Source organism: Chenopodium album, chromosome 5, assembly GCF_948465745.1.
Source record: "Chenopodium album chromosome 5, dcCheAlbu1.1, whole genome shotgun sequence".
NCBI classification, from domain to species: Eukaryota; Viridiplantae; Streptophyta; class Magnoliopsida; order Caryophyllales; family Amaranthaceae; genus Chenopodium; species Chenopodium album.
This window is the reverse complement of record NC_137838.1, coordinates 38,934,434-39,006,522: the sequence shown is the minus strand read 5'-3', so window position 1 is coordinate 39,006,522 and position 72,089 is coordinate 38,934,434. Positions and strand designations below refer to the sequence as shown.

The following is a 72,089-nucleotide window of genomic DNA, read 5'->3' as shown; positions in this document are numbered from 1 at the left end:
AAGGTCGTGCGTCATAAAGATGGGTTAAAATAATTTGACTCATGAGAGATTTGATCAAGTTATGATCTTTCTCTCAATCTAAGTAGACACAATAAAAAACAATAAAAAAAAAAAAGTAATTATGATTGATTCAATTTTCACGAAAATTAAGGAATTTTTTGTCAATTACAAGTAAAAAGATGAATAAAAGTCGTAGTTTTGTATTTTGTTTAATCCCCTAAATCGATGATGACGAGCTTAGATAAAGAAATTCAATCCATTCAACTTTGTAAAATAAAATTAGTAACCTAACATCTTTGTTAAGATGAGATGATTAAATGGAGCGTATTACAAAAATATTACTATATATATAAAAAGGTATTAAAACTTATTAGGGTATTTAAGAATCCAATTAGGGTATTCAAGAGAAAAATAATGTCGCTCTCACATAGTCACATACATGTATAAGTATCCCGATTGAATAGGAGGCTAGATTAAAGAATACTAAAAAAAAACATTAACTTATAAAAATTTGCTTTAGAAAAAAAAAAAAAAAATTTAAAAAAAAGGGGGTAAATTGCTCATATTCTATGGGTGTATAGATGAGTCTATCATGCCATGGTTATAGCAATCCAAAGAAATAGACATATAATTAAAGGACGGAGACAATACATCATTTAAGATGATTTTTTTAATTGAATTAATAGAAGGGTAAATTATATGGAGTACTTTGTATGATCTGACTAATAATTTATAGGGATAAAGTACTTTGTAATACAGTAGATAAAATGATAATCCGACTACAAACCATTCCATTATGATTGTACTCATACATCGAATAAATTGATCATACTCTTTTAAGGCTTGCATGAATGAGTTAATTAATAAATTAAATTTGTATGCAGCAAATTTATTACTCCGTATTTGTTATGAAATGTATTTGCACACATTCAATTAACTTATCAATTAGAAATGACTAGTGTTTTATAAGAAACAATGGTATTAAATTACCGTGAACGTTAATTATGTGAATCCAGCATGATCCTCCTTATTTCAAAGAACTAATGACTTGTTGAATATATATATTAAGGTTTTTTTTCCAATTATAAAGGGTACATAATGTTATAGACCTAATATATACTTTTACTTGATTTGAAAAAGAGCTATCTTGCTTGCCACCAAATTAAAGTAATATAACCTTTTAATGGGACTCTAATTCAAATTTCATTTATTACGTTATGATGCAATATCCAAAAAATGAACTTGACATGTTCTTTTGTACCATTTCAGGCTATGAGCTCAACAGATGTCTTTGCCAACGTTGTGGTTGAGCACGACTGAGTACTTAAACTAGTAGATAAAGGGGATGCCCTACTTTCTCATAATGATTTGTTAGTGGCTCAGGTCGATTCTCATCTATAACAATTGATTATCAATCGAGTACTTGTATGTACATAATATTAATATACAAATATAAAGAAAAAGAATTGCTTTTAAAATGTAGGAAATCATAAAATTTAATTATTAATTACAAAAGTTAATATTAAATCACAATTCATACTCAATCAAGATGCAAAATAGATCCAATTATAATTTGCTAATAATAATTTTAATATTTATATTCAACAATTTGATTTGGTTGACAAACCAACTGAGATTTACAACTTATTTCATCTAGCCTTTTCCTATTCCCTAGCCCTTTTCTTATGCTTCTTCAAAACCTCATCCAATTTATTCTTTTTCTTTTCTTTATCCTCTTTTAGTTGTTCAAGCTGAATAGCACCTTCAGCAGCCGTTTTCTCTACTCGATCTAAAAACCTCACAAATTCAGGAACCACATAAGGTGCTTGAGCAACAGCTTCTTCCACTCCTTCAGACGCATTTCTCATAATTGCATAAACTTCGTCCGTTTTTTCGTCAACCACCATCTTTAGTGACCGCACTCCGGCTTGAATGACCTCCATGATACGGCTATGCACAGCGCAGAAATCCTCATACTTAGCAATAGCAGCATCAAGATCCTTCGACTCTCACATCCTTATACGAATTTTTGGACAAAAAAATAATATAAAAATGCTTAGAAATAATTTGTACGTAAAGATCTCTTTGCAAACAATAATCACCTTCAAATACTAGAATGTACAAAGTATCACTTCTATAAGTAACTTTCACAATATAGATGTCCACAATTCCAAGGTGTTTTAATTACACATATTCCCAAGGTTGAGTTAATTATAAATATTTTTTCAAGAAAAAGGCTTGATTCCAAAAGAAAGTAAAATAAATTCTACACATGCTTAATTAAAGTCTTTTATCAACTCTATTGATATTTGATAATATAAAATAACAGCTTACCGTATTACTTCGTATAATTTTAATATCGATTAAACGAACAAGTGTACCTAAAACTAAGTGGATAAACAGATTAATTTTTCGATTTTTTGAGCGGTTTTAGAGAAATAATTATTACACAATACTAAATACAATACTAAATTAAAAATTAGAAACCTTTATTTTTATACAACCCGTATTTAACCTGAAACGATAATGATTGAACCCAATTTACGAAAAGTTAATTTCTAATTTTAATTTTTTTTCATGTACATACATTAATATAAGATAGACGGATTGTGTTTCACCCGCCTTTTTCAATTTCATTAAGGGAATTTTGGTAATTTTGCCGGTTGAATGACCTTTCTCATGTTTTTTTCACAATTCTTTTGTTTCTCTCTCCTCTCTTGATCTTTCTCTCTCTACTCTCAAATCTCACTGTATTTTCGTTTCTCTTGTATAGAAATCGGGATTTTGTTCTTCGCTGATCAATTTTTTGCTGTGGTTCTTTGATTTTCGTCATTGTTTGAGGTAATTATTTTTTATTTATTATACTTTTTGTGATTTTGTGAAATTTGTTTATCTATTTGCGTTTGTTTGATTTGAGTGTGAAGTTAGGTTTTCGTCATTTTTATTCAATTATTTTTTGTCTACGTTTTTTATAATCATATATTTGATTTGTTATTGTTATAATTTCACATTATGTCTATTGGAAATAATAATTAGTTTGAATTTGTATAATTTGATTTATTTTTCTTATTTGTTCGATTGAGGTTTTCTTCAAATTTGACTGATTTTAGGGGTTTTGTATTTGATGTTCTAAAATTATGGCTTTTATCGATACTTTTGTCCTAGGCTTCTATACTGGAAATTTCATCTGGTCTTAGCTACTATTTTTGAAGTTTTTAATGTTGTCTTTGCTCATTTGGTTATTGTCCATTGCCCAGGTGCAACTTTGTCCATATGATTTCACTAAATACCTGCAGATATTGTCTTACTGCTGATATTAGTTTTATATTTCTTTTGTGACTGCAATACAGGTTATGGCTTAGCAAGGTACTTATCTAGCTAGCTATTTTAATCTTATGGAACAGAGTGAAACACAGGTTGTTTTGCGACTTCAACACACAGGTTGTTGCTCAGCAAGGCCCTATTAAAATCAGATGAGAAGGTCAACATTGGTTCAAATATTTCAGTTATGAAATTCCTGCACATCTTCTGAGTTTTATTATTTAGTTTTGTGAAATTCATAGAGGAATTTTATTATTTAGTTTTATTTACTTTTGAGTTAGTCTTATTTACTTTTGAATTAATGGTGATTACTTTTGAGTTAATGGTAGTTACTTTGAGTTGATGTTAGTGACTGAGTTTGGTATATAATTGTGTGCATGGTTTATTTAGTAGCAAACTACACTTTTCAATATGAAGCAGGTGAATTCAAACCTACAAAGGCAACAGACCTTTGCCTACTATATGTTGTCTCTTACACTAATAGCGACACATACACACACACACACACACAATCCAAAATTCAATGTGTTGCTTGCATTGCTATTTTTTTTTTTATCATGAAACAGATGTGAGTAGATAAACTTGTTCTTCTTGGCTAACACCATCTATATGCAGACCCAGAGCTTACACTATTGTCATGTCACAACGGATTGCACTTGTTAGATATGTGGGGCTTCAAGTGAATCTTTCATTCATGCCTTGTTCCAATGTCGGGATGCAAAATTGATTTGGGACATGGGAGCATAGTAATTATGTGGAGCCGTTGAATGATGCGCCTACAAGCTCCTTTGCTGAGCGTCTATAGTGGCTTGCACATAAGGTGGAGAAAAAAGAACTAAGTTTGATATGTGTTCTGACTTGGGTTGCTTGATTTTGCAGGGATGAGAGTATCTACCAGGACCTTGTGACTAGTCATGTAAGTCTAGCATTTAATTATACCAAGCTACTGCATGATTATAGAGAGTACTCTTTGCAAGTATTCAAGCCTGCTGTGACAAATAAGGCTGCTCTGAATGCAAGTTGGTGTGCACCAGCAGCCGGGGGTTGTGAAAGTTAACACTGATGCGAATCTCTCTGCTGCTAATCGGGTTGGAATTGGTGTGCACCAGCAAGGCTTGGCATCATGTACTGTATAAATTTTTAAATTTACTTTTAAAAGATTTTTATTTACTTTTGAATTATTTTTTTTACTTTGAATGTTTAATGTATATACTAGCCTACAAGCTTAACAGGTAGAGCATTGTGCACATGCACAAAAGATGTGGGTTCGAATCCCACGTAGGTTTATTTATTGATAACATGGAATATTTGGAATGGTAGTTGCTCACTTTGACTGAAATTTGAGCGTATAATCTATATATTTTTGTTGTTTATTACTTTTGCTGTACTTCGGTTTACTTTTGAATAATATTTATTTACTTTTAATTAATTTTTCCTTATATCGAATGCTTTAATGTACACCAGCCAGCTCAATAGGTTGAGCATTGTGCAAGTGCACAAAAGCACATAGGTTCTACTTGCACTTCGAACAATTAGATTATATATATTATTTTTAATATTTAATTTTGAGTTTTTCTATTTTACTTTTGAAAAAATATTATTTACTTTAATGATGATATTATTCACTTGTATTTACTTTTTTGATATTTTGATTTACTTTTTAGCATTTTGTATTTACTTTTGATTAATTATGATTTACTTTTTACATATGTTTCTCTACTTTTGATTTCTTTTCATAGTTATTTTGATTTAGTTTAGAGATATATTAATGTACTTTTTCAGATTTTCTATTTACTTTTGAGATTTTTTTTTTTTAACTTTATCATATTGATCTATCAAAATGAGTGTTTGGAATGAGAGCAGGTGTGTCCAATATAGGATCGAGTTAACCTCAAGTTACAAAGATAATAAAAAAAACCACTTTTGTTTGTATACATTAGAGCTAATTTGATTTACTTTTGAGATGTTTGAATTACTTTAGAGTGTCTAATATTTACTTTTAGAGACAACCTATGTAGGAATCTAACCTACACCTCAATGCATCCGCATAGCGCTCTACCACTTGAGCTAATAGGTTTTAGGGCAAAAGATCCATAGCTTTTTAGAAAAACCTCCACATTTTTACAGTTCCTTTAGTCCACAGAGTGGTAAATATTTTTATTCGCTGCCTTGTTTTTGTATAAATGACAATAATAGCGATCAAAACCACAGCCCCTGATGAACCAAACACAACTATAGAAAAACTACAAGTTATATTTCTAGCAAGCAATAATATAAAATCTAAAAACCACAATAAGAAAAAGATCATTTTCTTTCAACCTAACATATAACATTTACATTAGAGCACACTAAACAAATAATGATATCTTTTACTCTTAAGGAAAATGGAAATCATGATAAGTATTACATTGTATAAGCTGCTGTATCAACTATAAAGTAATTTGAAGAATATAGAAGCAACCTTAGTAAAGGTATTTTATTGTAAACGCAATCGGAAGAAAATAAATTACCTATGAGCCGAAGCCTCTTTTCTGCAAGAAAAATAACATATCATCAGTGATTCAGTGTTTGCAAGAAAAGAACAAAAAAAAGTTTGTGAGTGCAACAAAGGAGTTTTTTTACAAAGGTACTTCATGGCCACATTATTAACAGGTTACTACACATAGATTGAAGTATTTACTATGAACAAGCAGAGCACTTTGGGAAGATTGTATAGGCTGAACACATTGAAAAGGTTCGGTTTTATCAGGACATATATAGTTGAACTGATAATTAGGCTCATCATACCCTCACTGCCCACTAGATTCTAAGCAGGCAGTACAAATATAAGCTTTCCAGTGCAACAAAACTCCCCTTTGAAGCATATCCAAAACTTTGGCTTTAGTCAGACCCTCATCAATATAAGGCACTTCAATAACAACTCCATTACACTTTCCCTCCAAATCCTGCAATTTAAAGTCATTCTTATACACTGCCAAACTCCCATATTTCACTCTTTTATCTACGTACTCTTTCAAAACCTTCTTAGGACAATCAGGAAACACATATCCATAACCATGATTCATCGAGAACTTCAACAGATCGCTCTGTATCGACATATTATGAAGCGAATGGAAACAACCACGGCTACTCGAAGCATCTTCAACAAGAGCTGAATTTTTGACTTGAACCTTTTGATTGCTCATATGTGTATAGATAGTTTTACATTTTTAATTTACTTTAAAAAAGAATTAGTTTACTTGTATTTGGATTTTATCTACAATTGAAATAAATAGTAGGAAACATTAATTGTTTAATTTAAAATTTAAGCACAATATGTAAGCAAGAAACACTAGCTTAGGTTCAACTTCAATTCTAATAACTAAATTATACAGAGCAATTATGGCTAACAAGCAGCTAACTATTTAAAATAATCGCAATTTTTGCTGTAAACAATTAAACAACACATAATTCACAATCATATATCGCAATTATACCTATTTTGAACTCAATTTGCATCTCGAGCGAATAATTGTGGGTCATTGCAGAAGTTATACGAACAAAATTCATCACATTCAACGAGCATACTTCAAATTTTAGCAAGATCTTGATGAATTTACAACAAATTGTTCTAATTATGCTATATAATTTTCAGAATTTGAAGAACCCTAAATTGACTATACTGGATGTAAAAGTAATGAAATTGAAATCGGTGTTCTACAAAATAAATATCTTACCTTAGAGAGAAACTACTTCAATTGAATATAGAAAGCTAAGAAGCGCTTCAATGGAGTAGTGAAAGCACGAAACTCCCTTCAATGAAGTAGAGAAAGCTCGAAGGCCGTTGTAATGGAGGAGAGAGAAAATGCTAGAGGAGAAAGAAAGGATAGAAAGTGCACTTATTTTGGGGAATTGAATTAAATGAGTTTGAACATTTCTGGGTCGTTAGATCACGCGCCTTGTGTGTTGGATCTGACGGTCCAGATTAGTTTCTAGTTCCTATTATAGGATTGATTCTCATTAGGAATCCGGTGAGAATAGGTTCATATGTGAGAATTCATGCTTATATGAGAACTGATTTAAAATTTAGAACATATGAGTAAAAATTTAGAACATGTGAGTAAAAATTTAGAACATGCGAGTTAAAATTTAGAACATGTGACTCAAACTAAAATTCTGAACATATGAGTAATAATTTAGAACATTTGTGTGAGTAATATGTTTAGAACATCTGATTTAAGAATTAGAACAAGTGATTAAAAATTTATAAAATTTGTTTTATGAAATTTTAAACATATGAGTAAATTTAGAACATCTGATTTAAGATTATGAACATGTGAATAAAAATTTAGAACAAACTGATATAGAATATAGAAAGTGTGAGTAAAGATTTTAGAACATACGTGTAAAAAAATAGAACATACGCTTTAAAATCTGGAACATATAATTAAAAATCTTAGAACACACGTTTTAAAATTTAGAACATATAAATTAAAATTTTGGAACAAGTTATTTAAAATTTATGACATCAAACTTAACTAATTTATGGTTTAGAACATGTGAATACTAAATTAGAACATTTGATTTAATTTAGAACACCTAAGGAAAAGTTTAGAACATCATATTTAAAATTTAGAACATACAAGTAAAAATTTAGAACATAAAGAGTGTTCTCACATAAGAAAAATTCTCATATAAGAAAAATTCTCACGAGAGCCTTCCCCTATATATATATATATATATATATATATATATATATAGGTTTAGAAAAAATAAAAAGATGTACTTTGGAAGTCATAAAATCTATAATCATTCAATATTTCGTCATTATTGCTCAATTTACTTCTTAATTGGTAAATTGTGGTACATCTCTTGCGTGGTACATTTTTATAAATATACCCTCATCTTCTGTCTCTCATCTTCTTTTTCTTCTTTGTTTTTTTTTTTAATAAAAAAATTTCATTTCTGTATAATAATGGTTTAGGCATATTTTTATCAACTCTATTCATGTTTTATAATATAAAATAACAACTTACCATATTACTACGTATAATATCGATTAAACGAACAAGTGTACCTAAAACTAAGTGGATAAACAGATTATTTTTAGATTTTTTGAGCGGTTTTAGAGAAATAATTATTACACAATACTAAATACAATATTAAATTAAAATTTAGAAACCTTTATTTTTATACAACCCGTAGTATTTTGAGTAGTTAGTTAATTAGTTATTCGTTAATACTCCGTCGTATTTACATTTAATTATATACGTATTAATACGGTAATTGACTAATCTGTGTATATTTCTGTAGTTACTCTGTACCGAATATTCAACTAGAAAGTGGTACGATACAGTTTAAGTATGCATGAACAATACTTCCTTTCCCCCCGAAAGTGTCTAGCTTGTTAACTTGAGTTGGAAGGAACTGTAAGAGATTTCGGTTTAATATGACTCTTTTCCTTACCAAAAAAAAAAAAGATGTAGTAAATTGAGATGGCTAGTCTTAACTTTAACCTTATAACACCTCGCCCTAAATTTATTTATTTTTGGATAATTTTAAGATTAATTAGATCGAGTCAATATTCAGTTTTTTTTCCTTCTGTCCTTGAAAGAAATACACCTGATTATTAAGCTTAGCCTAAAATTTATAAAGTACTGATTTTTATTACTTTGCTCAAATTTAAAACGTAAAGCTAGAATACTCGGAATATATTAAAGAAAAATACTCGAAAAAAGGATATGTAGACATGTAGCTTCTATGATCATGCAATCTACTCGATCAGCATATAACTATTGAAACAACATCAAGATAGAATATGCAAAACTCTACCGTTGTTAATTCGACTTGTAGAAATCAGATGCTTCTATGATACATGTTCATGCATAATGCATCGAGGTAAATGAAAAGAAACTTACTGGCTTACGTAAGCAAAGCCCTTTTATAAGAGCTAACCTCAAACTGCCCTAAGATTTTAAGCTTAATATATTGTTTGACTCCTTTCTTTTTCCCTTAGCTACTTAGCTTGATCATCAGCTTCCTTTTCCCACTTTTTTTAAGAGAAAATTTTAAAGGGTATTTTAATTTACCGTATTACTACGTATAATTTTAATATCGATTAAACGAACAAGTGTACCTAAAACTAAGTGGATAAACAGATTAATTTTTCGGTTTTTTGAGCGGTTTTAGAGAAATTAAAATTACACAATACTAAATACAATACTAAATTAAAATTTAGACACCTTTTTTTTTATACAACACGTATATAACCTGAAACGATAATGATTGAAACCAAATTACGAAAAGTTATTTCTAATTTAATTTTTTTTTTAATGTATATACATTTAAAAAATATAAGATATATATATATATATATATATAAAAAAAATAAAAAGTTGTACTTTGGAAGTCATAAAGTCTATAATCATTCAACATTTCGTCATTATTGCTCAATGTGCTTCTTAATTACATCTCTTATAAATTGTACCCTCATCTTCTACTCTGTCTTTCATCTTCTATTTCTTCTTTGGTTTTTTTTTTAATCAAAAATTTTCATTTCTGTATAATAATGGGTAGCATTGATAGCACCGCCACTTCTAAAAGCGTATTTGCACCACCGATTTGGAGATTTGATGAGTCGAAATCACAAGAACATAATTCTGCAAGTTTCCGAGTTTATGCCACCACTATGACGAAAAAGATGAACAATCACTTAGAATTTTTGCAAGAAGGAATTTCAAGGGTTGTAAAAAATAAAAAAGAAAAAGGAGAATCTACCAAGAAAAATAAACGACAGGTTGTGAGGGATGGCTGTGGTGAATGGCTAGTTATTATTGTTGAATCTGACAGTGATGAAGTTCAAAGCAAACTCAATGAAGGAAGTAAAGCAGAAAAGAAAAATGAGGATACTAAACAAGAAAATGAGGATCATGAAAATGTTGCAAAGGAAAAAAATTGGCCAAGAGGAAAAAGGGAGAATATTAAAGAATCTGTTACACGTGCTTTAGAATAGTAGAGTGTAATGATCTAAATAATGAAAATATGTCTTATTTTGAAATGTTAATGTTATTTTCTATTACATTGAAAAATATCTAACTAGCGTAGGTTTCAAAAAAAATGTTAATGTTATTTTCTATTACCTAATAGAAACAGATTAGCCATTAAAATTTTAATATCTAATTAGCACATATTTTTGTACTTTGGAATCTTCAATTTTGGTCATGCTAAACAATCATTACTGTTACAAATCTATTAAGAAGAATTAATCTTTTTCTAATCAATTTGAAAATAGTTATAATAAGTGGAGAGCATGTTGTTTTTTTTTTTTTTTTTTTTTGGTAAAGTGGGAGAGCATGGTATTAAGTTAATGAATTTTGGTAAAGGTTAATGAATTTTGACTTTGATTATATATGCTGAATTTTGTTAGAGAAGCTGCAAAAGTTATATACGGAGTATCACTTAGCTTGATCCTGTTAAATTAATCAATTGACGTGCACATACAAGTATATCCACTAGGGTAAGGTCGTGCATTGTAAAGATGGGTTAAACTAAGTTGACTCGTGAGAGATTTTATCAAGTTATGATCTTTCTCTTAATCTAAGTAGACACAATAAAAAAAAAGTACTAGGATTGATTCAATTCTCACGAAAATTAAGGAACTTTTTGTCAATTACAAGTCACAAGATGAATATAAGTCGTAGTTTTGTATTTGGTTTAATCCCCTATATCGATGATGACGAGCTTAGATAAAGAAAATCAATCCATTCAAATTTGTAAATGAAAATTAGTAACCTAACATACAACGGTGAATTGAATTATCTACAGCCATTAAAATTGGAGCCTCATATCTCATACTCGGACCAATTGATGAATTACTATACCTATGGTTCACTAATCATAAGAGAAAAAATTGCATCTAAATGATTAATTTAACATGTTCGAAAATATATAGAAACATTAGCATTGATTATATATGAGAAATACCACAAGTCAATTTTATTTATTTATTTTTTAGCTCATCACAACATAATATGCCTTAACAGTTTACCAGGCCTTTATTTTTCAAAAAACGATTTTTTGGTTGTGCTTTAATAATTGTTTTTGTTCAACCACACACAAAGGAAGACAAGCTAAAATACTGCTCCATAATAGTAAAGCTCTATTATTTTGACAACATTTTATTTGACAAAAACTACTAGACGTTCTCACCTTTTGCACCTATCCACAATTCTTCTTTCCAAATTTAGCATGGCATTGCTCAAGTATTTCTATTATGTACTACTACTATATTTGGTGATTATTTATCTAAATTTGATATTTTAATTTAAGATTTATACGAATAATATCTGATAGATTTATGGTATACATACATAGACTCCGTAGCAATTAAATTTGAGTAAAATAAATTAAATAAAGAATGTAAAAATTAGCAAATGAAGAAAATTTTGAAACAAAATGAAGTACACATACATACTTCATACTAATATTACACTATACATGTGAGTTGTGCCTCGTGAGAGATTTGATCAAGTACTAGCTATGCTCATGATAACTAAAAATAATCAATAAAAATAAATTACTCCGTATTGAACAGAAAAAATGGAGGTGCTCATATACTATCTAAGAAAAAAGGGGGGGGGGGGGGGAGGGGGGGGGGCTAAATCGCTCATATACTAAACTCTTCATATCTTATATGAAAGATAATATTTTCTTTTTTTTGGGTGCAAGCCCCAACAAGAAGAAATAAAAACCTAAGACAAGAACACCTTTTTTTTTTTTTTTTTTTTTTTTTTACAATAACTGATTTATTCGATTAAATGGTCCCCTTAGTTTGATTTATTAGAACCCTTTACACTCTTTAATTGGAGGACCACTCAATTCACGTTTACTTGGAGTGATGAAATGGCTCCTTAATTTGATAAAATGGTGGTTTCGTTCCTTTGCTAACTTTAAATTTGTAAATAGTTGTAAATGAGAATCTTAGGGTTTCATATGTATCCTAAGATATCCTAAGATAAGATATCTACATGGTAATAATGGTACCCTACATTACTCCAGTGGTACCCTAATTTATTCCAATGGTACTGATGGTACCCTACATTATTCTAGTGGTACCCTACTTAGTTCCAGTGGTACCCTACGTGGTTCCAATGGTCTAAGGCTTGTGAGTGGTACCATTCATGCTATTAGTTATGCCCTTTGCGTTAACAAGGGTACCCTTCACTGCTTTAGTGTAACTATATCTATCAGTCTTTTTATTAGCACCTTTATACTTTTTAATGGTACCATAAACTACTTAGTGGTACCCTTGAATTTAAAAGTGGTTTACTAGAACCCTTTACACTCTCTAACTGGAGGACCATACTCTTCATATTTACATAGAATGTGTTGATTACATGGTTCCTTACTTTTGATTAAATAGTCCCCTCGCTCCTAAAATGAAATTGGTTTGTAAGTTAACTAGTGAAAATCGGTACATACATATTTAATGTCAAATAGATGGTCGTTACATAATTTATTATTCGATTAAATGGTTCCCTTAGTTTGATTTATTAGAACGATTTACACTCTCTAATTTGAGGACCACTCTATTCACGTTTACTTGGAGTGATGTAATGGTTCCTTAATTTGATTAAATGGTGTTTTCCTTCCTTTGCTAGCTTTAAATTTGTAAATAGTTGTAAATGTGAATCTTAGGGTTTCATATGTATCCTAAGATAAGATATACATGGTACTGATGGTACCCTACATTATTCTAGTGGTACCCTACTTAGTTCCAGTGGTACCCTACATGGTTCCAATGGTCTAAGGCTTGTGAGTGGTACCATTCATGCTATTAGTTGTGCCCTTTGCGTTATCAAGGGTACCCTTCACTGCTTTAGTGTAACTATATCTATCAGTCTTTTTATTGGCACCTTTATACTTTTTAATGGTACCATAAACTACTTAGTGGTACCCTTGAATTTGAAAGTGGTTTATTAGAACCCTTTACACTCTCTAATTGGAGGACCATGCTCTTCACATTTACAGGAGTGTTTGATTACATGGTTCCTTACTTTTGATTAAATAGTCCCCTCGCTAAAATGAAATTGGTTAATAAGGTAACTAGTGAAAATGGGTACATACATATTTAATGTCAAATAGATGGTCGTTACATAATTTATTATTCGATTAAATGGTTCCCTTAGTTTAATTTATTAGAACCGTTTACACTCTCTAATTGGAGGACCACTGTATTCACGTTTACTTGAAGTGATAAATGGTTCCTTAATTAGATTAAATGGTGGTTTTCTTCCTTTACTAGCATTAAATTTGTAAATAGTTGTAAATGTGAATCTTAGGGTTTCATATGTATCCTAAGATAAGATATACATGGTACTGATGGTACCCTACATTATTCTAGTGGTACCCTACTTAGTTCCAGTGGTACCCTACGTGGTTCCTACGGTCTAAGGCTTGTGAGTAGTACCATTCATGCTATTATTTGTGCCCTTTGCGTTATTAAGGGTACCCTTCAAAGCTTTAGTGTAACTATATCTTTCAGTCTTTTTAGTGGCACCTTTATACTTTTTATTGGTACATATAACTATTTAGTGGTACCCTTGAATTTAAAAGTGGTTTATTAGAACCCTTTACACTCTCTAATTGGAGGACCATTCTCTTCACAATTACATGGAGTGTGTTGATTACATGCTTCCTTACTTTTGATTAAATAGTCCCCTCGCTAAAATGAAATTAGAAGGTAACTAGTGAAAATTGGTACATACATATTTAATGTCAAGTAGATGGTTGTTACATGATTTATTATTATATTAAATGGTTCCCTTAGTTTAATTTATTAGAACCCTTTACACTCTCTTATTGGAGGACCACTCTATTCACGTTTACTTGGAGTGATGAAATGGTTCCTTAATTAGATTAAATGATGGTTTCCTTCCTTCACTAACTTTAAATTTGTAAATAGTTGTAAATGTGAATCTTAGGGTTTCATATGTATCCTAAGATAAGATATACATGGTACTGATGGTACCCTACATTATTCTAGTGGTACCCTACTTAGTTCCAGTGGTACCCTACGTGGTTCCAATGGTCTAAGGCTTGTGAGTAGTACCATTCATGCTATTAGTTGTGCCCTTTGCGTTATCAAGGGTACCCTTCACTCCTTTAGTGTAACTACATCTATCAGTCTTTTTAGTGGCACCTTTATACTTTTCAAAGTGGTTTATTAGAACCCTTTACACTCTCTAATTGGAGGACCATGCTCTTTACATTTACCTGGAGTGTGTTGATTACAGGGTTCTTTACTTTTGATTAAATAGTCCCCTCGCTCCTAAAATGAAATTGGTTAATAAGGTAACTAGTGAAAATTGGTAGATACATATTTAATGTCAAATAGATGGCCGTTACATAGTTTATTATTTGATTAAATGGTTCCCTTAGTTTGATTTATTAGAACCCTTTACACTCTCTAATTGAAGGACCACTCTAGTCACGTTTATTTGGAGTGCTGAAATGGATCCTTGATTTGATTAAATGGTGGTTTCCTTCCTTTACTCACTTTAAAGGTAAATAGTTTTTAATGTGAATCTTAGGGTTTGATATGTTTCCTAAGATAAGATGTACATGGTACTGATGGTACCCTAGATTATTCTAGTGGTACCCTACTTAGTTCCAGTTGTACCCTACGTGGTTCCATGGTCTAACCTTCTCAGTAGTACCATTCATATTATTAGCCGTGCCCTTTAACTAACCAATGGTACACTTCACTGCTTAAGTGTAAATATATCGACCAGTCGTTTTCGTGGTACCCTAGTTTACAACCCTTTTGATTGTAAGTGGTAACCTTGAATTTTAATTGCGTTAGTCCCCTTTATTTTCTTAGTGGTGGTACCCTTTAATTTTACTTGTTAGTGGTAACCTTGAATTTTATTTTGAAATATGTTAACCAGTTGTTTCATTAATTTTGTTAGTACCCTTTATATTCTTAGTGGTGGTACCCTTTAATTTTAAAGTGGTTCCCCTAAATTGATTTATGGGAACTTTGTTAGTGGCACTCTTCAATTGGAGGATTGATTAAATGGTTCCCTTTGCTAAAATTAAATTGTTAGTTGTAAATGTTAACACTTGTAATGTCAAAAGACGGGCCTTACCCTCACATATGTAATGTCAAAAGATTGCCCTTACAATTTGGACTTACAAAAAATGGGCCCTTTTTCTAACAATTTGTATGACAGAAAATGGGGTTGTTAGAAATTCGGCCTTACAAAACATGGCCACGCAAAATTAGTCACCTTAGCATATTAGTCTATCTCTGTGATGCATGAGAGGGTGAAGTCACCGGCGGCCAAGGTCGAGGTAGTATAGGAACATAGCCACCTTGTTTGGATGATGTGGCTGATAATGGAGATACAGGGCTCTGCCATCCATAAGGTCCTGAAGGGTACTGAGCCAGGGGAAATTGAGGATACGGAACATAGTATCCCTGACTAGGAGAGATTTGGGATCCTTGAAAGTTTTGACCACCACCAACAACAGCCGTAAAGTACCCTATAGAGTCGTCCCCGTTCCGCAATTGAATGCCACCAACACATTGAGGACTGTAAGGAACCCTCTTATTCATCATCTGCATATATGGTACCTGCATGTGTAACAACATATATTATAACCGAAACCAGAACATCTTTTAAGTACTTGATGGCCTAAAACAAAATTTCCAGAATAGAGTCTTTAAAAGGCACATGGCAGCAACTTAAAAGATATCATTGAGGGCCTTTGGAGTTTGGACATATATCTTCACATATACACATATAACTGCACATATACAGCCTACCAAAATACCAACATAGACACACCAATATGATGCAAGTATAATATAACAATTAAGGCTTCTCAAATTCAGAATATGCCTCATTAGTAATAAGGATTGAAGAATTGAAGGAATATTTACCCCATTTGAGGAAATTTCAGTTGTTTGGGCTTCTGAAACAGTCATGTTCTTGCCTTGTGTGTTCTTGTGTTGTGTGTTCTTGCCTTGTGTGTTCTTCGTTGTCTTTGCCTTCTTTGGTTTCTCGAGACATGACTTGTACCTCGAATCAGTGGTGCGATGAGCTGGCCTCTTTGGTAAGGGTGGGTCTTTCACATGAACATCTTGTTCTTCAACAGCTACCCTATTGTCATAATTGCCATCACCATGACCCTCACAACTACCCTGTCTTTGAGTCGATGGGGTTGAGTCCTTTTCTTTCTCCAAACAAACTGATGATGGTGTTCCTACACCTTGACCACTCTTTTTCGCAAGCATTGCTAACTTCTCCTCCACTTGCAATTCAACTAGCTGCAGTTCTTGCATCACCACTGCAGTAGTTTGAATGGAACCCGAAGCTTTTGAACTCAACGTACCAAACCTGACCATCATTTTGTCATACCTACAAACTTCCTCGGTTTTGCTTGGGTCATGATAGCACACTTTCACCCTTGTGTGCTTCCGTATCACATCTTTCCTCCACCTCCGGAGAATATAATAGTCTGGTATCTCATAGTAATTATTAATCTCATAAACCCTAATGATGTGACGATAAATAATCCCATGAAACTCTAAGTGGCGACAGTCACAAGTTACGTGCTTGGTTAAACTGTCAAATGAAAGCTTGTACTCTCTCTTTCTCTTGGACGGCTTTTCTTTACGCGATCCTTTGGGCTTGTACCATACTCTATCCTCCACAATGAACTCAGTTATTGTGTCAGAAACCCGATTTCGATGGATCTCACTTACATAAATTACACGGTTGCACTCTCGTTGCACCTCCTTAAATTTTGCATCCGTATAAATCTTCTGAAATACCAACTCAGCCGGGAAATCAGTGTAAGCTTGCCTCACATACCTATCATTATTGTCATCTACCCTTTTCTCACTTGTGCACCTAACTTCCAAGGCATCACAATACCTCTCCACAAACTCATGCAACAAAGTATGCATGCTCAAACACCCATAAAAAAACCTGTGAATACTCTCAACCCGTTGAGTTGTTTTCATCCCGACCCAAAATAAATGTTTCACAAAAGCAGGCACCCACATATTGCGTTCTTCATACAACCCTAAAAAAATTTAAATAAAGAGCCACTGAATAGGGTTTACAGTTCACAAAGCTTATGAAATTTTTACAACGCTTAATTTTCACAGAGCTTATGCACCAATAGTTACATGATCCAGAAAGAGTTCAAAAAAAAGAAAAAAAAATTATATCATGATTCCTAGACTCTAAAAAGTCACTGAGAATAACAATATCCACAGAGCATCAAAGTCACAGACCAAGTTCAGATAGCACTAAATAGGATTTACCCTTGTTCACAGTCCTTATGAAATTTTCACAGAGCTTATAACATTTTCACAGAGCTTATGCACCAACATTTTCACAGATCTAGATTTGCCAACACATTCACAGCAGCAGCATAACATTATAACAGCAACATAACAATATCCACCAGCATAACATTATAACAACAACACACAGTATAACACACACAACACAAACACAGTATAACAGCAACACAGAACAATTGTGATTCTATTTTTATAAGGAGTAAAGAAGATACCTTGAAGCCATTCATCATCTTCTAGTTCATGCTTCTTGATTGCCTCAAGCCAATTAGCCTCAAACTCTTCACAATCAAGACTATCATAAATTGCACTCTCAAGATCAGTTTCAATTTCTGTTTAATTTTTAAGCTTCCCAAGCTTCTTGGCAAATTTTTGGGTAATGCGCCAAATATACCATCGATGAACAGTTCCTTGCATAGTCACTTTCAACGCTTTCCTCATCGCCGGATCTTGATCCGTTAGGATCCCAATAGGTTGTTTTTCACCCATACACCTCAACCAATTGGAGAAGACCTATTCAAACGTTTCCGCGGTCTCTCGAGACACTAGTGCACATCCGAACAAGACGGTTTAACCGTGATGGTTAACCCCCACAAAATTACAAAATGGGAGCTTATACTCATTTGTCAAGTAAGTTGAATAAAAACATACAACATCTCCAAACTCCTCGTACGCAACCCGGCTTCTAGCATAGACCCACAATACATCTTGGATCCTACCCAAATCATCCACTCGATGGGTATGGAAAAAAAGTGGGTTATCATCCACCATCCTTTTGAAGTAAGCAAACATTGCCTTTGCATCACCTTCCTCAAATATGATTTTCCTTTGTTTTGCAACCTCATCATGCAAATCCTTTTGAGTAAATTGCATCTCCTCTCGGCCATTCCTTTGAAGGGCCATACAATTGAATATCTTTGCAACTGGAACACCCGCCTTGCGGTCATTGAATACTTGTTTAAGAATGTGCGGGTTGTCCGTCAAGAACTTCTTCCTAAACTTAGTGATGTTCTTGGACTTCCCCGGTGTTGGTGAGTGACCTTTATGTTTTAGAATTGCTTTATCAATTACCCAATCACCACCTTCATTCAACTTTGCATATAATTTCACGGGGCATTGCACTTTTTTGCTCTTTCGTTTAACACAAACTTCGTCATATATTTTTGAATCCGAAACAAATGTGGGGGCATCAGTTTTCTTGCCCCTCCTACCAGGCATAGCTCAACATTCACATGTCCATGTCACACTCCGCTTTTACTTAGCATTAGAACCTTTCCCTATTGTTGCTCCACTTGAACGGACTACACCGAAACCTTCTTGTTTTCCATATTCCCTAAAATATGAGTCTATTTTTTTCCAACTATCAAAGATCATTCATGGTTCAGGTGGAGGAAGGGAAACCTCTACATTTGCAAAATCTTTGATCTCGAAGCTTATAGCCACACGAATCTTTCCTTTGGTTGGAGTCTTGTATGACTCTTCACCAATAGTCTCCTTTCCAACATTATTCAAAGCATATCGAAATTCAAACAAACAGTAACTAATCTCAAGGCACATTTGATCTCATATTCTCATTATTTACAAATAACAACAACAACAACAATAGAGCCACTGAATCTAAACTAAACAATAAACCAAAACAAGCACCATTTGATCTCATATTCTCATTATTTCAACTAAAACACATTTAAACTAAACAAGCATAATTCATCAATTTAAACAATTTAATATCAAATGTTATTATTTTGAGATTAATTAATCAAAACCCTAATTAAAACAAACAACGATTTGTACTGAAATCAAAAGGTTAGTTGCGACATTACCTCCTTCAACAAAGCTTCAAGAGCTAACAAACATCCGTCTTCGTCATCTTTTGCTTCTTCAATGGCGGTAGCGTTCAATGAGTCTTTAATGGCGGTTTCGTTCAATGTTTCTTCAATGGTGGTTGCGTTCAATGGGTCTTCAATGGCGGCGGTGTCACCATCCAACACAACCCCGATAGCTCGATCGCCCCCTTCAGATAAGCCGAAACCGTCTGTAAAGAGCGAGTCCTCCATCACCAACATCTTCCTCGCCATTTCTGCCTCGAGTTTTCACTCTCACCAGATGATTTTTACATGAAAATGGCGAGGGTGAGGTTGAAGAGAAACAGGAGTAAAAAGTTAAAGGAGTAAAAAGTGAAAGGAGTAAAAAGTTAAAGGAGTAAAAAGTGAAAGGAGTAAAAAGTAAAAGAGATAAAAAGTACAAAAGGCAAAGTTGTCTTGTACACTTGTATTATACGCTTGTACAGTACCTTATATTTCCTTTTTTCTTTGATAAAATGGTTTAGTAATACCTGACTTGTGGGACCCAACCGTTTCATTTTACACCCAGTTCCGTTTGTTATGCATGGTTATATGCATACCGAAACTTCATTACTACTTCCTCGTGTTATAGGTTACTTAGCACAAAAGCTGTGTTACTCGTTACACCTCATCAATAGGTATGTCGGTGTGGCTAATTATTCCAAGAGATACATAATATATGACGAATCATAAAACAACATTTGTTAGCCTCACCCTGATCTACTATACATATTTTATAATATAATACATAGATAAATAGATTATTTATTAGAAACGTATAACGATTTAACACCATGTTCATAGACATATTGATCTATTACTTTGTATGTAAACCCAATTTTCTAGTAGAATAGTAAGGCGTCAAATGAAGCGTGCCTACCTAAGCATGGTTTGAATATGCTTTACAATCATGGGAATTGGAATATGACATTATATATTAGTCCGAGACCAAAAAAAAAAAAAAACTAGCATAAACCCCCAACTGCCTCTCCCCCACCTTTGGAACCCTAGCGAAGGTGCGGGAGGGTGATTAGGGTTGTATGCTGCGGGGGAGGGATTTTAGGGATTTTTCAGAGGGAGGGAGGGGCTTTCTTGTGGGTGTAGTTAGCGATCGACACAAGGGGGGAGGGACACTCTAACGCATAAGAAGGGGGTCTAGGCACAGAGTTTGGAGGTGGGAGGGTAGCTGATGCTGGTGGATTTTCTTTTATTTATTTAATTATTTTAAAAATATTTAATTTAGTAATTTATATAAATAGTTAATTATAATCAATCTTAAGTGTTAATTAGTATTTTTTACCAATCACGTGGTGATACATGTAAATTAAATTTGATAAAAGTTACCTACTCAACCGATTATATGTCACTTGAGACCATTGAGAGAAAATTCATATTAATGTTTGGATTATTAAATAAATAATCCAAATTAAAGTTGGGATTATTTGGGTGGACAAGGATACGTTCGGATTACTTTGACTCTTTGAGAAGTATTACTTCTAAAATAAACAGAAAAACTAGTTTATAACGGTATATGCCATTTGCTATACAACAAGAAATTGTTCCTACTAATGCACTGATCCTACATTATTGTTATATTTTGTAATTTTTATTCTAATAATAAAATATTGATATGATGTGATAATTATATATTTGAAATTATTTTTCATGTCTTTGTGGAATAATATTATCATTTATCACTATGAGAAATTATGGTTGTTATTACTATAAAACTATTAGAGGTTTTAACTATTAGAGTAAATATTTTAATAATAATAATAATAATAAGATTTATTATCATTAGTTTTTGATACTTAAACAATGATGTAATGTTGGATTAATGGTTAAGGTTTCATTTTACATTTCAACAGTCATGTGCGTGATACCATAGAAAGTTAGAATGCATTTTTTTTTTCTTTCTTTTATTTGGTAATTGAAGGAGATGACATGGAAATGACCCGTTTTTGTTTAATTTTAATTAATTTTTGTAATAAATTAATACTTTCCTCTACTTGTAAATTTCTAATTTTTATATTTGAAATGCATATCTTCAATCATTTATACTATTAATAAGCTAGTGCTAAAAGATAAAAAAAAAAATTATTATAAATATGGATTTAGACAAATCTAACCAAATCTTATATAACTACATTTTGTTCACCATAAAATCAACAAAGGTTTGCAACTAAAAAAGAACTAATGAATTATATATTATTTCATTATATCAATATAGATTTTTATTTTTTTTGGTATTAAAAGTTAAAGAGCTATGTATGGAAGCTCCAAAAAATTAGCATTTATCTCATTTTATATGTAAGTATTTAAAAATATATTTTCCCAGTACGATATTTTTTCTTAAATTTGATATTTTTCCATATTATCTTAGTGGAAATTATTTTATTAATTACTGTAGTATTATTTGATGTGAAACTATGTAATAATAAAATAAAAAGAGGTGTGATATAATTAAGAAAGTAATTAATTGTGTTGACATTAAAACTATGATTGCTAACATATTTAGTGGAATTAACCTATTAAAGAATAAAATCACTTATATTAGTAAATTCTCCATGATTTCCTCCGTGACATTCGTTAATTATCTTATCCTTCTTTCCTACAATCTCTTCATACCGCTCTGTTTTCTGTCTTATCTTTTTTTTTAATCCATCTATAATCCATTCATTCACAAGCGATGAATGATAAACTTAATAACCCTAGATATGCTACTAATGACGACAACGCCTCAATCAAAAGACAACAATAAAAAATGGTCATGGCCAAACGTGCACTTAAATCTCTCATAGTTGCGCTTATTACAAATATCGCATTACCTGTAACCACCATTTTCTTATTTGGTTCAGGTAGAAAATATCATATTTTGCAAAAACCTATTTGGTTTCCACCCCTTTGGCTTATTCATTTATGCACATTATGCTCATCTTTCTTAATGGGTCTGGCTGCTTGGCTTGTGTAGGCCGATGGCGATTTTCATATCAATTCGGATGCTTTACCGATTTATTTGGGTCAAATATCCATAAATGTCACCTGGTATCCTCTTATTTTGGTCATGGGCATGGCTCAACTTGGTCTAGCATTTTGGTTTATCAAATTTTTAGCTCTTATAGCATGTTATGTTAAATTTAAACAGGTTAATCAGATAGCAGCAACCATTGTAACGCCTTGTGTTGTATGGGCTGGTTATCTTTTGATTGTAACATTGAAGGTTTGTCTTCTTTAAATTTGCTTTATTAGTTGAGGTAAAATTCAGGTTTTCCCATTGGATGTGTTAGATGATTTGAATATAGGAACTCATTATCAACTATATAATTTAATTATACATTGTAGAAAAATGCACCTAAAAATCACTTTTTTGTACCTTGTTTTCTAAAAGATCTTTATATTGTAGCTACACTATTGTGCTTATCCACATCTTTGATAATTTTTAATTACCTATTACTAATATTTGTAAAAGTTAAAAAAAAAAAAAAAAAAAAAAAGATTTTCGTATATAATTTATTTAGTCAACTCTAATAAGATCTTATTGACTATGTATTATTTCCATTATGTAATTAAAGAGGGGAGGCAGGAGTGAAATGTTGGCATTCAAATAATGTACTATAAAAAACTTTCCTATTTTACTTTATTTTATTTTTGAAAACTAATTTAAATGGTTTAGGTAATAAAATAAATCAATGATTTATAAGCATGGAGAACAATAGAGAAATTTAATCTTATTGATAAAAGATTGATTAGCTTCAAAAAATATTTTTTATTTATTAATAGAAATATTTTCCTTGTTCTTTATTAGTTGACACACTTGACTTTTGCACACATATTAAGGTAATGTTATAATAGAATTAAAATGACAATACTATCTCTACTTACTCAAAATTGGGCAGGGTAAATTTGGTAAAAAGAGTAAAGGAGAGGTTGTACATTACAACGTTTTTTTTGTAAAAGAAAATGTCTCAACTTTTTTCAAAAGGAATTAATGTCAACAAAATAAAAGGATGAAGTACAATAAAGGCAAAATCATAATAATTAGAAATTACAATACCGTAGTTTCTTTGGTATATTTATCATTATAATCATATTCTAGGTAGATCACATATAAACTTATAAATGAATATTAATTTGTACATAAAATTTGGTGGGTATTATTTTTTTTATTTTATTTTTATATGTACTTTACAAAGGGATTTCTTTTGAGTCGAGGATGATTCTAGTGTAGTAGTCAACTACGAAAAACTACGAACGACTATGGTAAGAGATTTATTATATTATTTTTTAATTTTAGCCTTTAAATATTACATTTTTTTTAAAATTTAAAAATCTAATTTATACATCATTTAAGTTATGACCAGTCAGTGACCAGCGAGGCAGCGACTAGTCAGCTAAGAGTTGTTTGTTTTCCTACTTGGGTAATTTTATATATATATTTTTTTTATCAAATTACAATACTATAAACTACCATCTAAATAGCAAGGGTCCCTGGTCTAGGGTTTTCGTCTCTGGTCTAGGGTTTGGCGTTCTATGGTTTTTTTTTATTGTTTTGGTAGTAAAAAAATTTAGTTTTTTCATTAATTTATCACTCCTTGTTTTGATTCAATTACAATGGCTGTTGAACTTGTTCAAGATTAGGAGAGATTTAGGCTCACGGAAGAACAAAGTTCAATTATTGGGGAACCTTTGCACGATGAGGAGGTGGGGGCTTCAAATAATCGAATTGAGTTGGCTCTGGTAGGAAGACTATGCACAGTGAAACAGTTTAACATTGCAGCTATGAAGCGAACCTTATCGAATGTATGGGGATTGGATGACAATGTTGCAATAAAAATGATCGAAACAAATTTATTTGTGTTCCAATTCGTCAATGAGGAAGATAAAAATAGGATACTTGGGGGTATGCCTTGGTTTTTTGATGGGAAGTTGCTGCTTCTTAAAAAGATAATCGGCGATGAACAACCTTCTGAGATAGTATTCGATCGCGCTCCAATGTGGGTTCGAATTATGGATGTTCCATTCAACAAAAGAAGTTTGTCTGTTATGCGGGAGGTGGGTGACTCTCTGGGAGGTTTTGTGGAGATCGATGATGCTGATCCGCTTGGGTGGGGGGAGTTCATAAGAATTAAGGTGTTGGTTGAGGTGCATAAACCCCTACACAGAGGTGTATTTCTCGCTGGTAGGAATGGAAAGGCCAAGTGGGTGGATATCATATACGAGAGATTATCGAATTTTTGCTTTTATTGTGGTATTCTTGACCATACTGACAAGGAGTGCACCAAGAAGGAGGAGGAGGATGATAGTAGTACAGAAGTGGTGTACCAATATGGGCCATGGCTTAGAGCATCTCCGTTAAAAATCTCACGGTCTATGCAATCTGATAGAGAGAAGGAAAGGAGGTTGATTGAGAAACTTGGCTCTAAGAAAGGTGGGTGTTCTATCTCGTATAATAACCCAAGCACTATTAAACTTGAACCGGTGAATGCTGCACGTAAACTTAATTTTCTATCTTCACCCTTGAGTGAAAGAGACGTGTCACCGAAGCCTAGGGAGATTCGGCTTGCTTTAGTTGCTGATGATCAAACTAACAAAATGATTCTTAGACCAAGAAGGGTAGAGGAGGGTGTAAGGAGTGGAGAATCTGGGAAGGTGGGGGTTGCCCAGGCTTCTAAATTGATGGAGGGAGAGAATGTGAGCTTACCAAAAAATATAAATGTAGGGAAGTCAGTGGGGACGAATGAAACAATTAGTAGTGAAAGGAGTGGGGAGGGGGTGGACTTTTCAAAAAATAAAAAAAATGAGTGTGGCAGGGGGGTCGAAAGGGATGTGCAATAGTGAGGTGGGTGTGAAGACTGTAATTGAAAATGGGAAGAAATGGAAGAGGGCGATGAGGATGGATCAGGGTGATCAATCTTTAATTTATGGGGAGGGCTCAATGGGTAGAGAGGGGAGGGAGACATCAAAAAGATCAGTGATGGAAAGGAACAGTGATGAGAAGCTGGAAGGTGAGGAAAATTCGGGGAAAAGAGTGAAGCTTAGTGATAGAATTCTTTCCGGAGACGGGTTATATCAAGTAGAGGGTCTTGGGGATGCCCAAGCCCTCGAAAAGCAATGAAAATTATAAGTTGGAACTGTCATGGGATTGGCAACCCCTTGACAGTCAAGGCTCTCCAGGATTGGTGCTGGAGAGAAAGGCCAAATATCGTCTTTTTAATGGAGACGATGATTGATGCGGCTAGTTTGGAGAGAGTTCGTAATATTTTCGGTTTTGTGAATGGCATATGTCTTAGCAGTAATGGGAACTCGGGTGGAATGGGGCAATGGTGGAAGGATATTAATGTGACGGTTCAATCGTACTCGGTTCATCATATAGAAGCGCACGTTTGTGATCATAATAATGAGCCGGTGTGGAGAGCTATTGGGGTTTATGGATGACCGGAACATGAAAAATAAACACCTCACTTGGTCTCTAATGTCACGTCTCAAAGGGGGTAGTTCCTTGCCATGCCTTATGTTTGGCGATTTTAATGAGATCACTTGTGTGGGGGAAAAGGAAGGTGGTGCTACACGAAGTGAAAGTGACATGGATGCATTTCTGTAGACACCCAAATGTGTCTCCCCAAAACCAAACCCAGTGATGAGTACCTTTCACGTCGAATCATAATCGAATGAAGTGAAAGTGTGAAAAGTTTAGTTTTGCGGATAGTTTTAATTTCTTTTCTCTTCTCTCTGTTTTTGAAAACTTAATTTAAGAAAACAGCCAATCCAGTTTGTATGGTCCATGATATGGGTCCAATAGTAGTGTAGTTGGATGGGGCTTGACAAGGGCTTTCCAACGATATATTATAAGCCCAATTCCGATGAATATTGAGGAAGTTATGGCCAATTAACTAAACTGGGCCCGGTTTGAGCCTTATATGCGGCCCAATGATCTAGGGGAGGGCCTAATAGGATTTATCATTCCTAATGCAATTAGGAATGGTTTTAGTCTTCTAGATTCTTCTAGAAGGTTCTTTTCATTCCTAATTCAATTAGCATTGGTAAATTGACTTTTGTTGACTTTTCAGAGTTTTAATTAAAATCAAAGAGAATTTTTTGAGGAAAGATACGATTTTATCCTCCTGTACGGCAATATTTATCTGATTTTAGAAAACGCGTCAAAAATAGGATTAGCGCCTAACGCCAGACATTAGCGCCTGGCGCTAAGCCTAGCGCCAGGCGCCAGCATTGGTGCCTGACGCTAACGTTGGCGCCTGGCGCCAATGGCCAGCGTTGGCGCCAATCTCGTTTTGCGTGCGCCAGACTCTGTTTTGATATTTTATCTTTTTAGCTGATTTTCTCTATAAATAACGTATTAAGAACTCCGTTTTCAATAACCAGAATTCACCTACAACCAGCTTTTAATTCCCTCTCATTCTCTTCAATAATCATTCACCAGTAATCATCAAGATTCTCTTTATTATTCTCTCTCTCTCTTTTTCTAAACTAGCCCTTTTTACATACAAAATTCCGCATTCATTAGATCTAGATACACCTAGCCATATTCGAAGTTGCCTTCGCCCTAGACGTGAAAGGTTTAATTTCCGAGGGTTTGGTCCCAAATCTCTCTTTCAATTATTTAATTTAATTGTTTGTTTATTATTTTACTTGAAGTTACGAACGCATGTATTTTGTTATTAGACAGAGGTATGAGGCATCAAAGTAAGTACTTTAATGGTTTTTATTGATGTTATGATATAGAGTTCATGCTTAGATTGTTATTTTGATTCCTAGTATCATGTCTAGGGTAACTTTAATATCAAGTATGATTAAAAGTATGATGCTTCCTATGTTCTTCCTAATATTTATGATTGTTAGTATCATTTTAGGGTTAAAGATTTGATTTTTATTGCCTAGTGACATGCTAAGGTTTGTTATTAACCTTGTTAGTATCATGCCTAGGATCTTGCTACTATTATTATGCTTTAACATGATTATTATGATTATAATTGTTATAATTATTATGATTATATTTATTATAATTGTTATTATGATGATTATTATTATTATGATTTTGATTATGATTATTATGTTGCTTGATATTTATTGTTATTGCTTGATCACGCCTTTATGCATGTTTAAAGGGAATTGGTACTTGTAATCACGCTTAATAAGATAATTAATAATCTTGTTAGGGTTAATTTGGTTATAATTCAAGTGATCGCCAATAATAGTTTATTTGTTCATTAAATTTAACCAACATAGGTAAACAGGTTTAGGGTTAATCTTATTGATTGCATGTTAGTCAGAAAGCGCACATGAATACGATCAGATAAAGTAGAGGCCTATTATTAGGGAAGGTTCAATCTCTTTTAGATTGGATTTGTACCTTCATCCCCGAAGCCTTATTTGGTTCAAGACCTTATGGAGTTAACGATCTCTTGGATCGTTAAGGGGTGTAACCTTCACCCTGCGAACGGTTTACAAGTTCCTAAAACTTGTTGGTGACTATTTTGCTCTATCTTCTTCCCTTTTGGACGCCACCGTACTTTAGTGTATGATCACAGTGGGGTTCAAGCTAGGGGATTAACGCTTGAAATTATTCTCTACAATTTCGATGTGAAATTGATGACTGTGGCTTAAGGGATTTAGGATACAAAGGGAGTATATTTACTTGGAAGAAAGGCAATAACCCTGCAACTTTTATCCGTGAACGCTTGGATAGGTTCCTTGGTGATGTTCAATGGCACTCTTGCTTCCGGTATTCTGAAGTTCGACATTTCCCTACTTACCGCTCTGACCATGCCCCAATTATGCTTTCTGCTAGCAACTATTATGAGCGTGGGAGGAGTGCAAAGTTGTTTAAATTTGAAGCTCTTTGGCTATCAAACCAGGAGTGTGAAAAGGTTGTGAAATAGGCTTGGGTGGAGGTGTCGAGTAATAATGTGGCTGCTAAACCTACTGGTTGTGCTGGAAAAATTACTAAGTGGTGTAGACACCTAAAAATGTCTCCCCAAAACCAAACCCGTTGATGAACACCTTTCACCTCCATTATTGGTCGAGTTGAGTATTTAATCTTTGGAGTGCTTAAATCCATGTTCTATCCAATATATTTCATGAACCAATCCAATTTCTAGCTCATTTCCTTAAACCATAACCTACATTCCACTTTTCGTGTCCGCTGAGAGAAACTGATTTTATGGCTATAAAAATTTGATCCAATTATTATTTTGTTGGATAGGCCTTTAAATAAGCTTTCCAACCATATATCATAAGCCCAATTCCGAGCTATAACGATAAAGATATGAGCAAAACATTAAACTCGGCCCAAAACCAACACCCTTCTACTAAAATGGCCATATCTTAAAATATACAAATTATTTTGACCTGATTCTAATTGGGTTGGAAATTATACTTGATAATCTTTCCAATGATATATTATATGTTTTATTCCGAGTTACGGATAAAAAGTTATGATGATTTTAAAAACGCGTAAAAAACTGGAATTACCGCGCAACAGTTAAAATGCCGCGACGCGGCAAGATCTGACGTGGCACGGGAGAAATTCCCGTGACACGGTAATTTGGAGGGGATTTTCATGTTTTTTAGTGCCCCGTGACTTGGCATAAGTACCGTGACCCGGCGCTATATGTCGTGACACGGTGGACTTTGCCGCGTCACGGCGTTTTCTGCCGTGTCACGGTGGGTTGCTGACGTGTCACGGTGCTTAAAGCTTCCCCGCGTCACGGGGAACTGTGCCGCGACACGGGAATTACTGCCGTGTCACGGTAGGAATTCCCGTGTCACGGTGCCAGTGCTGTGATACGGGACAACTCCGTGTCTTTTCCGCGTAATCCCTTCACGCGTTTTTACTCCCGTAGGTCAAATATTTCCCGCGTCACTCTATTTTTCCCCGCGTCACGCTAATTTCCCCCGTGACACGGTATAATCTGTCGTGTCGCGGTAGAATCTACCGTGTCACAGTAGCCTTTTTTAGGGTTTTTATCTTTTTAGGGTTCCGTGTGTTCCCTCTGCTCAATTTCCCTATAAATACTCCCCTCCTTTCTGCAGTTCGGGGCACCAATAATCATTCTTTCTCACCTTACACCAAAAATCATTCTCTTCTCCCTCTTTAACTTAATTTCTAGTCTCCTTATTCTTCCATAATAATTCCCCTAAGATTTCCAAGGAGTCTATACTTAACCCGAGGTTCCGTCCTTAAACCAAGGCGTGAAAGGTACAAATAACTGAGGGTTTGGACCAAATCAACTCTACTTTTTATTTAATTTAATTTTCATTTACTTTATTATTTTTATTGAAGTTATTAACAGTTTATTCATGGTGTAGCAATTTAAAGGAACGCGCGAAATGTGAGTAATTATTAATTAATTTAATTACTCTTATTTTTATTCTTGTTGCTAGAATCATGATTAGGTTATTTTGTATTTGATTTGACTCACGTTATTATTGTTAAATTGCTTCCAATATTAATGTTTATTCTATTATATTTTTTTATTGATCACCATATTGCATGTTTAAAGGGAATATGTAATTGAAAATCACGCCTAATAAGATAATTTGGACAATCGGTTTAGGTTCCTTTTAATGTTGTTATTTAATTCAAGTGATCACGATATTTTAGAATTATGTGTTGCATTATATTAAACCAATTTAGCTTAATGATAGTTTGGAGCAAATTGAATCTTTGTTTGTATGCCTTTGAGATCACAGGAATCACTTTTCACTATAAGAATCGAGTAGAGGCCAATACGGGCGAATGTGACTCCATGACTCACTTCGTACCATCATCCCCGATCCTCCTTTCGTGGTTCCGAACCATATGGAGTTAGTAATCTCATGGATTATGAATGGGGTGTAACCTTCACGGGTCAATCGTTGTTCCTATCGTTGTCCCTTTATCGTGGTTGCCTTTTATGATCCGTGAACGGTTTACAAGTTCCTTAAAAACTTGTTAGCGGCTCCCTACTTTGCTTTGTCCCTAATCGTTGTCCCTAATCGTAATGTCAATTCCCACTTCCTATGAGTGCCAAGCATATTCACCACATGCTTTTAACGTAGGCGCACTTCGAGCGACGCCTACAAGTGGGCAGCAAAGTGTTTTGGGGATGTGAAAAAAAGAATTAAAAAAACAGAAGAAAAATTGAATCAAGCCCAAAACCGTGTACCTGATCTGATGCAAGTATGTTGAGTGAGTGTGCTTCTCTATCGTCAGAATTGGATGATCTTCATAGACTAGAAGAGTCGTATTGGCATGCTCGAGCAAGGGCAAACGAATTGAAGGATGGTGACAAAAATACGGCGTACTTCCATCAAAGAGCTAGCTCTAGGAGATGTATTAATAGGATCAAGGGGCTGTTTGATGATGATGATGTTTGGCGTGAGCAAAAGGAGGAGATGGAGGGGGTTGTGTCAAACTATTTCAGCAAGCTCTTTTCATCTGAGGCTCCGAGTGGTTTTGAAGATGCAATGGAGGGTGTAGAGAGTGGTCTTTGATGATATGAATATTTCTCTGAATTCAACTCCGACAAAGGAAGAAATTAAAGAGGCTCTGTTTCAAATGCACCCGAATAAAGGCTCCGGGCCCTGATGGTATGCATGCTTTGTTTTTTCAAAAATTTTGGCATATTGTTGGTAAAGATATTGTTGCTTTTGTCCATAGTTGGTGGAATGGTACTGCTACTCTCTCTGAGATTAATAAAACATGTGTGGTTTTAATTCCGAAATGCGATAATCCAAAACGCTTGACGGAATTTAGACCAATTAGTTGTTGCAATGTGTTGTACAAAATAATCTCGAAGAATATGGCTAATAAATTGAAACCTTTCTTGGGTGAAATTGTATCTGTTAACCAGAGTGATTTTATTCCGAAGAGATTAATAACAGATAATGCCTTAGTTGCTTTTGAGATTTTTCATGCGATGAAGAACAAGAGTGGTGGTAAAGATGGTTCGATTGCGTTGAAATTGGACATGAGCAAAGCCTATGATAGAGTCGAGTGGGTGTTTTTGGAAAGGATGATGTACAAGCTCGGTTTTTGTGATAATTTGGTCCGTTGAATAATGGATTACTTGTCGAGTGTCTCTTTTGCTTTCAAGATAAATGGCAAAATTTCGGGTTCGGTCTCCCCGTCTAGGGGTATTAGACAAGGTGACCCTATTTCCCCCTATTTATTTCTCATTGTGGCGGATGCTTTTTCTACTTTGTTGTCTAAAGCTACTAGAGATAATTTGATTCATGGTGTTAAAATTTGTAATGGGGCTCCAAGGGTGTCCCATTTGTTTTTTGCCGATGATAGCATACTCTTTGCTAAATCCACTGTTAGAGAATGCTCTGTGATAGCTAATATTATTAGCAAATATGAGAGAGCATCTAGGCAAAGTGTCAATCTTAATAAAACAGATGTTGTGTTTAGCAAAAGTGTGGAACAAGATCGTAGACATGAAATTGTGAATGTATTGGGTGTGAGAGAAGTGGAAAAGCATGAGAAATGCTTAGGTCTGCCGACAATTATTGGGAAATCGAAAAAAGCCATTTTTTCTAGTATTAAGGAGAGAATTTGGATGCGTATCCAAGGATGGGAAGAGAAACTTTTATCGAGATCGGGGAAGGAAGTATTGATTAAAGCCGTTGCTCAAGCCATCCCGACATACATGATGAGTATTTTCAAAATTCCAGATGGTCTTGTGGACGAAATTCATTCCCTTCTTGCAAGATTTTGGTGGGGCTCGAAGGGTACGACTAGAAAGATGCATTGGCAAAAATGGGAGACCTTATGTTTGCCAAAGTCAAGGGGTGGGCTTGGTTTCCGTGATCTCAAAGTGTTCAATCAAGCTCTGCTTGCAAAAAAAATGTGGCGACTTCATAGCAACCAAAACTCATTTCTGCACTCTATTCTCAAGGCTCGATATTTTAAGAATAGCACAGTCTTGGGTGCGTGTCTGGGTTACAACCCAAGTTATTCTTGGAGGAGTCTATGGGGAGCAAAGTCATTACTGTTGGAGGGTCTACGATGGAGGGTCGGGAATGGTAATACAATTAGAGTCTGGCTGGACCCGTGGCTTCAGGGGGCTGTCAATAGTGCAGCTCCTTCTCATGGGCCTAATTTTGACCCCGATTTGCGAGTGGTTGATCTGATGAATGCTGAAAATGGGGAGTGGAATGTTGATATGATTAATAATTTATTTTCTCCCGACGAAGGTAAATTAATTATGAAAATCCTTTTCTCAATTCCCCCCCCCTAGTGACTCTATGTTCTGGTGGCACACTTAAGATGGAGACTAAAAGGTGAAATCTGGCTATTGGCTGGGTATGCTTGGGCATTTAAACTGGATGACTGCAGATGTTAATGACAAAGAGTATGAAGCTTGGCAGGTGGTGTGCCATCTTGATGGTCCTGCGAAGCTTAGCCATTTTGCGTGGCAAGCATGTAAGGGGAACATGGCAGTTAGAGAAGAGTTGTTCAGGCGTCACATTGCTACTGACCGGTTATGTCCTTGCTGCAGTTTGGAAGGGGAGTCTGTGAATCATGTCTTGTTTGATTGTACAAAGACTAAGGAAGTGTGGACGAGCAGCAATTTTCGAGCCTTGATTGATGAAGCTCCTGCAGGTCCTTACATGGAGAAATTGCTGTGGTTTAAAGTTGCGTATGTTACTTGCTTTGGCCTGGTCTAACTGGTATTGCAGGAACAAGTTTATCCATGAGCAAAAGTCTTTGAATGCTGTCTTTACCGCAGCAAGCTTCGTTAAGCTTGTGACAGATTATTGTTCTTATGCTAATTCGTGATGCATAAACCTCCTGATGCTCCCTTGATCTGCTCATGGACGAAGCCTCCTTCTGGAGTTACAAAGATTAATGTCGATGCACACATTTCTAGTGCATATGCAGGGGTTGGAGCTGTGGCTCGTGATGAAAATGGTGGCTTAGTATGGGCTGTTGTTAAAAGGATGGAAGGGGAATGGGATGTGGAATGCGCTGAGGCTGCTGCTGTCAGGTTTGGACTCCAACAAGCTCGCAGATGGGGTTATACAAACATATGGATTGAAGGGGATGCAATCAATGTGATTCGGTAGATAAACAATAACAATTTGGGTTTCTCTCCTTTATGGCTTATTTATGATGATATTAAAGCGATGTCTAAGTGGTTTAATTTCTGTTATTTCTCACATGTCAAGAGAGTAAGCAATGTGGTGGCTCATCTCGTTGCGAGATGGGATACACGCAATAGTTCGGAAATAGTTTGTATGAACTCTTTCCCCCAAATCTTAATTACTTTGGCGGAAAATGATCTTTAATAAAAAAAAACTACCATCTAAATAATTTATAAAATCAATTGTAATTTTTGTAGAAGAAAACTCATATTAACAATTTCAATCTTCTTTAATGGTGTACTTCATCTTCATGTTTTAACGTTTATTTTTCATTCAAAACTAAATCTTAAATTACAAAAGTATATATGATACCAATAAGATTAATGTACAACCATCTTATTTATGTGTCAATATAAAATTATTTATGAGATTGAAATAAATGAAATTGTATGTATACACATTTTGGTTAAAAAAATTGCTAATATCTTATGATATTGTGTTTAATTTTATTTGTCATATGATTTTATGTTAAATATTGATTACTCATATGATTTTTTAGTAATCCGTCGTTGTTAAAGCTTTAATCTACAATGTCATTTAGCCAATGTTTAAGTTGGGCGTTTCTTTATATTGAAGATGAATTGATTTTATTTTAGGAAAATTAGAAACTAATAATCTCACTTTTGTCTTTTCTTCTCAAGACAATCGCACCTTTTTGTATTCCTACAATAATCCCATCATTAATCCACATATTCTCAAAATAGGTTTTTACCGGTTTGTGAAATTGGTATCTTATTTTAGAAGGTGACTTGCCACGTGTCACCTTCTAAGTGGTCCATTAATTAATTAATTTATTTATTTTCTTATTTAGAAAAACAAATAATTTTTTTTAAAAAAATAATTAACCTCCTGTCCTTCCAAAATCTCGACCACCTAACATCAACCATCCTTGCCGGCGAACAATAGCGCCCATGCCCCCTCACCGATGAACAGAAGCCCCCTCCCCGACGATTTGAACCTAATCCCCTCCTCCACCCCCATTAACGGTAATTAAAAAAATACCTAAGCATGTCAATATTGAGGAGTTCAAGAATATCATCATCCATGATCTGACGATTAGATGTCTTAGCCAACAATTTAATTTCTTGAACAATATGAATCCCCCACCCAATATTAAGATTAGGTGAAGACAAATTCTTAATTACAATTTCCACTTTTTTTTTTTTTTTTTTTTTTTTTTTTTTTTTTTTTGGTAAATAGAGATTTTTATTACCACTTTTCCACTTTTAAAAAATGTATGCTGATTGATTTAATAAGCCCCCTAAACCCATTCATCGCCAAACAAGAGTAGCAAAATTAAGGGTTTAGGGGTTTCATGGGTGGTCGGGTTTAGGGGATTCGTGGGTGGTCGAGTTTAAGGGTTTTGTATAGTCGAGTTTAAGGGTTTTCTAGGTGGCTGCGGTGGTTGGATTTCAAGGTTTTTGGGTAAGGGGTGGTCAATTTAAGGGTTTTCGGGTAAGGGGTGGTTGAATTAAGGAGTTTTCGGGTTTAGGGTGGTCGGGTTTAGGGCATTTCAAGGTTGTCCGGGGGGGTTTGGTATGGTGGTGGCTATGGAAGGAGTTGGTATGGGTGGTGGCCATGGAAGAACCTTTAAGGTTGAAGAAGCTAGAAAAAGACATGTTTAACATGTTATAGGTCAAAGGACCTATTGTTGGTTACTGCACACACAAAAAAAAAAAAAAAAAAAAAAAAAAAAAAAAAAAAAAAAAAAATTGGTATGGTGGTGGCTAAGGAAGGGTGTTGGTATGGGTGGTGGCCATGGAAGAACCTTTAAGGTTGAAGAAGCTAAAAAAAGACATGTTTAACATGTTATAGGTCAAAGGACCTACTATTGGTTACTGCAATATATATATATATATATATGTGTGTGTGTGTGTGTGTGTGTGTGTGTGTGTGTGTGTGTGTGTGTGTGTGTGTGTGTGTGTGTGTGTGTGTGTGTGTGTGTGTGTGTGTGTGTGTGTGTGTGTGTGTGTGTGTGTGTGTGTGTGGAAAGTTAAACGTCGCCCTCGAATCCCTAACTAACGCCCGCAAAATAATTTAAAATTACGTACATAGCCTTATTATAAAATTAAATCAATTTTACCTCATCTTAACACTTTCACCCTAAATAAAAATTTTAACCGTTCTCTCTAGTGTTCACCGGCCACAAACGATTACGATCAACCACCAACCACTGTAATTTTGAAATTCATACAAATAATTTGAATTTAGCAAAATCAAATTCGTTATCTCGTGGAAAATAAAAAACTAATGCACACCTTCTGGGCCTCCAATGAACTCACAGAGACCTTGGCTCATCAGCCTTGTCTTTCTTTTTTAATTGCAAAAGTGACATCAAAATAATGAGAAGAAAAGTACTGAAATAGGCGGAGAACCTAAGCTCAAACAACATAATGTAACTGAAATTCCATGAATGAAGTATATATCTCTGCTAATTATGTACATAGGACCTCCAACATTTATCTTTAACAAAGGTAACAACCTCCAAGATTTTCAATATTTCATCCTATTCCGGCAACAAAGCTCTTGTGTTTCAACGGTTATCAATCCATCTATTTCGAAGAACTTAGGCTGAACCGCCTAGATCTTTTGAATGACCACTTGGTTATTCGAAATTTTTGGGCGGTTGGGATGAAACGTCTAGAAATTTCGAATAACAGGTGGTTATTCAAAAAAACTAGGCGTTTTAGCCTAGGTTCTTCGAAATTGTTGGGCATTTGAGCCCGATTCCAGAAAATTAAAAAAAAAGACCTTGCTCTTCTCCGATGACCGCCTTCCCCTTGTCCTTCCTCGTCATTTTCACTGAGATTAGGTAGATCGAGTAGTTTGGTTTTAAAAGGAGGCGGTGGTGGGTGGGAAGAGGAGGTGGTGGTGGTTGGTGGTAAAAGGAGGAGGTGGTGATGTTTTTAAGAAAGAGAAGAGGGAATGATGGTGATGGTAAATTATGTTTGTGGGGTAAATTTATGTTTACATACGAGGGTAAATTTGTAAAATGCATTTTATTTTGTGGGCAGTACTTATAGATTCGAGGGCGGTGTTTAACAACCCCATATATATATATATAAAGGTCAAATGACCTACTTTGAGAAGATGGGGGTATAAGGTGGATTATTGTGGAAATTCAAAAAGGTGAGATTTTTTTGAGAAAAAAAGACAAAGGTAGGATTATTAGTTTAAGGTCAACAAAAATATCAGTTCAATAAAAATAATTTAAGTTCAACAAAAAATAAGGTGAAGTGAACGATTTCTAACACTACATAATGGATAATAAGACTCCCTAATTTGATTGCAATAACATTCAAATAATATTTATTGGGACTCTATAATACTTTATTAGGACTGCTTGATTTGGATGTAATAACGTTCAATATTTTTTATTAGTATTCCCTCCGTTATTTTTCAAATGAATCACTTGATAACTTTAAGGGCTTGTTCGGCATTAGCTTTTAACGTAGCTGTTAGCTTTTAGACCTAGTCAAAACACTACCTTAAAATAATATTAGTGTTGAGTGAAGTAGTGTTTTAAGTAGCTGTTAGAGGTAGAGGTAGCTTTTAAGTAGCTGTTGTTGAAAGCTTGAAAAGATAGCTTTTGAAATTGTAAAGTAGCATTCAACCATTTTTTTTTATTTTTTTTAATGCTTTTATCTTGTTGACTCAGTGTTATTTGTTTCAGTCAACGATAATATCAAAATTTTCTATTCATATCTTTTTTTCTTTTTTTTTTTCCTTTCATTTTATGAGGAATATTTTTTTCTATCTTATTTTTTAAACCGGTTATTTATTAGCAATATATATTATACTATGTAATATTTAAAATAATCAAACATTTGATACATAACACGTCATAATAATAATAATAATAATAATAATAATAATAATAATAATAATAATAATAATAACAACAATAATAACAACAATAACAATAATAATAATAACAATAATAATAATAATAATAATAATAATAATAATAATAATAATAATAATAATAATAATAATAATAATAATAATAATAATAATAATAATAATGACGACTGTATTTTATAGTTTCAATCCCTACTTTTACCGAACATTCATAGTATGAACCGCTACCTTACACAGCTGACCTCTAACAGCTACTACTTGACAGCTCTTAGCTACCTCTACAGCTCAAAGCTGCTCAAAAGCTAATAGCCAACAGCTACAGCTAGTTTTGTCGAACAAACCCTAAACCATGCACACTTAAATTATTTATCATTTCTCACTCCTTCATGGTCCCCACTAATATAATATAATATCTACTCTCCCTCACATACTTTTTCTTTTATAGTCACCATCTTCATTTTATTATAATAAAATATTTACCTACTCACAATATTATATTACTCTCCTAAAACTCCACACGTCACCAAGTAATACAAATGAAAAAAAGGAGGGAGTACTACTTAAGTACATAATACTTATTGGGACTGACAAATTTGATTATAATAATCATCACTTATATACTATTAGGGGTGCTAATCGAGCGAGCCGAGCCCAAACTATGGTCAACTCGGCTCATAATCGTTTAAATTTGTTCGAACTCGAACCGAGTTTAAAACATTATGAGTCGAGCTATGACAAAGCGTTGATCGAGCCAAACTCGAACTGTTCACGAACAACCTTGATTTATTCTTATCCCTAGTTTACTTGTCTTCTTTATCATTCATTATTAAATTTTTATATTACAACGAGTTTATTATATTAATAATGAAAATATATATACTAACTTATTATAGTGTAGTACTTCCTCTGTTATTTTTTACTTGACCTGTTTCTTTTATCACGTTTACCAATGCAAAACTTTAGCGATCAATAACTTTAATTCTTCACAAGTAAAAATTATAAAAGTTGTATATTACGATAGTACTTATTGAGACGAAATAAAAAAGATATTATATGAATATATTTTTCCTTACCTATCATTCACAAAAGACGGTCAAAGGAGAGGTGGTGAATAGTGTAAAACTCAAAGCGGGTCAAGTAAAAAAGAACGGAGGAAGTATCTATTAATAAATATATTTATATACATGATTTTTTAATATAGAAAAAAAAATAATCGAGCTTGTTCACGAACTTATCGAGCCGAGCTTGGCATAGCTCAGCTTGGCTCATTAAGGTCTCGAGCTGAACTCAAACCCAAGACGAGCCACCACGAATCGAGCTTGAATAGTTTACGAGTAACTCAATCTCGTTATCACCCCTATACACTATATTAGGAATCTATAATATTTAATGAGACTGCTTAATTTGTTTAAAATAACATTTAAATATTCTTTTTTATATAAGCCTAAGGGGAGGGAGTGAGAGTGAAAGTTAGTGTCCTTGAACTCCCAAAATTACCCTTATAAGCAATTTTTTAAAAAAAATTAAAAAAAGTAAATAGATTAGTCTAATCACACAAGTTTTTAAAATTATAATGTCTTAATTATAGATTTTTTGAACACTCCATTTACAAAATTATACAAGAATAATACTTTGTATCAAACAAAAAATGCTATACTAAATATTACCTATGCATTTAAGAATATTAATCAAATCTTTTATAAAAGTCAAACAATAATCTTTACACACTAAAGATTTCATATAATCATCTTCTAAAATAGCGTGGTGATGCATCATCGCATTTCTCTCTCTAAAATTTGAGAGCTTCTCTCACTAGACTTGTGAGTTTTCTTGGTAAGTGGAATCCCCTTGCATGCATGCAATTTCATTGGCCAAGCCTTCTCAGCCGCCCTTTCATTGAATTCTGCCTCTGCTTGTGTACAAAGGTGAACGGCTTTCCACCTTCTATCCTATCCCAACATCAAAATCTTTATCAAGATTGTTTAGATTCTAGGAGCTGACCCAATCAGTGAAGAGTATTTCAATTTCTCATCCTAGAGCCCCGGTCTATCCGTTTTTGTTCATTACATGCTTAGCAATTAATACACTTGTCGGACATGCAGTACCAATTCCAAGCAAAACATTCTTTCCTCTGGTTATAAATGTTCGAAGGTTTAGTCTCTTTCAAATCATTCTTCTCTTCTATTTAATTCTCTAAGTTTCTATTTTGTCTCTTTAAGTCCTTCTTCTGGGTTTTTTCTGTCTATTCTCTGTCAATGGAGAATAATAATCAAGATGGAGTTTTTCGAATGGGGGATTTAGTTCCCTCAACCAATAATAATCAAACACATGATAGGATTTATTACCATTGGTGTGTAATTGGAAGCTTTGTGGGTCATAATCCACCTTCGGTGGAATATGTTCAACCTAACATGTGGTAAATTCTAGGTGGGTAAGGAGAGGGGATATTAGAGTCCATAAAATTGGGATTTATTTCCTCTTCGAATGCAGAGACAACCTGGACCGTCAGGGCGTTATAAGGGAACAGACGGCGGTATTCGATGGCAGGGTAATCAACTTCAGGCGATACCAGCCAGAGGACGTGCCGCAACACTTTGAGTTTGCAATGACTCAACTCTGGGTAAGGGGCTTACCTTTCCCCTTTTTAACTTCTCATTGGGCTCGTAGAATTTTTGAACGTATTGGTCATATTGATACTTTAGATCAAGTAAGTGATCGAGCACCTAGGTTCTCGGAACTCCAAGCTAGGATGATAATCGATCTCTCTCAACCTCTGGTTCTGGGGTGCTTTATCCCAGTGACTGAGGAGAAGGTCATTTGGGTTTATTTCAGGTACGAGGGAATCTTCAAGTTTTGTAAACAATGTGGCATGGTGGGCCACTCGACAAAAAGGTGCAATTTGATTTCCCAGGTTGCTAGGCGTCACCTTCGACAGAGAATGTCTGCTAGAGAACAGAGTGGATTGCGGGTGTTATACGGGCCAATGGATCAGCCCTATTACACTAACATGCTCCACAACCTGCCAGATAGGTACATCTTCAGAAATACCGCTGCCAATTTGAGGCGGCTTGAAGAACCAGAAGACCTGTACGCGGAGATGCGCCACCAACGAGACAATGACATAACGGGCTCGGAGTTCGACCAGTCTTTACCCTCGAATGATACGGAAGTATTCTATTAGGGGATGAAAAGATGGATGATGATTCTCAGAATCATGGTGAGGTCGATTTTGCACCAAACCTATCTCTGTCACCAGGGAGAAGGTATGGATTGACGGGGGACCCGTAAGCCCATTTCTACCCGTCTCGTCAAGAACAAGTCAATGGTGGGCCAGATACTGGAAATCAACGAGAAGAGGGAACTCGAGAACAACATAATGGCAACTTACCAAGAATCTTTCAAGGTCAATTCCAAAGGTGGAGCCCATCACCAAATCTAACAAGAAATATGGGGGGTTTATCTTGCTACTCAGAATCGAACATTCCCCCCACAACAAGATCGAGGTTCTTGAATTCCACCTATGAGGTAGGGGAATCCTCGAATGCGGCTCATAATTCGACAGACCAAGCCGACCAAAATGGGCCAACACTCTTCCAGACCTTGGGAATCTCAAAGTGGGCTTCAACCCAGCAAAATCAATTGAGCGAAAGAACTGCTACTGGGCTCTTGCAAGATATGACAGATCAGAGCAGACCGGGAGCCTCGCCGGTAATTCTTCATCCTCTACCGGCAATGTGGTTACTGGATTCAAGGCCTCAACCGAGAGTGACCCGATTACCCCCGCCTTCTCAACCAATCATGCCGTATGCTAGAGACATAATTGAAGCAGGGAGAAGATTAGTTCACTCTCTAACCAATGGGCGATCCGACGCCGCAAGGGTTCACCCAGCACCTCCAGCAACATGGTCACCACCTTATGAGGGAATGTGCTTTCGACCCAGATTGGGTTGCTAGGAAGAGGCGAAGAACCTTGAATAGGTGGTCGGAGAAAGGCGGATTTAGTCTTTGGCAGAGAGGGAATGGAACAACAGGGTTTGAGTTCAAGTCTAAAGCGATCTCGGATGTCGACATGGCTAAACAATGGGGGGTCAAGGTCCGTGAGGATAGGGTAAAAAAGGCGAAAGGAAAGAAAAGAGTGTCGACCACATCATCGTCGGCATCATCAGGTCCTCCAAAAAGGAGGAAAAGTGAGAAGATTTCATCAAAGCCGCAGGGTGACGACGATGAAATTGATATTGAAGTTCAACAAGCTCTTATGGAAACAATGATGATGGATTGTTTTGGTGAGGCGGCTGCACCGGATCAGCCCCCGATGGACAAATGAGAATTGTTTCTTGGAACTGTAGGGTTCTAAACGACACACAAGCCCCTACACGTCCTTATCTAGTGTGGTTAATTAGTTCTAAATTACCTAATTTCTTGTTTTTATCGGAAACTAAAATGCCTTTTGATGATGTAAGCCGTTTAGTTTAAACGTTTACTCCAAATTTTTCTTGTGGAGTAAATGCGGAGGGGTCTAGGGGTGGGCTTGCGGTGTTTAGTTGGTACCAAGGAGATGTTAGTTGTGTGGTACTTTTTTAAAAATTTTATCCTTTGTAACCTAAAAGATGCTAATGGAAGTAGTAGTAATATTTTGTTTTTGTATGGTGAGCCTAAAGTAGAAGATAGACCTCGAGTATGGGATGAGATTTCTACCTTACTCTCTTTAACTCCTACTTGCCTTATTATTGGTGATTTTAACCAAATCGATACCTTACAAGACAAATTAGGGGGTTCTTCCTTTATAAGGGGTCTTAATGCCTATGTTGATTGGAGATTAGAAAATCACTTGTTAGAGGTTCCAAGCTCGGGTCCCCGATACACTTGGATGAACAAAAGGTTGGAAGGAGGGCTTGTCATGGAACGATTGGACAAAGCTCTCTGTACTGATCAGTGGTTTAATGAATTTCCGGAAGGCCGGGTACTCAATGAGCCTATAACTACCTCGGACCATGCAGCAATAGTGTACGACTCGAGTCCTACTTTACCAAGAGCAAATCGGCCTTATCAACTAGAAAGTTGGTGCCTAAGGTTTGAGGCAATTCGAACTATAGCACAGGACAGCTGGGAAAATGAGGTACAAGGGTCGAGTATGTTTAGCTTAGCAAAGTGTCTGCATTGTTTTAGAGTAAAGCAAAAAAGTGGTGCCTTGATAACAAAAAATTCTGGGGAGTTAATTGGCGAGCTATCTCGAATGAGCTATCAAGGCAGGGAGAAGCTATTTCGACCATAGCAGCAGGAGAGGAGTATGTAACTGGAATAAATGAAATAATTCCCAATTGTGCAATTAATTCTCATTATTGGCAACAAAGGATAAAAGAGAAATGGGTAAAGGAAGGAGATGTCTCTTCAAAAATGTTGTTCAACAGGGAAAAGATGAAGCAAAAAAGAAGGGAGGTTTTCACTTTGCGCAATGATGAAGATGAATGGGTGACTGGCCATGATAACATTGCGGAGTTAATCCAAAATTCTTTAAAAAAAGTTTACATTCCTCCAAGGCAAGAGGGCCGAATTATGGAAGAACAAATCGACCTGCTATTTCGAGAAATGGAGCTTCCTACACTTAGAGAGGAGGATGCAGCAGCATTAATCGAACCTTTCACAAGCCAAGAAATAAGAAAAGCGATGTTCTCGATACACCATTTAAAGTCTCCTGGGCCAGATGGGATAATAGCAGAATTCTTTCATGCACACTGGAATATTGTTGGGAGCACAGTAGTCGAGGCAGTTCAACATTTTTTCAGGACGGGATTCTTATTAAAGGAATTCAACAATTCCCTCTTAATCATGCTCCCAAAGGTTGAAAATCCGGAATTACCTACGCAATTTCGACCAATTAGCCTCTGTAATACCATTTACAAGTGTATTACAAAGTGCATGGTTAACAGAATGAAGACTACACTACCGGCTCTAATAACGGAGTTTCAGCATGCCTTTGTGTCAGGAAGGTACATGGAAGATAACATCCTTTTGAGTCATGAATTGACTCACGTCATTAACAACACTAAAATTCGAGCCCCAATGGCGGCGGTTAAAATCGATATGTCTAAAGCGTACGATAGAGTGAGTTGGATTTTTGTAATCAAAATTCTAAGGAAATATGGTTTCCCTAGACAATGGGTCCAATGGGTAGAGCAGTGTATTACTACGGTCTCGTACAAGACCTTGATAAATGGAAGGGTAAGCGAGTCTTTTAAACCCGAATGTGGTTTAAGGCAGGGGGGTCACCTTTCCCCTTACCTCTTTCTCTTTTGCATGGACATCCTTTCTAGGATGCTACTTTTAGCAGAAGACATTGGTCAGATCAAAGGGATCAAGGTAGCTAGAAGGTCAAAATCCATCTCCCATTTATTTTTTGCAGATGATGCAATGATTTTTTTTAAGGCCACTACATCTTCTTGTGAGAATATTGGGAACCTGCTTGCTAGATTTGAAAAGGTTTCGGGTCAACAATTAAACCTTAGCAAATCCTTTGTGAAGTTCAGCTCCTCGACAACGATATTAGAGAAAGAAAATTTCAAAAGCATCCTGAAAATGGAGTATAGGCAAGACTTGGGAATTCATCTTGGCACCCCAATTGATCTTAAGAACAAAAAGGCGGAAAATTTTAGGTACCTGGTGGATAAGGTTTCCACAAAAGTACTGCAATGGAACTCGTTGAGACTCTCACAAGCTGCAAAATTAGTTTTAATTAACACAGTGCTAGTGAGCATTTCCTCCCATGTTATGAAATGTTTCAAATTACCTGGCGCCACGGCAAACGCTATTGATTCAATAATAGCAAGATTCTTTTGGGCCTCGAAGGGAGAAAAAGGGATGCATTGGATCAAAAGAGATACCATCCAACTCCTAAAAGGAATGGGGGGCTTGGGAATTCGCTCGACTTCAACCTTGAATGATGCAATGCTTTTCAGGCAAGTACAAAGGATGCACTGTAATCCCCAATTGCTTGTATCTCATATTCTTTACAACAAAAAATCATGCCCTCTCGATACTGGAAAGCAACATTCTTTCTATAAACCCAATTTATCTTGGGGAAGAAGGGGACTTCAAAAGGTTGCTAATACCTTCATCAAGGGATACGCTTGGAAGGTAGGATCTGGTGAGAGGATTAAATACGCAAGTATGAACTGGGTTAACGGCAAGGTACCTGAATTAGCTTCGAATCAAGTCTTGAGAGGGGTTGGAGCAGGCAAGGTTAACAGCTTAATTTTAGAAAATCCGAGAAGGTGGGACAAAGGGAGCATCAGGGAGAGGTTTGAACGAAATAGTGCCAAGGAAATTATAGATATGGAATTATCTGATGAACGGCAAGATGATTTGATTTACTGGAACCATCACAAGTATGGAAAATACACGACAAAAACAGGATATGCTTTCCTTCAAAGCACAAAATGGGAAAGTGATAGCAACAGGTTAGACTCACAATTTTGCAAAATCCTTTGGAGAATTAATATTCCCCCAAAGTGGAGTCTGTTTTTATGGAAACTAGTGATGAATGGGCTGGCTGTGAGAGCAAATTTACACCACAGGGGGATACAGGTGAGCTTGATATGCGAATTATGCGGCGAGGAGCAGGAGGATATATCTCATATCTTTCTAGATTACTTAACTGCTAGAAGCATATGGGAGGAGAACACCTTATTTTTTCATTCAGATTCGCTTGGACCTACTCGTGGAAGTCAATGGGTTAAAAGCCATATCCTGCTACTGTATAGCGAGGATGGTATTCATAGTACTCGGATTACTAATTTCATAGTAATTCTATGGGGACTATGGATCAATAGAAATGGGAAGATTTTTAGAGAGGAGGATGGAGGCCTGACTAATCTAAAATGCCACATTGAGAAAGCCAAAAGAGAACTAGATATCTTCAGAGCTCAACCAGAAGATCATAGAGGAAAATATACAGGAAATAAGAGACCTCCAGGCTTTGAGTATGCAACTATAGGACAGATTGTATACAAATTACAGCACACCCAGATGAGCAAGCAAGGGGTGACTATTGAAATTGACGGGTCGTGGCAGAAATCGACGGGTAACGCGGGTCTGGGCTGGATACGAGTCCGGGGAGAGAAAGATGGAGAGGGAGGCGGCCATTACTGCAAAGCACATTCAAGTTTTCACGCAGAAGCTCTAGCCTGTTTAAAGGCAATCAAATGGGCTCATGACAAAGGGCACTTCCACATCTTCCTACTTACGGATTGTGTAAATTTGTGAACGTCTTGGATAGAAGAAATGAACCTGATATGAATACCTTATGGACAATTAAGGATATTTGGAAATCTGCACAGAAGTTCCACACTTGCGTAGTATGGAAGGTCAGTAGGGACCAGGTTCAAGATGCACATCAACGAGCTAATGTCTGCAGAAGCAACTTCAGGAGCTTTATTACTTAATCTTATTTGATTTCCTTGATGTCAAAAAAAAAAAAAGATTTCATATAATCATGATAACAGACATGTGACAGGAACTATCAGAAGCCTTGAACGAAACGGTTTGTAAATAAATTGATTCTAAATTACAAGTACTTATGTATATGTTTTTATATCAGCCATTATTTACTTTATACACACACACACACACACACACACACACACACACACACACATATATATATATATATATATTGTGTTTCATCCAGTTCACCTGTTGGGTTAATCTGAATTCGGGAATCAGTTCTAGATGGTTAGGTTTCAGTCCTCTCCCAATTGTTGTTACGGGGGATCGAACACGCGATTCTTCCTACCAGGTGTAGTCTTAATCACCATTACAATTCTACACCAACAGTCAATTGGTTACATATACACATACTTAATCTAATTTAATTACCTCTTTTTAGGGAGCTAATTAAATTACCAATATTATTATAAGTAATGTTTTGTATTTGCTTCTGTAGACACCCATTTGAGTCTCCCCAAAACCAAACCCAGTTATGGCCAAATTATAATCGAATGAAGTGAAAGTGTGAAAAGTCTAATGTTGCGGTTAGTTTAATCTTTCTTTCTGTTTTCGAAAACCTGCTCTACTTTATGAAAATATTCAGTCCAGTTCAGTTTGGTCCATGACAAGGGTCCAATAATGGTGTAGTTGGATGGGGCTCGAAAAGAGCTTTCCAACAATATATTATAAGTCGAATTTCGATGAATAATGAGGAAGTTATGGACAAAATACTAAACTGGGCCCGGTTTGGTTCTTATATGCGGCCCAATGATCTAGAGGAGGGCCTATTATTAATTATTATTCCTAAAGCTAGTAGGATTGATTATAGTCTTCTAGAATCATCTAGAAGGTTCTCTTAAATCTTAAAGGAATTAGGATTTATAATTATGTTTTATGAGTTTTACTTGGAATAAAATAAGTGTTTTATATGAAAATACGGTTTTACCCGTAACACGGATTTTACGACTCAATTTTATCGATGGTCGCGGGTTTAATAGGCCGTTAAACTACTACCCTAATCAAATTAATCATTTATAATACCTAAATATACACCAAACTAGTTAGTGGCAAGTAAAGGGTTGAACCACTAAGGAAGTTCACTAATTCAACATCAATTTTCACTAATGCAAGAGTAAAAAGGGGATCGTTTTTGTTATTTTTTGAATAAAAAGCACTAAAACTACAAATAAGCAAAGAATATGATGATTAAAATCAAGAGAGAACGACGCTAGGGATACGGGGGGTGTCAAATATGATTAGAAATAGGGGAATAATAATAATGATTATCATGAAGAACACGCCAAAGAACACGCCAAAGAACACAAGATTCTACCTAAACAATTCATTCTCATGCAATAGTCTAGGCAAATCAATGAAAAAGGTCTATACTAATAAGGATCAATCTCATGCATCCTATTAGTTACAATCAAATCAAGAGAATAAAGAAGCACAATCCATAAAACTCCACTTTAATAACTCATTCTCATTCAATCATTAAAATAGAGATGATCTTAATCTAGTTCAAATCACTTTCATGCATTTAAACTAGAAAACATCAAATAAAGTGCAACAATAATCTCAAGCTATCAAAAATCATGTCTTTCATCAATTTATGGCATGAGTTCAATCCAACCATCATTATTCATCCAATATCAACACATATTTTCCACCCCATTCCCCTAGCTAAGAAATTAGCCTAGAGAAGAGAGATTAAACATAATATCAAAACTAGAAATAAACTCAAGAAACACAAAACAAAACCTGATTAAGAATAATGAAATAAAAAATATCTAGATGAACTAATAAGAATAATGAAAATAAGCAACACTAAAGTAAATAAATAAAGCTAAAAGAAATGATTAGAGATTACTACAGATAGGATTAATGAAAGATGAAAACTTGATTTCTTGATTGATTGAAGATTAAACTTGAGCAAAGTTGAATACTTGGAAGAAAATTGAGCAATAATCTACTTTCTCTCTCTAAAAATTATCTAATCTAACCCTAAGAGAGAGAAGCTCTCCTAAACTAATTAAGAAAATGGTTGTTCAAAGTTGAGAGAGTATTAACTCCAAAAGGGGATTTATATACAAGCTAATGCAAAAAAAAAAAAATAATAAAAATAAAAAAAATAAAAAATAAAAAATAAAATAAAAAGGAAAATAAAACCCCAAAACCCCCCAAAATCCCATCAGAACCACGAATCCCATAAACTCCCTTCATTTTGTGGCTGCTCTAATCTTTGATCTTCTTCACCATCAGCGAATCATCAACGATCATCTTCATCGTTCAATCATCATCAACTATAATCGAGCATCAAATCGTGGCCATCCGATTTTCATTAAAATCTCGTGAGAAGCTCGTGGTTGAACCAACATTTGCGCGCCCGCAAAGACGTCGCGCAGAGGTTGCGCAAATGCTACTGTCTCGAATCTGAATATGGACTCCGTTTGTGCGCCTTCTAACAGGGCTGCGCGGCCGCGAATAACTTCAATCAAATTGGACCTTAATTGAAGTTCGATTGTTTGCAAATGGTAAGAGTAGGGGTCGGAAATAGTAGGGGCCGCAAGGTGCTAGTGTTAGCCGCGTTCAGTATGGTTGTTGCGGCCATTGGAGCTGCTGGGTTGGCGGAGATTGGTGTAGGGGTTGAGTGCAAAAGTGGAGTTGCGGTGGTTTTGGCGGCTAACGGGTTGCGAGTTGGCTGGTATTGGTTGCGAAATAGGAGGCGCAACAGGTGAGGTTGATTTGTGGTGTTAGTTGCGTTGCTGTTGTTGTTATTGGGTGGATGTGGTTGAGATGGGCTTGCTGCTGTGAGTTGCGGTGGTGATTGCAGGTTGCAGGTGTGTGTGGTGTTTGAGTGAGGGAGGTACGAATTTTTGGGTGTGAGAACAAGGGGTTGTGTTGTGAGGTGAGGGAAGAAGGGCAGCGTTGCTGCTGGTATTGTGTTGTTGTTGTGGAGTGCGTGAGGAGTAGGGGAGTAGGGGAGGTGTTTTGGGTGAATTGAGGGAGCAGGGGAGTGTGGTGTAGGATAGGGAGATGGAGTGGTGTATGGTAAGAGTTCAGCAAGAGGGGCAGCAGCTTGTTTGTGCAAGGAGTATTGTGCATTTGCCACAAACCTGGGACCATGAACTCAAACCTACACACAAACTAACAAACCCAAGGATGAATCCGAGACAAATAAAAGAAAATAAATAATAAAAATAAACTAAATAAACTTAAATAAAATTACGACAAATAAATAAAACTAAAAAAAATAAAAATAAACAATAAACAATAAAATAAAATAAAATAAAATAAAATATGAAAATAAACTAAAACTAATTAAATAAAGAAACTAAAAAAAAACGCTAAAAATAACCAAAACACTCAAATAAAAGACGAAAGACAAGAATAAGAAAATAATAGAAATAAAGGACTAAAAAGAGTGAAATTATACGGAAAATAAGCTGGAAAACGACCCAATAAACACCCTAGAAGTGATATAAACGTCACTTATCAAACTCCCTCCAAGCTAATCTGTTGCTCGTCCTCGAGCAAATTAACACGAAACACAAGAGAAAGGGAGAATGATTTATTCAAGCAAGAAAAACTAAAAAGAGAAAGAATATACACTAACTCACTTTTGTAGGAATCACGACCAATTTTAGCAACTAAAGAAAAGCCCTTTAAACCCCTAGATCGCCCTAGAGGACGAGTGTGCTCTCGTGAGGGTTTCCTAAGAGCTTAACCCACAAATCTAGACAAAAACCAAGGCAAAACAAAAAGAAAAAGAAAAGAAAACACAAAATGCAAACACAATCATGACCAACATAACATGGCAAGGTTTAGGAAAACCAATCAAGCTCAAAGGCGGAAAATACTCCATTTGGACTCAAAACGAAGAGAAATGCACTAAAGAATACTCACCTTTCTCAATTCAATGAGGGAAAAACGTTCTAAGATACTCATGGTTGAAAGAGACAAAGTTAAGCTAAGCATAGAGAACTAGTGATTTCATTCTCCTCCCTAGTCCCATCTAAGACAGTCCACGATCTCTTCACTAGCTTCAAATCACCCCCTATTAAGCTCCTCATGATTCCACGAAGGAACCGGAAAAAAGATTTAATTTATGGAATTAGTGGATCATCCCGACATCTCAAATATGAATACTCTCTCCATAGGGTTGAAATCTATTTCCCTCCACCGGAATTTGACCTCACCCTTCTAAAGTCTAAGGGTCTTAACTAGGGTTGTAAAGTAAGGCAAAGGGTTAAGGCGCGGTAAAAATTTGAAAATTTTGGTGATATTTCCTAAGTGAAGAAAAAGAGGGGCCATCTCTCAAAAACAAACTCAAGAAGTCACCAAACATCAAACAAAAATACCAATAATGCCATCTCCCCCAAGCTTACTCAACACCAACACTTGATATAAACAAAGACGAAGAAACACTCCCCCCAAGCTTGAACGAAGCATTGTCCTCAATGCTTAACTTAGGGAAGAAAACGAAACCCTTTTTTTTAACTCTTATTTGATGTCATTTCCTTTTTTTTTTTTTAACTATGGATGGCTTTTTCTAGGATGCATCAGCTTTATTACACACAATATATACAATTTACTCTCTTGCTTGGTAAAAAGAGCATAATACTTTCTCATTTTCATTACAACACAAAACAAACTCACAAACCAAAATGCTTCACAAAACTAAGGGTTAGGGAAACAAAAGATCATAAGGTTTGTAATGTGGCTCATAATTGAGAAAGGGAATAGGCTCAAAGGGTTAGCAAGAGGAGCAAATGCAAAATAAAAACAAAATATGTAACAAAACAAAAAGAAGATAAAGAAAAATGAGAAAAGGGGTGCCCTTTTCCTCCTTTAGAGTTGCTTGGTCACGATCTTAGGAGTTAGAGGACAACACAAGGATTAATATATGCATAGTCAAGGATCCTAAACGCCGCTCAACAAAATTGATGAAGGCTTGAACAATTTAAACCTCACAAGGGATGGGAAGTAAGCAAATATATACCAACTAAAGAGGTTCATATCCACTATAGAGAGCAACACCATCTTACCACTTTTCCGTGAACTAAGGGTTCAAACGTCCTTAAAAGTTCTTAAACCAGCTACCTTAGCTTAAAATTTGTCTATCTCGACCATAAGCACTCTCAAACCGTGTAGGCCATCATCAATTAGGAAGAAAAACATTCTTTGGCCCATTATCAAAGCAATCAATTCCAAATGCATGAGAGAATTCCAAAACAAATTCATTTCATCTTGTCATAGTCATGTTTGTCACAAAAAAAAGGAAAACAAAACAAAAGAAAGAGGAAGAAATAAAAAAAGGTTCACAAACGAGGCATAAAATCCAAATTAGTCCCAATCGTCATACAAGTGATCGTTCGATAACAACATCAACGATCCCAGGTTCCATAGAACCAAAAGTAAACATCCTTGAACCATTCAACTTCTTCCTAAATTAGTCGTAAACTAAGCACTCAAAGAAAGAGTAAAAGAGTAAAAGAGTAAAAATAAGAAAGGTCTCACCGGGAGGTAGGCTTAAAAGAATTAAGGAGCATAAAATAGAGTTCACCAAATGTCACTCCGCTCCAAACTTCCAAAAAGCAACCTACAAGGCAAGACAAGACACAAAAGAAAACATTAAAAGAGAACAAAGAAATAAAACAAAAAGAAAAAGAAAGGAGGGGGAGAAAAAGGGTTAGAAATCCTCCGGGTTGCCTCCCGGGAAGCGCTTGTTTATGGTATCTAGCTTGACCCTTCACCTCATTCAAGGTGGATTAAAGAACATCACCCTCATCAACTTGAGGATTGAATAATAGATGCCCCAAGCTTGAGAATTAGCACTCCTTGAGGTCTCACATCACCAAGGAAAAGGAGGGGATGAATCAAGAGCCAAAGGTGGCTCATCTTTTCTCTTTTTCTTCTTCTTGTTGTTTCTTCTTCTATTTTCTCTCTTCTTTCTTTTCCTTCTAAAAGGGGGATCGATTTTGGAATCCTCAATATTAGGAAGGGAAACCTCACCATCCTCAAGAGAGCCTTTAAATTAAGCGGGAATTTTAAGGAAGTCATCATACCTCATTGTCACCTTATCATCACATGGAGGTAAGCTCTCATTAGCCATCACACCATCGACCACATCAACTCTTCATACCCTCACCGCCTTAGGGCTCTTCAAAAAAACATTCTCAACTAGCCTACAAGGAAAGGGAACCGATCCTTCAAACTTATTTGGTTCACTAAAATCAAATGGCTTTTCATTTTGTTCTTGAACCTTCTTCTCAACCACATCATCTTCAACCTTATCTTCCTTGCAAGTTTCGGGTTGATAAGTATGTGAAGGGTTAGTAGATGATTTTAAGGGGAGTTTTATGTTAAATGGATAGAAGAAATTTTGGCTAGTTGGGAATCAAAAACTTCATTGTGAGATTTGATCTCTTGGAATTGTTGAGTGATAATTTGACGTTGTTGAAGAATTTGGGTTTGTGTGTGGTTGGATGGGGATTTTTCTTCATACGCTTGAGGACATAGGTCATGATTTAGATCTTGAGAATTCTCTACTTGGTTGGAAAGGTAGGAAAAGTTTTGGGTTGGTGGATTGAAGAGAGGTCCATCTTGGGGGTAGGAGTTTTCTTGCCTTGGAGGTTGTTGAAGTTGTTGGGATTGAGCTTGGGTTACAAACTCTTTTTCCCTCAAAGTCAAAACTTCACCATGCTTGATATTGAACTCTCTAAAATAGGATGCATCATGATCTGCCCTACCACAACGAGCACATGAGAAATCAATGATTTGTGAAGGTTTTGAACATAAACCAACACTTGAGTTCAACTTGGAAAAACCTTCATTCAAGAACTCAACTATGTGCTTAAGTTGGCCGACTATCTCCAACTCATAAATATCTCCTTGCTTCCCTTGGGACCTTCTTTGGCTTCCCCAAGAATAGCTAGTAGCCACTTCTTAAATTGTAGCTTCAACTTGGCTTTGCGGGATCTTAATCAATTGGCCACCGGCACCCGCATCTAGATTGGTCCTTGACATTGGCTCCAAGCCATCATAAAAGAATCTCATGAGAAAATTATGGTTGAATTCATGATGAGGACATACTCTAATCAAATCCTTAAACCTTTCCCATGCTTCCGTAAGAGTTTCATCCGGTTCTTGCTCAAAGGAAGCTATCTTCCTCCTCATTTTTGCGGTTTGCTCATCGGAAATGAACCTCTTGAGAAAGGCCTTCGTAACTTCCTTCCATGTGGTGAGAGAGTTGGGCATCAAAAGATTGAGCCATTTCTTTGCTCTTCCGGTGAGAGATTGCCGAAAGAGATACATACGAATGTAATCTTGGCTCACTGCATTTGTTTGCATCATTGCATACAACTCAAGGAATCTGTCTTAATGCTCAATGGGGTCTTCACTTACACCTCCAGAAAATTGCTCAATTTGCACCATTCTAGCATATTGTGGATGGATTGTGAAATTAGTCTCGGTGGTCGGGATAAGTATACCACTCGTGAGCTCATAGATTTTCGGATTTCCAAACTCCCTAAAAAGAAGATCATCCTCTTGTATTTCCATATCTCTTTGAATACAACAAAGCTAAGCACACGATTACAATTGACAAGTAGGATTAAACAAGCAAAACAAAAAGAAAGGAAAGCAAATAAAATGACTAACAATAGCAAAAATAAATGTTAAATAAGCCGCTTCTCCGGCAACGGCGCCAAAATTAGATCGCGGGTTTAATAAGTCGTTAAACTACTAACCTATTAAAATTAATCATTTATAATACCTAAACTTACACCAAACTAGTTAGTGGCAAGTAAAGGGTCGAACCACTAAGGAAGCTCATTAATTCAACATCAATTTTCACTAATGCAAGAGTAAAAATGGGATCGTTTTTGTTGGTTTTTGAATAAAGAGCACTAAAACTACAAATAAGCAAAGAAGATAATGATTAAAATCAAGAGAAAATGACGCTAAGGATACGGGGGTGTGAAATATGATTAGAAATAGGGGAATAATAATGATTATCACGAAGAACACGCCAAAGAACACAAGATTCTACCTAAACAATTCATTCTCATGCAGTATTCTAGGCAAATCAATGAAAAAGGTTATACTAATAAGGATCAATCTCATGCATCCTATTAGTTACAATCAAATCAATAGAATAAAGAAGCACAATCCATAAAACTCCACTTTAATAACTCATTCTCATGCAATCATTAAAATAGAGATGATCTTAATCTAGTTCAAATTACTTTCATGCATTTAAACTAGAAAACATCAAATAAAGTGCAACAATAATCTCAAGCTATCAAAAATCATGTCTTTCATCAATTTATGGCATGAGTTCAATCCAACCATCATTATTCATCCAATATCAACACATATTTTCCACCCCATTCCCCTAGCTAAGAAATTAGCCTAGAGAAGAGAGATTAAACATAATATCAAAACTAGAAATAAACTCAAGAAACACAAAACAAAACATGATTTAGAATAATAAAATAAAAAATATCTAGATGAACTAATAAGAATAATGAAAATAAGCAACACTAAAGTAAATAAATAAAGCTAAAAGAAATGATTAGAGATTACTACAGATATGATTAATGAAAGATGAAAACTTGATTTCTTGCTTGATTGAAGATTAAACTTGAGAAAAGTTGAATACTTGGAAGAAAATTGAGCAATAATCTACTTTCTCTCTCTAAAAATTATCTAATCTAAACCTAAGAGAGAGAAGCTCTCCTAAAACTAATTAAGAAAATGGTTGTTCAAAGTTGAGAGAGTATTAACTCTAAAAGGGGATTTATATACAAGATAATAAAAAAAAAACCAACTAAAATAAATAAAAACAAAACTAAAATAAAAAAAAGAAAATAAAAAGGAACATAAAACCAAAAAACCCCCGAAAATCCCATCAGACCCACGAATCCCACAAACTCCCTTCATTTCGTGGCTACTCTTATCTTTGATCTTCTTCACCATAAGCGCATCATCAACCATCATCAACTATAATCGAGCATCAAATTGTGGCCACCGATTTTTATTAAAATCAAGTGAGAGGCTCGTGATTGAACCGACATTTGCGAGCCCGCGAAGACGTCGTGCAAATGCTACTGTCTCGAATATGAATTTGGACTCCATTTGTGCGCCTTCTGATAGGGTTGCGCGACCGCGAATAGCTTCAATCAAATTAGACCTTAATTGAGGTTTGATTGTTTGCAAATGGTGAGAGTAGGGGTCGGAAATAGCAGGGGCCGCAAGGTGCTAGTGTTAGTCGCGATGAGTATGGTTGCTGCGGCCATTGGAGCTGCTGGGTTGGCGGAGATTGGTGTAGGGGTTGAGTGCGAAAGTGGAGTTGCGGTGGTTTTGGCGACTGGCGAGTTGCGAGTTGGCTGAGATTGGTGGCGAAATGGGAGGCGTAGCAGGTGAGGTTAGTTTATGGTGTTAGTTGCGTTGCTGTTGTTGTTATTGGGTGGATGTGGTTGAAATGGGTTTGCTGCTGTGAGTTGCGATGGTGATTGCTGGTTGTTGGTGTGCGTGGTGTTTGAGTGAGGGAGGTACAAATTTTTGGGTGTGAGAACAAGGGGTTGTGTTGTGAGGTGAGGGAAGAAGGGCAGCGTTGCTTCTAGTATTGTGTTGTTGTTGTGGAGTGCATGAGGAGCAGGGGAGTAGGGGAGGTGTTTTGGGTGAATTGAGGGAGCAGGGGAGTGTGGTGTAGGATAGGGAGATGGAGTGGTGTATGGTAAGAGTTCAGCAAGAGGGGCAGTAGCTTGTTTGTGCAAGGAGTATTGTGCATTTGCCACAAACCTCGGACCTTGAACTCGAACCTACACACAAACAAACCCGAGGATAAAAATAATCATGTTAACAATAAAGCATAATAATAATAGCAAGATCCTAGGCATGATACTAACAAGATTAATAACAAACCCTAGCATGTCACTTATTGAATGTAAAAGCTTTAGCCCTTACATAATACCAACATGATATTAAGAAAGAAAATAGGAAGCATCATAGAAATAATAATTAATATAATCAAGAAACTTATTCTTTACCCTAAACATCATACTAAGAAAAGCATCCTTACATGATACTAGGAATCAAAATAACAACCTAAACATGATTTCTACATCATAAGATCAATGAAACAATTAAAGCACTTACTTGGATGCCTCGTATCTCTTTCTAATAACAAAATACACACGTTAGTAACTTCAAGAAAAATAAAAAAATTAGTGTTAATTGAAATGAAATGCAGAACTAAGCAAAACTTAAGCTAATTAATCCCAACCTAGCAAAGCTAAAAAACCCCAATCAACAATACCCAAATTTTCAATTTTTGAGAGAGAAAATAAATCCAAAGCATAAAAATGAGAAGTTTGAAATAATTATCAACAAAGAAAGGTGAAAAATGATGATTATATGCTGAAATATAGCTATAAAATTAGAGAATGCTTGAACACTAATAAGAAAGAAAAATGAAATAAAAGAGATAGGAGAGTGAAAAAAAAGAGAAAGGAGTACGCTTAACGGGAGCGCATCAGGCTAAAACGCCCGCGCTTGTCATTAGCGCGCCCGTGAAGGCATCCTGCACGCCCACACCAGTCGTGCACGCCCGCGCACATCTGGGTTGCCTCGAGCTTGATCAAAATATGGTGCACACAAAATCCATGATGATGATCGACACTAACTTGGGCAGGAACTAAACCCAATTTCAGTGGGTTCAACATCTACATATCATGTGCCCACCAACTTGAACCCACCAAACCTGTAATTTTCCTAATCCTTCCAACAAGTTCAAAGAGACTTCAATTTCAAAATTTTCTACCAACATTTCTTGGAAATCCTCCTCCATCTTCCTAAAGTTACCTAAATCGCAAATAGCAAAGAAAAGAGGTTAGTATAAAATTGACAAGAAGAAAAAAAAATCATAAAAGGGATATGGAAAGAAAGTTAAAAAATCAGGTTGCCTCCAGAGAAGCGCTTGTTTAACGTCATTAGATTGACGTTCTCCACCCTTCAAGGCAGTTCAAAGAGAGTCATATTATGAATAACTCCAACGAAAACTCCATCATAGTAACACTTGAGCCTATGGCCATTGACTTTGAAAGACCTTGAGAAATCCAAAGGAGAGATTTCAACTGCACCATTGGGGAAGACTTCTTGAACCACAAAAGGACCACTCCAACGAGACATTAACTTCCCGGGAAATGATCTTATCCTAAAATTGTAAAGGAGCACCTTATCACCAACATTGAACTCCTTCTTCTAAACAAGCTTACCATGCACCTCCTTGGTACGAGTTTTGTACATGCTTGCATAATTATATGCTTCTAACGAAGCTCTTCCAACTAATGGAGATTAAGCCAACGTTTCTCACCCGCGCTTGCCAAGTCGAAATTGATTTTCTTATAAGCCCAATGAGTACAATGCTCAAGTTTGATCGGAATATGTCAAGACTTCCCATAAACCAAGCGGTAAGGAGTGGTGTCAATAGAAGTCTTAAAGGCCTTCCTATATTCCCACAAAGCATCATCAAGCTCATCTGACCAATCCTTCCTATTTCTTCCTACCATCTTCTCAAGAATCAACTTCATTTGACGATTAGACACCTCAAATTGTCCACTAGTTTGAGGATGATAGGGGAGTTTGAAACGTTGATTAACTCCATGCTTCTTCAACATTTTGCGGAAGGAACTATGCACAAAATGAGATCCATTATCACTTATGACCGCCTTTGGAATGCCAAATCTTGGGAAAATTATCTTCTTGAACATCTTCATTGCTACCTTATGATCGTTTGTTGGTGAAGCAATGGCTTTAATCCATTTCGACACATAATCAATGGCAACAAGAATATATTGATTCCCATATGAAGAAGGAGAAGGACCCAAGAAATAGATTCCCGTACATTAAAAACTTCCACCTCAAGGATGGGTTGTTGGGGCATCTAATTTCTCCTTGAAATATTTTCGATGTTTTGGCACATTGGGATTAGAAATTAGTGCCTTCTTCAATTTATTGAATGCTTCCAAACACTTATCATCAAATACAAACTCGACATCTTTTTGAAGAATATCATTGAGGGGCTTTGCAATGAGTGAGAAATCCTCGATGAATCTTCTATAAAACCTGGCATGTCCTAAGAAAGATCTCACTCCTTTCACATTGACCGGAGGTGGAAGCTTTTCAATAATTTCAATTTTTGCTTTGTCCACCTATATACCCTTGTGAGAAATCTTATGGCCAAGGACTATGCCCTCCTCCACGAAGTGACACTTTTCCAATTCAATACCAAGTTCACCTTCGCACACCTTGCTAGACATTTCTCAAGATTTTTAAGGCATGCCTCTAATGAAACACCTCCAACGGAGAAATTGTCCATAAACACCTCCATCTCCTCCTCCAACATATCTCCAAATATACTTATCATGCATCTTTGAAATGTTATGGGAGCATTACAAAGGCCAAACGGCATTCTCCTATAAGAAAATGTTCCATATTGACAAGTGAAGGTTGTTTTCTCTTGGTCATCCAAGTTGATAGGGATTTGGAAAAATACCGAATAACCATCAAGAAAACAATAGAACTTGTGCCTCGTTAGTCTTTCAAGCATTTGATCAATGAAAGGAAGGGGAAAATGATCTTTCTTGGTGGATGTGTTTAGACGTTTATAGTCTATACACATCCTCCATCCCATGACTGTCCTCGTCGGAATGAGCTCACCTCTCTCATTCTCGACGACGGTCATGCCGCTCTTCTTTGGAACAACATTAATGGGAGAGACCCACCTAGAACTCAAAACGGGGAATATAATTCCCGCATCCAAAAGTTTGGTAATCTCTTTCTTCACTACTTCCCCCATTTGGGGATGTAGTTTTCGTTGTCTCTCAATAGAAAGAAGAGTGCCCTCCTCAAGGGTTATGTTATGTGTACATAAAACGGGGCTTATACCCTTTATATCATCAATGGTATATCCCAAAGCACCTTGGTGCCATCTCAAAACATTACTTAACTCATGAGCTTAGCTCTTGATCAATTATGCACTAACAATCACCGGATAAGTAGAATTTAGGCCTAAGAACTCATACCTAATATGTTATGGTAGAGGTTTGAGCTCCACTGTTGGAACACCTTTACCTTATTTTGTTGAAGCTGCTTGCAAAGCTTCTTGGCTTGAGATCTTCATGCACAATTTCTCATCACTTTCTTCCAAGCTCTCATTAATGACTCTTTCAAGGAAATACATTTCTTTGCCATGCTCACCTATCTTTTATTTGTTCAACAAAACACACTTAAGAGGATCATTAGAGGTGAGCAAGTACTCTTGCATGGAATTCACAATGTCATCTAAAATTTCGATTCTCATACAATTCTCTAAAGAAGTAAGAAGGGTATTGTATCCTACCTTTAGAGAAATTTTAGCACTCTTTACATCAATCAAAGCTCTCGATGTTGCAAGGAATGGTCTACCAAGAATGATGGGGATGTTGGAATTTTCGTCCATATCAAGCACAACAAAATCTACCGGGATCACAAATTTCCCAACCCTTAAGGGAACATCCTCAACCTTACCTTTTGGGATTTTAATGGACCTATCGGCTAATTGTAAGGTAATGTTGGTAGGTGAAAGTTCTCCTAGCTTAAGTCTATGATATATGAGGTATGACATAAGGCTAACACTAGCTCCTAGGTTAGACAAGGCATTATCAATTTGTGTATTGTTAATAGAAAAAGGGATGGAAAATTTTTCGGGATCCTTCAACTTAGGTGGCATCTTGTTCATTATGATAACACTACAATTTCCGGTCAAACTATCCGTTTTCGCCATATCACATGTTATCCTACCACTCAAGATTTACTTAAGAAATTTTTCATAATTCGGCATTTGGTCAATGACATCAGTGAATGGGAGGGTAAGATGAAGTTGCCTAAGCATCTCTAAAAACTTGCCAAATTATTCATCTTATTTGTTTTGATTAAACTTTTAAGTGTATGGGAGCTTAGGCTTGATAATTTCTCTCGCCTTTTCTTTTACTTTCTCAACTTTTTCCTCAAAAACTCTCTCAACCAAAGGAGTCTCATCTCCCTCATGCTCAATAAGATCCTTGCTAGGGCTTTCCTTCGCATCACTCTTCTTAGAAACTCCACTCTCGAGAATCCTACCACTCCTAGTCACAATTGCACTCATTGGACTCTTTGGATCTAAGCCTTGTGAAGTCAAAGAAGAAAGATTAGTAATCTCTTTCAACATACTAGCCAATTGAGAAATTTGGTTTTCTAACCCCTTACTATCAGTCATCATGTCATTAATCTTCTCATTACTAAGGTTTATATGAGAATTAAACACCTTGGTTTGGCTCTCAATGACATCCTCTAACCAACTCCTAGATGAAGAAGGTCGATCATAGAAACTATCACATTGGCCTTAGGCCTTTGTAAAAAATCCGAGTGGGGTACCTCTTTGAGCATTATTTTGAAAATTTCACCTACTTTGATTACTCCAATTACCCCTACCTTGATTTTGGCCATGATCCCCATACCCTTGGCTATGACTTTGACCATTACAACCATGGTTTTTATAGTTAACACGAAACCCTTGGGTTCTTTGGTTCCCATAACCACTATTTTTGTTATAATTATCATAATTCCCATGGTTGTGATAATTCATATTCCCAACATTCCTATGAATATTAAATCTAGGTCTAAAATCATTATTAGCAACATAATTCACATTCTCACTCCCATATCCATCATATTCATCATTTCTATCACAAGAGATATTAGGGCAAAAAGAAGCATCATGATCATTCATTCCACATGGATCACAAAACCAACAATCACTAATCATACAACAAGAAGTAGGAAGAGTGTTATGGTAAGGAGATGTACCTCTTCCTTTAATTTGGGAGGGAATAATTGGTGCTTGTAAAGATGCACTCTCGAGATTAACCTTGATAGATACTACCACTTTCCCTAAATTCGAAATTTGTATGGACAAATTATTGATAGCATTGAGTTGATTAATTAAGCATCCCGTAGTGCTTTTCTTGTTTGTCGGCTCTTTCTCACCATCTTGCCATTCCATGTAGTGTCTAACTACATCCTCAATAATATCAACAACCTCTTCCTCGGTCTTGTTCATGATTGAGCCTTCGGCTCCGGCATCAAGACTTGACCTCCCTTGAGGACTCAAACTACCACAAAAAAATTGAATGATTAGGTAAGTGGGGATTCAATGATGAGGACACTCGCGCTGATACTCTTTATATCTCAACCATGTTTCATAGAGCTTTCACTAGTCTTTTGCTTGAAACCTTGAATTAAATCTCTTGCCTCAACCATTTTCTTTTGAGGGATGAAACTAGGAAAGGAATTTTTTACTGACTTCATCCCAAGTTGTCAAGGAATTATGCTTTACTTCCTTGTCTAGCCACTCTTGAGCTCTTCCAATTAGAGAAAAAGGAAATATCTTGAGCCTTATGAACTCTTGTGCAACCCCGTTCACCTTAATCGTGTTGAAATATTACTCGAACTCCTTAAGATGATTGAGGGGACTTTCATTTGTTCCACCACTATATTGTCGCCTTTCAATCAAAGTTATCATTTTCGGCTTTATTTCAAAGTCACTATCCGGGATTAATAATGGAACAATCCCGCTCTCATACTTGTATTCACCCGGAGTGCCTAACTCCTTCAATATAATCCTTGGGACTTCTCTCATGTTCACTTGCACACACAATATCAAAGGAAAATATTAGTACCACTGCTATAAATGTAGCCTAAAGAGAAAAATCTTTTTGTTGTTTTTTTAAAGTAAATGAAATAGACTCAACAACAATAGCAAACAACTACGCCATTCCCCGGCAACATCGCCATCTTTTACGCGGGTCGAGACTAGGTCCTTGAAACTAATCATCCCACGATCAAAACTAAATTTGTAAACACTTAACAAACCCAAGGGAATGGGGGGAAATTTACCGTTTCTAAAGTTAAGCTATCTCGAAGCATAAGAAGGAATGTAGGTTGTCTAAATAAACTAAACAAACAAGCAAACACTAAGTAAATCACTATATCAAACACTAGGGAATTAGGATCCACATATACTTCCAATGAATGCACACTAATTGGGTTGGAGATTGATTAATTCGAGTATTGCGAGGGAAGATAGATAATGCAATCAAAAGAGCTCGACAAGCTATCTCCTAGAGGTCAAACTAACTCCAACTAAGAAAGACTCTACTAGGAACGTCGCAAACCAAACTCAATTGATAAATGTGAGCTACAAATCAAAGGTCCGTATCAATGTAGACACACAATGCAATCTAGCACGACGAACAAGGTTGATCACTCCTTCCAATTCATACACATGCACAAAATTAATCAACCAATTTAATAACAATGCTATATCAATCAAAAACCTCCCAATTAGCTAATAATCCATCACTAATACATGCTTCACCACATCCCTAGCAAGCAAACTACTCACAATCCATTAAAGAAATAAAAATCAAAGCTATGCAATTCATCAAATTCATCAACATCATTCCAATTACACTAATTAAATCAAACAATAAATAAACTTGAACAATCAACGGAACAATTGAAATCAAAAGCTAAAGATTGAATTAAAGAAAAGAAGATTCTTACAAACTTGATAAAATCAAAGGAAATGTACTTGAATTCAAACCAATTGCAACTATAATCAATCACCAATCATCAATCTTATATGTTTCTCTCACTATAAAATCTAAAATCTAAAGTTTCTCTCTCTAAGAAAATCAAACCTAATTCTAATTTAATCTAATTTCTAAAATTAATTTCATCTCTACAAATTAGGAAAACTATATATAGTAAAACTAACTAAAGGGAAGTTAGTTAAACATTCTAAAAATGACCTCAAAGAGGGCGATCCCTCACAAGCGTGCAAGGCCGCTACCAAAGAGGTACGGAGCAAGGAGGAGGAAGGGGCGCGGCCACTCCAGGGTTGTACGCGACCGCTCCTCTCTCGTGTCCGCCCGCGCAGCTAGAGCAGGAGAGATCCCTTAGGTGAGGCCGAGTTTGTCCTGGTGAGCTCCGGATGAGCCATGATGCAATAGGCAGAAAGTTGATTGAGCACTTCTTAGTGGGTTTGACACCACTCCTTCATGCCCACACGGCATGAAGGCGCAACTTAAATGACAAATCTCTTGAACTTTTTTGCTCTTGGGCTTCAAATGGAGAACGCTAGGTATCCTAATCAATGCCAAACTTGGGAAGGGGTCTCGGGAATCTTTAAATAACGACCTTAACCTGGAAAATTAAAGAAAACAAACAAATAAAAAGGGAAAAAGACAAGAAAAACCAAGAAATGCATGAAAATGGAAAATCAGCTAAGTAAAGTGCAAACTAAAGAAATAAAAAGCAAAACTAAGGAAAAAGGAAGGAAAAGAGATATAAAAGTAATCTAAAATCACCCTAAAAGAGAACAAATGAGTGCCATAAATGACACTCATCATACCCTTGAAAGCAAAAATAAATAAACTTAATTTTGAAAGAAGGCAGATTTCTCATTAATGAGTTTGAATAAAAAATATACAAAATTTACGATATAGTACTTTTTCTAGTTATCTGCGTTCCAGGTTTTGGGTAGTTTCCTACTGTCTAGTGTTTCCAAATGGTACGTGCCGCCTTTTACTTCTTCATAGATTTGGTGGAGGCCTTCCCAATTTGGGCTTAGCTTTCCTTGCTCATTCGCCCTACCGACTCCCTTTATTTTCCGTAACACAAAATCCCTAACCCGAGGGGTCGTTTGTGCACTCTCTTATTGTAAGCTCTAGTCTTTCTCAGTCGGTAGATCTCATGGCGCAAGGCGGCATCGCCCCTGCGCTCTAAAATTGAGTCCAATGCTAGCCATATGGCCTCCCAATTTTCCTCCTCGTCATATAACATGATTTGAAGAGTCGGCTCGTAGTGTTTGATGGGAAAGACGACCTCTACATCGTACACCATGAGAAATAGGGTCTCTCAAATTTCCCTATTCGCTGTTATTCTGATGGCCCATCAGGAGAATGGTAGTTCATCCGCCTATAGGCTGCCAGCTCTTTCAATCTTCTTTTTTATGTCGTTTGAGATTAAATTGTTGAGGGCTTTAACCTGTCTGTTTGCTTGGGGTCGGCCGACTGATGCAAAACAATGTGAGATCCCTTGATCTCACGTCTAAGTCTTGAGATGAGCCATCTCAAACAGAGGACTGTTGTGAAAACCATAGACATAGGCACCCCAAAATGAGTGATGATATCCTTCCAAATGAAGGAGATGACGTCCTTAGTCTTGATATTTTTTACTACCTCTACCTCTACCCACGTGGTGAAATAATCCACGGCAACAAAGAAATACCGTTGTCCTCCTGATGCGGGATTATATGGCCCTAGGATGTCCATGCCCCACTTGGAGAATGGAACTTTGCTTTGTATAGCCGTCAAATATGTGGCCTGACAGTGTATAAGCTTGCCAAATTTTTTGCATTTATCACATTCTTTCACCAATGTCATGGCGACTTTCTCAAGGGTGGACCAGAAGTAGCTCTGCCTCCTAGCCCTTTCTGCTAGAGACCTGCCGCCTATATTGAAGGCACAAAAGCCCGCATACAGAACTTTAAGAATTTCCTACACCTTTTCAGGGGTGATGCATTTCAAGAGGGGTTGTAGGAACCCTTTCTTACAAAGCTCTCCTTTGTGAATATCAAAATTGGGCGCACGCTTTTTCAATGCGACTTCTTCTGGAGTTTAATCCGGCAGCATGCCGTCTAGCAGATATGCTCGGATGTTATCCATCTAGGTAGAGGTTCGGTGAAGTGCTCCAATGGGATCTTCTTCAATGCTTTGTTTTTCCATTACTTCCCAGAAGACTGACCGAGGTGTAGCACATGAGGCAGATGATGCCAGCTTAGACAGAGCATCCTCCTGACTGTTTTCAGACCGAGGCACCTGACTTAGATTGAATTCTTCAAGTGTCCTGGCCTTAGCTTTGACCGCCTGCAAATATTTGATCATGGTTGGATGAGTGGCTTCATAGTAACCATAGTATTGGCTAACGACCAACAGAGAGTCAAAGCAAGCATTAATCTTAGTTGCCCCTGCCACCTTGCACATGCGAATGCCGGCTAGCATGGCTTCATATTCCGCATCTTATTTGAGGTTTGGAACTTGAACTGTAGTGCGTGCTTGTACTTATCTCTGACGGCGGTAGAACCTATGAAGAACTATTTCTTGTAAAGATATGTACCTGAAATTTGTGCATTGAAGTAACACATACCACCACTCTTTGCACTCTTCCTGAAATCAAATATCAAAACCGGAGATTAATTGACTATCCATATATCCCTATTTACACGGAAATGGTTGTAGCAGTGTGGCTATTGTGCACTAACTAAAGATGAAGAGTTGATAAAATTCGTGATCAGTTCAGATCAGGATGCAAAACATATAAAATTATCAACAATATTGTATGTATGTCTTTATAAGAATTTAAACTTTATCCATAATCAACAATTATAGTAGTTCAAGATTGAGTCCTAACCTTTACATCCGGCAATTTATAGAAACTAGAAAGACACCAAACATAATAGCAGGCCAAAGCAATAATAGTCCACAAAAGCCATCCTTTACGTAGATTGAATGGTTCCTTTAATTATGTGATTATTAGTGCATACAAATTCTTAGTTGAATCATTAAATGTATGCAAACAATTCAAAATGATCGTTAAACATAGAAAAGGGAAGATACACAAATATATACGTACCCCAGTAGAAAAGGTCCTTGGGTATTGGCTGATAGGGGATGGTAGCAAAAAATTAAAAAAAAAAAAAAAAAAAACTCCAAACAAAACTGATGTTGTTATGCTGCATGCAAGAGATATCAAATTAATGTAATCAAATATTACAATGCAAAATCCTTACATGAAAGTTTCAACAAAATATGTAAACATATAGTAATGATAAATTGACAAAACATATAGTAATGCTTTTTCTCGGCCTCTTCTTTTTGACAGGGAGTTCTTCAAGTGCAGCTTCTGTATAGACAACATATAATGGAATTATATCTTCAATTATTGATTAAATAGAATAAAAATTGACGAAATAATTATACCAGAAAAAAAACCCAGAACAATTAAAAAATGATAGAAATAAAGTCACATACTCAGATGATTAGCACAGATCATAAGAGTTTTAGAGTGCCGCATAACCAATCGAACTTTCCCTGAAACCTTATGCTTTAGAAACTTCACTGTACCAGTACCCCTTTCTTTCCATTGATTTCCTTCTTTATCAAATCTGTAAAGCTTCGCTTTTCTAATAACAATTCCAAAACACAAACAATTAGAAATAATAAACATCACAATAACCCTAGAAAGCCGAACATATCCCTAAATTAGAGACAAAATTCAAAAATTGAATCAATAAATGCATTGAAAACAACAATTGAAGAGCACCCACTTAAAAATAACACAAAACCCTAAAAATCAGTGGGGAAAAAAACCTGGGATTGTGGCAAAATTCAACCATTAAATCAACAAAAATCATAAAGAAAACAAGGGTTCGAATTTGTTGGTGTAGGAAGTATTTCAAGCATTAACCCCTAGCTTGAACCCCACTGTGATCATACACTAAAGTACGGTGGCGTCCAAAGGGAAAGAAGATAGAGCAAAAAGAGTCCCCAACAAAGTTTTTTAGGAACTTGTAAACCGTTCATGAGGTGAAGGTTACACCCCTTAACGATCCAAGAGATCGTCAACTTCATAAGGTCTTAAACCGAATAGGGTTCGGGGATGAAGGTACAAATCCAACCTAAAAGAGATTGAACCTTCCCTAATAATAGGCCTCTACTTTATTCTGATCGTATTCATGTGCGCTTTCTGACTAACATGCAATCAATAGGATTAACCCTAAACTTGTTTATTATGTTGGTTGAATATTAATGCATAAATAAACTATGATTGGCGATCACTTGAATTATAATCATATTAACCCTAAATAAGATTATTAATTATCTTATATAAGCGTGATTATAAGTACAAATTCCATTTTAACATGCATAAAAGGCGTCATCAAGCAATAACAATAAATATAATCGAGCAACATAATAAATAATCAAAATATTCATGTTAAAGTATAATAATAGCAAGATCCTAGGCATGATACTAACAAGATTAATAACAAACCCTAGCATGTCACTAAGCAATAAAAATCAAATATTTATCCCTAACATGATACTAACAATCATACATATTAGGAAGAACATAAAAGGCATCATACTTTTAATCATACTTGATATTAAAGTTACCCTAGACATGATACTAGGAATCATAAAAACAACCTAATAATGAACTCTACATCAAAACATCAATAAAAACGATTAAAGTACTTACTTGGATGCCTCGTACCTCTTTCTAATAAAAAAATACACACGTTAGTAACTTCAAGGAAAATAATAAACAATAAATAATTAAATAAAATAATTGAAAGAGAGATTTGGAACCAAACCCTCAGAAATTAAAACCTTTCACGTCTAGGGCGAAAGCAACTTCGAATTAGGCTAGGTGTTTCTAAATCTAATGAGTGTGGAATTTTTATATTTGAGAGAAGGCTAGTTTAGAAAAAAGAGAGAGAGAGAATAATCAAGAAAATCTTGATGAGAGTTGGTGAATCAAAACGGAGTTTTTAGGAGACTATTTATAGAGAAAATCAGCAAAAAGATAAAAACATCAAAAACAGAGTTCTGACAAACAAAACCAAATTAGCGCGAAACGCTGACCTTAGCGCCAGGCGCTAAGTGTAGCGCCAGGCGCTACTGCTGGCATTTGGCGCTGACTAAGAAATTGACGCGTTTTCTTAAAATCAGATAGAAATTGCCGTACAGGAGGATAAAATCGTATTTTCCTCAAAAACGTTCTTTTATTCTGATAAAACTCTAAAAAGTCAACAAAAGTCAATTTATCAATGCTAATTGAATTAGGAATGAAAAGAACCTTCTAGAAGAATATAGAAGACTAAAACGATTCCTAATTGCATTAGGAATGATAAATCCATATTAGGCCCTCCTTTAGATCATTAAGCCGCACATAAGGCTAAAACCAGACCTAGTTTGGTAATTTGGCCATAACTTCCTTAATATTCATCGGAATTGGGCTTATAATATATCGTTGGAAAGCTCTTTTCAAGCCTCATCCAACTACACTACTATTGGACCCATATCATGTACCAAACAAACTGGATTGGCTGTTTTCTTAAAATAGGTTTTCAAAAACAGAGAGAAGAGAAAAGAAATTAAAACTATCCGCAACACTAAACTTTCCACACTTTCACTTCATTCGATTATGATTCGACGTGAAAGGTACTCATCACTGGGTTTGGTTTTGGGGAGACACAAATGGGTGTCTACAAAAGCCCCCACTTTGACTGAGTTTGGAGAAACGCAAGTTTCGAAAACAAAAGTCAAATTAAGTAGCGATAGGGACGGAGAATGATTCAGAACGTTATGCGATCCTAAATCATTATTGCAATGCCAATACCTGCAAACTAGCGTTCGTTAAACAGATAAAAGAGTTAAGAAACGTGTATCTTGCACCATCGAGCACAAGTCTCTGGAAGTAACCGATTTGTTGCTGCTTTACTGTTTTGATGACCTCCTGCCAAGAGAATGTCATCCCGCTTGAAAACCACTACGCTTGTAACTGCCTTCAATTTTAAAGATTGTTTCGCTTGAAACAATCCTCTTCCGCTTTGTGACCATCTTCCACGTCTAAGGGAACATGATTGAAGATAACTTCACTTGAAATCACCTTCAGTTGTTTTTGACAACTTTCCACAATCTAGGGAATGCTGCCGAAGATATCCTCGCTTGAAGCTATCCTCATTTGTTGCGATAATTTTCCAAAGGAAATTATCGAAGACCTCCGCTTGTCGATCTTTAAAAGTTCGCTTAAACTTTGCTTCCGCTATGCTTGTACGTCAACGCTTTTGCTGCTTTTGAACCTTTATGTCGGTGCCTTTTGCTGAATGAATGAACCAATACGTCAGTGCCTTTTGCGAATGAACCGGTATGTCGATGCCTTTTGCGATGAACCAGTATGTTGGTGCTTTTTGTGATGAGCCAATGCTTAGGCACTTTAAGCTAAGTGAGATAATCTTTCATCAGGTCGATCACTTTATGTAATCAAGCCGATTACTAAAAATCGTGTCAAATTGCTTAGAGGGGCTAACTGGCGTACCAAGGAACCCAAAACATAATGCATAAGGTTAGAACAACCGTACTGAATGGTTAAATGTTCTGGCGCTGCGAAAATAACCTCAGCGCCACTTAACTGGCTGTAGCGCCAGACGCTTGAGCTAGCGCCAGGCGCTAAATCCTATCTTCTGACGCCAAGGTCTAGCGCTTGGCGCTAGAGTCGGGTTTTCCTTAAATACCCTTCTCTTCTTCATTTCCGCTGCTGTTCTTCGCGTTTCTTGCTCGAAAATTTCCAGAACTTCAATTGAGTCGTTCTTGCTCGTTTCTCAACCAAATTCGCTCAAATTTGTTGAAAATCAAAGCTTATTCCATCCATTTTCCCGATCTATGTAAGTTTCCTTCAAACTCACTCCAGTTTTGATGAATTTTGCATGTGTTTATTCTCGAATTTCTTGAAAATTCAAAACTTAGAATGCTTAATTCTCTTTGTTTATCAAATTTTATGCCATGAAATTGCTTAATTATGTTTATATATTGCCTTGGGAGTAATTTGAGACTTGTTTGACTCAATTTGGTGAAGAGATGAACAAATTGCCATTGTTGAACCTCTTAAGGTCGGGAATACAATGTGGCTTGTTCTTTATGTTTTTGCTAGCAATTCTACTCCAATTTGTCACAATAATTACTATAGTATTGCAAGAAATTGTTTGATTGCTTGAAAAATGTCGTTATGCTCAATTTGAATTTGTGCTCTGCTTTAGTACTACGTACTCTGTTTTTTTGCGAACATAATATCATGCGGCTAGGCGAACCTTAGATACTATAGAACCTTAATTTATGATAATTCTGCACAATGTAACATGGCTAGACAGCGAGGTTCCGGTTCACGATCCTTAGACGTTCGACTGGAGCATGAGCCTATGGAGGACGATGCCGAGCCGTCCACTTCGCTTGGTTGACTCCCCGAGTGGGATGAGCGGACCTTGTACTTTTCTCTCGTCCACACCATTTATAAGAGGGTGAGACGGGGCATCACCGTTGGGAGGACGCACTGTCATGGTTCCGGCTATGACGGCTTGGGCGATCTATACAAGATGTACATCGCCAGAGACGATCAGACGAGACTTCTATGGGAGTCTTGCGGTCTTACTGCGCTGTTCGAGACCTCCGAGGCAATGGTTGCCTCTAGCGGGGTTCATCATGTAGTTCGTGCTCTGGTAGAGTTCTTTTGGGACACCACCAACACTTTCCACTTTCCCTAGTGTGAGATGATGGTCACTCCTACGGACTTCAGTCTCATCACAGGACTGGAGTTTAGCTCCGTGCCACTGCCGTTCGACAGCGGGATCGACGTCTTTTCCCCTGAGGTTGAGGAGCTGTTAAGTCCGATTGCTATTCGGGCTCGAGCTGAGGTAGAGTCGACTCAGTTCAGTGCCAGGGGGATTCGCCGCTCGACTCTAGCAACGGCTTTGGACGATGGTGCGACTACCCGAGAGCAGTGGGTGCGCCTCTTTGCACTTATCTTGCTGTCAGGGACGTTCTCCCCTAACAAGGGTAGTAGGGAGATGATTTAATACCTTCTTGCCATCCGCGATCTACACCGGATCGGGACTTATGACTGGGCCAGCTTGGCCTACGTTGATTTCATTCGAGCGCTGAGGGACTCGTGTCGACATCGGTCCTTTGGGTCGAATGTTGCTTTGTCCAACTTTTGGAGGGTCATAGAGGTAAACCTTATTCCCTATAAAGTTTATCTCTACATTTTAGTTAGCATTTACTGATAACTTTAGTTTCTTGTAGATCTGGTTCTACGAGTACTTCCCCTCAGCTGCACCGGCGAGACTGTCGCCGCGCAGGTTTCTAGTTAGCGCTTCCTAAGGCAGCCGCCGTGTGGGGATGTCCACTTCCTATGTCCGATATTGGCTCATCTCGGTATGATTCTTTTCTTATTTGAAATTTTGAGATGCCTTATATGGATTCTTGCCTGATTGACGCTCTTTGCAGGAGCCTGAGGTGTTGTACCGACCATGGGTCGACCTGGCAGTCCCTGGGTTAGCCGCGCAGTATTCTGTTGAGCGTCGCTATTTCTTAGGGACCTATGGAGCGACTGCATATCTTGGGGAGAGGGTTGCTATCCAACGATCCTCCGATACCTTTGTCGTTCCTGCTCTTCCACCACGCCACATGTTTAACGCCACGAGGTTGTTGAGCATGTCGGAGGGAGTTGGTACCCCTTGGCGATCTTACACGATCCCTTGGCGATGCTATAGGGAGGAGCTACTGCCGCTGTTAGCTCCATTTCTTGTACCTGCTGAGGATGTGGCGGTACGATTTATCAGTTTTTACCTTATGTTAAGTAGCCCCCAAGTAATGCTTTACTGATTTTGTTTTGTCTTGTCAGGACGATGCTGTTGAGTTCGTGCCACCCCGTATGTCTATCCCTTATCAAGGGACATATGGGTCGATTGAGGAGATGATTCCTCCGGCTCCTAAGGACGAGCACTTCGTGGAGCGGTCGATTCCTCGCCACCAGACTCGGGTAAGCTTGTTTATTTGCAACTTTTGTCCATATATGTTATGCATGTTTACTGACTTATTTCTTTGACAGTTCTCACGCAAGGTGTTTTCGGCGATGACACGATGCATAGATGCCTCCCGGAGCCAGCTTGTCCGGATGAGGAACGTGGCTACCTACTGTCGGGACGACGCCGTTCAGGAGGTAGTCTTCCCTTTATATGTTTTGCATTACCGCTTCTATTTTTCCTGTTTTTAACCTTAGTTTCTTTTGAAGGGTCAGCCTATTTCTTCTCGTACCCGCACGAGACCAGAGGTGCGGAGGGATCCGGCGAGGTCTAGCTCGAGACGTCGCCG

General features: G+C 36.2%; 1 protein-coding gene, 2 long non-coding RNA genes, 2 other non-coding genes and 1 pseudogene across 5 annotated transcripts; 4 read left to right on the top strand and 2 right to left on the bottom strand.

Annotated features, from left to right (window-relative positions):
* Nucleotides 1-555: 555 nt before the first annotated feature.
* Nucleotides 556-631, bottom strand: LOC145633601 (small nucleolar RNA snoR8a; annotated as a pseudogene).
* A 2,056-nt stretch (nucleotides 632-2,687) lies between these two features.
* Nucleotides 2,688-3,737, top strand: LOC145630692 (uncharacterized). Its single transcript, XR_014112185.1, has 2 exons — nucleotides 2,688-2,841; nucleotides 3,351-3,737. It is a non-coding gene; the product is annotated as an uncharacterized LOC145630692 (long non-coding RNA).
* A 1,876-nt stretch (nucleotides 3,738-5,613) lies between these two features.
* LOC145630691 (uncharacterized) lies at nucleotides 5,614-7,191 on the bottom strand. The gene is made up of 2 exons (XR_014112184.1): nucleotides 7,038-7,191; nucleotides 5,614-5,852 (listed from the first exon to the last, which is right to left on the bottom strand). It is a non-coding gene; the product is annotated as an uncharacterized LOC145630691 (long non-coding RNA).
* Nucleotides 7,192-42,034: 34,843 nt separating this feature from the next.
* Nucleotides 42,035-42,802, top strand: LOC145632841 (uncharacterized). The gene has a single exon (XM_081685173.1). It carries the CDS (start codon nucleotides 42,035-42,037, stop codon nucleotides 42,800-42,802), a length of 768 nt encoding a protein of 255 aa, XP_081541299.1.
* Nucleotides 42,803-53,086: 10,284 nt separating this feature from the next.
* On the top strand, nucleotides 53,087-53,193 carry LOC145633292 (small nucleolar RNA R71). Its single transcript, XR_014112627.1, has one exon. It is a non-coding gene; the product is annotated as a small nucleolar RNA R71 (small nucleolar RNA).
* Nucleotides 53,194-61,244: 8,051 nt separating this feature from the next.
* LOC145633334 (small nucleolar RNA R71) lies at nucleotides 61,245-61,349 on the top strand. The gene has a single exon (XR_014112666.1). It is a non-coding gene; the product is annotated as a small nucleolar RNA R71 (small nucleolar RNA).
* Nucleotides 61,350-72,089: the final 10,740 nt, after the last annotated feature.

Excerpts from the sequence above, each read along its gene's own strand:
- LOC145632841 (XM_081685173.1), top strand. The coding sequence starts at position 42,035 with ATGCGGAGGGGTCTAGGGGTGGGCTTGCGGTGTTTAGTTGGTACCAAG.